The sequence below is a fragment of the Barbus barbus genome (assembly GCF_936440315.1).
Source record: "Barbus barbus genome assembly, chromosome: 1".
NCBI lineage: Eukaryota > Metazoa > Chordata > Actinopteri > Cypriniformes > Cyprinidae > Barbus > Barbus barbus.
The window spans coordinates 20,015,541-20,087,629 of NC_136729.1; the positions used below are offsets into that span (position 1 = coordinate 20,015,541).

General features: G+C 41.4%; 1 protein-coding gene across 11 annotated transcripts; it reads right to left on the bottom strand.

Annotated features, from left to right (window-relative positions):
- Positions 1-227: 227 nt before the first annotated feature.
- Positions 228-29,560, bottom strand: LOC306870843 (transducin-like enhancer protein 3-B). 11 transcript variants are annotated; one of them, XM_079418281.1, is made up of 21 exons: positions 28,504-28,883; positions 27,816-28,007; positions 27,048-27,148; positions 26,660-26,723; positions 25,241-25,285; positions 17,978-18,040; positions 17,765-17,869; positions 11,963-12,164; positions 11,800-11,816; positions 8,309-8,428; positions 7,534-7,584; positions 7,293-7,445; positions 6,750-6,882; positions 6,339-6,511; positions 5,787-5,863; positions 5,158-5,407; positions 4,165-4,412; positions 3,918-4,065; positions 3,282-3,432; positions 2,875-2,951; positions 228-1,776 (listed from the first exon to the last, which is right to left on the bottom strand). In XM_079418281.1, the coding sequence occupies exons 2-21, from the start codon at positions 27,837-27,839 to the stop codon at positions 1,669-1,671; spliced, it is 2,310 nt and encodes a 769-aa protein (XP_079274407.1). In that variant the 5' UTR covers positions 27,840-28,007; positions 28,504-28,883; the 3' UTR covers positions 228-1,668. The 11 variants fall into 11 exon arrangements, with proteins under 11 accessions (XP_079274407.1, XP_079274404.1, XP_079274409.1 ...); XM_079418278.1 differs by having other exon boundaries at positions 11,963-12,167; XM_079418283.1 differs by having other exon boundaries at positions 11,963-12,167; positions 17,795-17,869; positions 28,504-28,876.
- Between the last annotated feature and the right edge of the window lie 42,529 nt (positions 29,561-72,089).

The window sequence follows — 72,089 nt, forward strand, 5'->3', positions numbered from 1 at the left end:
GAAACTATGTCTCTTACACACACACACACACACTCAACTTCATGTCTCAACTCTTCACTCAGCTTGACACCATGTGGGAAAATCTAGATAACATACCCAGCCTTTGTCATTAGTCTCTATACTGAAGACTTATTGGGTTAACCGTTAACGTGACACACACACACCCAGCCTGTGATTCAAATCCCACAGTAGTGCTCTCAATTAAACCAAAATCCATGACACGTTTTACAAAAAAAAAAAAAGAAAGAGAAAAGTTTATTGAATTAACAACTGTACATGATCAGTGCTGACAACAATTTGCTACATACTTTGGTGTGAAGTTGAGAGGTTGTGAAAGGCAGGCGGGTCAAGGTTTTGTACTGTACTAAAGTCGGAGTTTGCCGTGACCGATTCTGTTGTGGCCCCATGAAGCAGACTCCAGTTCCCATAGTTCAAACAGTCCAAAATTTACACAAAAATGGTTAGCCAGGATCAGGTTTAAAAGAGCCACTCTCTTCTCTCTCTCTCTCTCTCTCTCATGCGCACACACTTTCACACAGAGCTTCACCAAAGTCAGTGCAGGCAATGAATATATTCATTAGAAAACTGGCTCAACTTGTACAGAAATGAATACCCAATTGACTCCAATCACTCACATAGAAGGTTTACATCAATCTGTGGGTGAAAACAGGGCTGCAGGCTCATTAGGGTGGAGCTATACAGCAAAAGTAAGCTGTCAATCACTGGGGTGAGTCACATCCCATTTCAACAACAGCAAACTATAATGGGGCTACTTACGGGATAAGTTGGCAAGTTACTCATCGCAATGTGCGATCCACGCCGAGTCAGCATGTTACAATCACACTTCATTATTGGAATTGAATTCCTCTTTCCAACAAGACGCCACACAATGCAAAGGGCACAGAAAAGTAGTACAGTTAGTCATTCTCCATGTTTAATATCGCTGTCAATTTACAAATCTCCTCACTCTCCTCTGGGCTGTTTCCGCCGTATTCTGACTTCCGCAGAATTCCAGGCTCAAAAAGCAAAAAAGAATTACTAAGATCAGGAAGGGGTTTTCCACATGTGCCTTTTAGGAAATGGCCAGCCCAGAGAATGTGCTTACAAAATCAAAATGAAAAAGTGTGTCCTAATCTACATTCATCAAGCATTAAGGACATGAGGACAAAGAAACCCATCACAAGTATATCAGGACATGGAAATATATATAATTATATTTATAAAACGTCTTTATTACTCCATATATACACTTTATAACAAATTGTCCAGGGAGCGGGAGGCTAAAACTGAAGCACTGCTTCATATTACATCACAGATCTTCAGGCGGGGGGGAAATACTATAGAAGGAATAGGCACACACAATCCCATGAGCAGACCGAAAGAAAAGGCAAGACAATATTTACTACATTAGTGCCGTCAGGTAGTCCTTGGGACAGTTTAACATGTTTCCGCTTGGTTCTGTAGAGGACCGCTCCACTGCTGTAAGAATCCAGGTGCTCTAAAAATAAAAACATCTGGGAACCGATCCCAATGGACCGACCAGTTCCTAACCTGGGTTCCTACTATAAAAGGAGGAAAAGGTGGAGGAGATATCCCTTGAATCCATTAAATATCAGGCCCAATGAGAAACTCCATACATGGGTCTTTATATCTGGTGAAGCAGTGAATTTAGTAGATCACTTCATACACTGTGGCCTTCTTGTCTCCAGATCCTGTCACAATGTACTTATCATCAGCGGAGATGTCACAGCTCAGGACAGAGGACGACTCCTTGGACTGTAGCGAGAGGAAAGCAGGAAAACGATTAGCTGACATGATCAAACAGACTCGGTGACATAAACCACAGAGCAGCATGTCAACATCACTCCCTTCTAAATATTAACTGAAGTACTTAAGCCACTCTGAGAGGCAAGTAGGTGTGTAGACAATTGGCAACGTATGAGAGCAGTGCAGAGTTGTGTGATTTTTGCCTGAAGCAGGGAGACTTAAGTCGCTCAAACAATTTAACGGCCATCGTCTAACTGAATGTCAGCAAGAATTCCCTTGTGTTAAACCGTATTAATAGATTATCATAAAAGATCATCATGTCAGCAGTCAACTTGAAAGGGGGGGGGGGGGGGGGGGGGGGATAAAATTACACATTTTAGTGAAAAGTGACAGATGGTGAATGCAAGAGTGGGAAGATTATTGCAAAGACGTTTTAAATTTAATTCAGGGAATATTGCCTGCATGTCAAAAAACCAAGCATAAATATTGCTGAGCAAACGCTCACCTGTAAACAGAGCAAACGATATGACAAACCCGGAGTGGAGTAGCAGCTGACTGAGTAAAATGCTTTATTTCCATTTAACTTTATTTATCATTTCAGTTTTAGTCATTTTATTTCAGTTTTATAAGTTTTTCATCAGATATATATTGGAAACATTTATTTATTTACATTTACCTATTTAAAACAAATGTAATGGTTTTTAAACTTTAACAACAAATACTGATTGAAAACTGTAGCTGCTCCACTGACACTACTGATTGTTTGTTTTTTAATGATGTCCATTATTTTGACAAGGCCATTCAGAGTGGCTCTAAAATGGCTGCCTCACTTCCTCAAACTAAGCGCTAAGCCATTAACTTGCAAAATGTTTGTCAACAAAGATGTAATTTCATGCATTCTAATGGCTCATTTTCTGTACAGCTGCAGCTCCACAGCAAAAATAAAAATCCATCACTCAAAGACCCTATTACAACAGGAATAAAACTCCCAAAGAAAGCCTGAAAACAGAATCTAAGAAGCTCACACTACAAATCACAAACACACATACATTCCCACTGTATTATGGTCTGTAGCAAGGGGAGGGAATGAGGTATTGATTGACATACCTGGAAAATGCTGGCACCATAGGGAGTCCTCCAGGCATTCAAGAGATTGTCCTTCCCAGTGCTCACAAACCATTTACCTTTAGGAAATGGAACAAACACACATGCACTGATGGGTACACAGTCAAGGTTGATCTAAATGACTTGATTCACTACAGCTCGACTTATTTGGAAGTAGAGTGGGCCATTAAGAGAAAGAGAGAGCTAGTGCTGGGGGTGGTACAAAGTGCAACCTGGCCCCGCTAAAATGGAAAAACACCACTGAATACTAAAGTAAGGCTGAAGTACTCTGTGCAATTGTTTTCCCATGTCATGTCTCAGATATATTTAACAGCAAGTCTAATGCCCCCCCCCCCCTCCCCATTTATTCTCAGATGCACTACATAAAAGGTGAAGTAACCGTATCTTACCACAGTAGGCAAATTTGAGGGAGAGGACACAGCTCTCGTGCAGGTGCAGCTGGTACTTGTCTGGCTTGGTGTGATGAAGCACCTCCACATTACTGCTCTCCATTCCCACAGCCAGCCACTCGCCCGTCGGACAGTAGCCCAGAGAGAAGATCTAGATAAGAGCACAAAAGAACAAAGCCCATCACAAACTGATCTAAAAGTGCATAGACAATTTATGCATAAACACTGATTTGGACGTTCAAAACAACCAGAAATGGAAGAGTAAAATAAGTCAAGAAAATTTTTAAATGTAGTGTTTTAAAACAAATTTCTCTCAAAATTAACACTTTCATTCAGCAAGGTTCAGCATGACAGTTTTCTACATTAATAGCGTGCTTCACAAGAACCAAATCAGCATATTAAAATAATTTTTGAAGGACCATGTGACACTGAAGACTGGAGTAATGGCTGCTGAAAATTCAGCTGTCATCACAGGAATATATTACATTTTAAAATTACTTTTTACTTACATTTTAAAATTATTCATTTTAAAATGTAATTTTAAAATAAAAGAAAAACGCTTATAAATTGCAATATTTCACAAAGATATTATACATTACACAATGTTTATACATGATTTGAGTGTGTAATATTTACCTGTGAAGTAAAGTCATGCTGCTGGAGTTGTCGTCCCTCTCTCAGGTCCCAGGACCGTACCGTGTTGTCCAGTCCACCTGTCCACAGTTTGGTGCCATCATGGGAAATATCTATACAACTTGCACCATCTGTGTGGCCCTGGAACTGCCTACATACATAGACGAGACATATACACATCATTCTTTAATGCATCAGAACAGCATATACATCTCTATCCACAAAGAGACACCATTTCATGCAGCATCACCTGACAAGGGTTTGGTTATGAAGGTCCCAGACAGCAATATTTCCATCACTGCAGCAGGAGAAGCAGACCTTGGCATCAGGGCTGATCGCCAGCGCATAGCAGGCTGGGGCAGAAGAGGTGAGCTCGGCTTTGATACGGGGAGTCTGAGAGGCCAAATCCCATATGGTCAGAGTGCTGGCTTCCCCTCCAACGATCAAAGTGCGGCCATCCGGAAGCAGCTTACAGGAACGGATATAGTTATCCCTGTTCTGAAGAGAGAGAGAGAAGCAGGGAACATGTTGAGAGACAGACCTTTTTGGAATAATGCCTTAAAAGAGGATTTTTGTGTGTGGGGGAGTACAATTTTTTTTTTTACAAGAATGTACAAATGTCCCTCTCTAGCCCCTCAATAATCAGGCTGAAGAGGTGAACCAAATCTAAATGGCAGGGCTGAAAAGCAGCTGTTCAGGTCCCTGTTATTTGCTCTGGCTCTCTAAATCCTGTCTAACCTGTGTTTATGAAGGTTAATCGAGGGGGAGAGGCGGCCGATAAGAGGGCACAGAATGGTAAGTGGGTAGGGAAAAGCTTTTAAGGGTTTTTAGTTGCAGCACCAGGATGAAGCACATTTTCAAATTAGCAGGAGAATTCTAGACTTGTTCCTGAGGGAGATCAATAAGTCCAGGCTTTCAGACAAATTAAATCACTTTATAATGGCCGAACAGCTCATCAAATGCACTGCTTTCTGCACTATGGAGCAAGCACAGGGACATGCACACACAAAAAAAGCAAGTTACACAGACTGAGGGGGATAATGGAGAGCCATCATGGTATTTTCCCGTAGAATAACTACACAGCCCCGAAGATTGGTTCTTTATTTAGCAGGAGGATTAAAGGTAGTATAAAAATTAAAAATAGAAATGTTTAAAAAAATTAAAGAGTGAAACTGTACTGTAACTGTACTGTAAGATAATTCTGGTAATTTGTGTGGACCGATTAGACAACATGAATTTTTACCAGACAGTCGAGTTGTGAGACGGGGCTCTTGCTGCCAGGCTGACTTATATCCCAGATCTTAACGCAGCCTTTGCCACCAGTATAGACGTGCCGCGTGGGGTTGCTGATGGTTACGGCGCACACCACCTCACCATGGCTGAGTGTGTTGATCTGACGGGCATGACGGGGAATGCCTGGTCCAATCAGAGCATCTGGAGGAAAAGGTACTGGTTGCATCTGGCCATCTGCGCTAACGTGGAAGGAGTAGGCCCTATTTATCAGAACATAAAAGAATGACAAATGAACTGGAATGATCAATAAATCAATAAGAAATTCTCATACATGTCACATGATCCTTCAGATATTATTCTAATGATTTGGTGCCCAATAAACATTACTAATTAACAAATGTTTAAAACAGTTGTGCTACTTTATATTTTTATGAACACGTCAATATTTGATCAATAGAAAGCTGAAAAGAACAGCATTTATTTGAAATTGAAATCTTTTCTAACATCATAAATGTCACTTTTGATTAATTTAATGCATCCATGCTAAAGTACTCATTTCTTACCAAAAAAAATGTAATTAAAAAATGTATTCTAACAGTAGCATGTTATGCATAGTTTGAGTTCAATAACAGCACTTACGGTTTCCCTCCAGGTATAGAGGTCAGACTTGTTGGCAGGCCAGGGGCACGCATGTGGGGATGAGGATCAAAGCCCACCTACAACATACGGATTCTTAGCATCTTAGCATTAAAGAGTATGCTGCAAAACAAACCGAAACTGATTTTAAAGTCTATTTTTTCCCTGTATCAGCTCTATTGTCATATTGTAATATATTGTTAATATTCTAGTTTAGCTCTTGTTCGTGCTTTATCTCTCCCCTCAAGCCATTATTAAAGACCCCCCAGACAAGTGTTACTTCCCATGCCATTAGCGCAAACACAGAGAAGCAGAACAAACGCAGTACAAATGCAAAAGGTAATATTTAACAGGAATGCTTTCCTAACATGGTATGCATGTAAAATTACCCTCTGAGCTATGGAAGAGAGCCACTAAAGGCAATTCTAGATGATTAGAGGAACAGGAAGTGTATGTGTGACAGAGAAAGAAAGAAAACTGGAACAGGACAACAAGCTTCTGCAAACCTTTAACAATGTATATGTAATCAAAGAAAATAAAGACAGGAAGTCTAACCATAGTTGAGCGTCCATAGGCAGCAGCGGCACTCATCTGAGGGGAGATATGAAGGCCAGGGTAAACACCTGGACTGGTCAATGAGCCGTTCATCTCCGGGTGGTGGCCCATCATGGCGAACGGAGCCCCATATGGCGCTGCAATCGACAATGGTGTACGTAGAGCAGGTGCTGCTGGGAATATATGAAGAAAAGCCAACGTTGAAAAGCTATAAATGCATGCATACACTTACAGGTTTGACTGGTTAGCATAGCACCATAATTTTCCTTAGGCTCCAGATTAGCCACAGATTCAGCTCAGGTGGCTGGTTTCAAAAAGTTGTCCAATGCTCAAATATATGGTCAAAAAAGTTTCAATGAATGTGAATGCCTAATGAATCGATAGGTTTAAAAGTGCACAGTTTCTACTTACTCAGCGCTTCCATGCCTGGTGGTTTTCCGGGTATGGGCCTGAGCCCAGGGGTGTTGCTGGTTCCTGGGGTGGGAGCATCGTTGCGTGGGGTGGGGGTGTTGGACTTTAAACCTGGGGTGGATGACTTGTCATTCTGAAAGATGAAGGAACAGAGATGGAATTAACATAGCTAAAGCTACATACCACAAATGCTCAAATCCAGAGAGCTCTCTTGCACTAATCCAGTCAAACACTGACAGCTCATTATAGCTGAGGAGGATAAAGCTAAACTTCAGACCGAACCCTTCCCCGAGACCTCATCCTCTCACTCATCTTTAATCACTCTCTCTTTTCTCCTCTTCCCCTCTGAGGCTAGCTAAGCGCATTGAGATATTAGCCAAGGCTAGCGGCTTAGCTGCTGTTTGTCTGACAGTAGCTGATGTATTCATGTTACGCTTCAATCTGACATTTACGCTGTAGCTATAAAGCTGAGGAGAGGAAGAGGGTTTTGCAAATGTGCACCATAAATGCATAAATGCCCATCCTCTGTTCCCTTACGCTTACATGTGGATGGTCCTTCACTTTTGAGGAGGGGGTGCTCCCAGAGGAGGCCACAGAGGCCGGGCTGTTGGGGGCATCTTTCTTCAGCGCTCTGGCCTTATCAAGCCCATTCTCAGGAGGAGAGCGAGACGGGCTGACCCTTGGAGTGGCTGGATCCTACAGTGGGAAAGAGAAACATCAGGTCACATACAAAAGAGTAGCAGTTCTCCAACCAAAAATGGGAAACACATGTACTAGTTTTTACCTCGTTGGACACATCCACGACCAGATCATCACTTTTGTCACCATCACTGTCCTGTAGTGTATAAACAACCGTTAAATACTGGAGTGATCCAAGAAAATAATGGATTTCTAAAAAATAACATTGATATGAGGAAAAAAAACATTTGGCTAAAACACAGCTGGCTGTACAAGTTTTCAGCATAAACAATCATATATTTCTAGCATGGTATAGACAGTTTATATATATACACTCACCATAATACACTACCGTTCAAAAGTTTGGGGTCAGTAAGATTTTTTTAGCATCACGTTGCTTATGCTCACAAAGACTGCATTTATTTGATAAAAAATACAGTAAAGAGTAATATTGTCAAATACTGTAATTTAAAATAACAGCTTTCTAATTTCAAAATATTTTTTAGGACTATTGGACAGATAGAAAGCACAAAGGACTTTTTTTTTAAATAGAAATTGTGTAACAATGTGAAAGTATTTACTGACACTTGTGATTAATTTGACAACCTTGCTAAAACTTTTGATCAGTAGTATCGGTTTTTAACAAAAAAAATAACGACTTAATTAGGGGTGCACAATATATCAGTGTCATATCACTCAGAGATCTGTAAATATTAGATATTTAACGGTGCAAAATAATTCTCTATAGACAGACTACATTTAGTCTTTAAAACAGTCTTTAAAACTACTAATTAAACCGCTAAATGAAATCTGTAGTAAGGTCACAATATGAATTCCATTTAAAACGACTGTATGTGGGGCTGTTTTATAAAGAATCTTACATATCGGCTCATGTTGTCCTTCTCCTCCACTCTGCGTTTCTTCGGGTCCAGACTGTATTCAGACGAGCCTCTGTGTTTCTCACTGGCTCTCAGGCTGTCTGACGGTGATACTGAATTATTCTGCTTAGACAAAAAAAAAAAAAGTTGATCAGCACAAATCACAAATAAAAGCTTACCACTGTGCACTTGGTGCACAGTACAAACACTTAACGTTCCCATGAAATAATGCTACATTTATAAAATATGAACATTTCACGCTTGCGTCAAATCAATAATTTAGGATCCCCCCCTCAAAAGATGTAATCTTGAGAAACCCAAACTTATAGGACCACTTTAATATAATGTAGCATACAAATATTTACATATGCAGGTGCATTACATTTTAAACAAACCCTCCATGTAAGAGTGTCTCCCTCAAAATAACACACTTTAGGATCTGCTCATTAGCTGTAGACAGTCAGTTATGCTCAAGATGGCCCAGACTCTCAGCAGCACAAATACAAATATCAGAGGCGACATGGGGCCACTGGTGGCTTTGAGCGAGCCATGTGTGTAAATTCCTCGCTCGTACAAGGTAAACACGGAGAAGCGAGGGGGTTAAGCCCCAGGTCCTGTTAGATCACCCGCACTCCCTGGCATGGAGAAAAGGATAGAGCGTGGGGCCTGCCAAGCAAGCCAGCCCAGGCCCCATGAAGCAAAGCAGGCGGGACAGCTGAGCAAACTATCCCTGAAGAGTGAGGCCTCTAAACCATCCTGACCACACCACACTTCAAACATACTGGGCTAACCTCGCAGTCCTGGGCAACCTGCACCGAGCATTACACAACCCCAATGCGCCAAACTAGACAGCAGGGTCAAGCGAAAACTGATCCCTGCGGCACGGAGTGGGAGAGAGAGAATAACACCATGAAACGCAAACACCAAACTAGAATAAACGGCCCCTCACACCGAGAGTCAACCAGCAAGACAACAGCTTGTTTTCCTACCCTCCTGCACATGCCCACCCTGACTAAAACACAGCAAACAGTCACCCTTTAAACACAACGACTGAGCCATAAAAGAGGGAGCGGGTCCATGTATGCCACTTTTACTCCCCGGCCCTTTGCCAAGACCACTTGTGGAGCCACACAATTAATCAAAATAAAAATAGCAATATGGCTTAGGGCAATTATCAATTTGCAAATGCCCTGATTGAATTAAAAATAAATATATGTGCAGTGTGTTTCGGAGGGAAGCGCTCTGTATACAAGCAAGTAGCAGACTCTCAAAGAGGCTTGTTCACAGTAAATACTGAACCTCACAAACTACATCTTTGCATGAGCTATGAATGTCACTTATGTGTTTTGAAATACACAACACATACCAACCATCCACCCTAAATTATGATGAAAAGCTGTCAAAAAAAGATTAGATTTAAGGAAATCCTGTGGTTTTCTGTCAAAAAAGCTTAAATACTTAAACATAATAAATTAAGACAGCCACAATTATTAGCATTGCACTTTTACAGTTCTTCTGTAAAATAACATTTACAGTGAATTACAATAATAATATTTCCCATTTGGTTAATATTGTAAATTGCAATAATCAAAATGTGACAAATTTTGAAGCCAAAAAAAAAAAAAAGCAAGCACAGCAAACCTGGACCTCCCATTCCAATAATACTAATTCTTGTATAATAATAATTATAATACATAAAAATAGTAATGATCTTTTTTTTTTCTAAATCACATCTCTACTTTGTTTTGGGTGGTTTGAAAAATGAAGTATTCTTAAACTAAGTAGGTACCATAGGAGAAATTCACAGCAGATAGAAAAAGAGGAAAGAAGAGCAGCTGGAGCTACATAGACCAGAATGCACCGAGAGTGGCAGCAGCTGAGTGGCGCTCCCTCTGTGAGCACAGCTGGGCAGGCGGGCACCATCTCTAGGCCAGCGAGTGTGGCACTGCCAGTGCATGATCTCAGTGCCAAGCCCACACTCTCGGTCTGACTGACAAACCTCTATTCACGCAGACAGAGAAGGGGAGACAGATGAAAAGGAGGATGTGGCTGGGCCAAAGGAAGTGATCTCCAGGCAGAAGGAACTCCATGCTCTCCTGGAGGAGACACAAAGGAATCCCGGCAGCTTAAACCCCACTCACAAACACTCTACAGCATTCTCAGTGTTGCTTTTGACAGCACTAAGCAGCCCATTTCTCTCCCCACCCCCTTCTTCTGCTAATCCAAAAATAATAAACAGACCTAGACTGCTCTCTCAGCCTGACAGGGGAGCGTGTATGTGTGCATCTCAGCTGCGGGTTTAATAGGCTGACCTTTTAAGACAGGCTTAACGTGACTCAATAAGCAAAGTAAGAGTGGTGCTATCAGATGACCCGTGACAACAGGAAGTCCTGGCGGGCAGAGAGCAGGATGGCCGCTGCTGCACTAAGCGCTAATCAGCAGCAGAGTCTGATTTCTGCAGGCATGACTGCACCCATTCACACTGCTGCCCATTCAACACACACAAACTCTATTGCCAAGTCAAACCTTTCTGCTATCCAGTTTAGGAGGCGAAATGGGGCAATCCAGCATTTGGGAGATAGGGAGACTAAGTGGTTATAAAAAAAAACTGCAAATAAACATGACAAGAGATATGCACAGAGGGACAGAACGAGAGCTGTGGAGACAAAGAGCCAAAGGAACGAGCGAAAGAGCAGTTAAAAAAAATGAAGAAAAGAGGCACAAGGAGAAACAGAGGAGGCAATGAGATATGGTTGAATGAGTCAGGTTTATTTGAGCCAGCAGCTGCAGACATGAAGAGTGGGTGAGGACAAATCCTTTAAGATAGCGAGTCAAAGTCTTTTTTTAATTGTGATGAAATTATAGCGCTGCTAATCCCTGGCCTGGGTTTTTGCGCATTTTTTACCTGGATTAAAAGTAGGATTATACAGCAGGCTCCCCTCTCTTTTTTATTATTATTATTTTTTTTAAAAGGCTTAGTGTGCCCTAATGCTGCCTGCTCTGCTCACGCTGCCGCTGACTCCCCTCTTCATCAAACGCCAGGACTTAAAGGAACAGTTCAACAAAAAATAAAAATTCTGCCACAATTTACTTCATGTCGCTGCAAAGAGTTTGAATTTTGTGGAACACAACAAGAGTCATTTGTGAGAGATGTGAAATGTGATGCTTAAGGCAGGTTCTTTTTTTGTTGGACAGGTAAGGGAATTGGTGTGTAGAGCCTTCTCTCTAAAACTCATTAAGATCAGTGTAATTTACATAAAATTTGAGACACAATCATGCTGATCCACTTTGACAGATGGCAGTGCAGCATCTAACACCATTGTGGTATCGGTACTTGAAGTACACAAAGGAGGAGGATGTGAACACTAGCTAAAAAAAACTACTGAATAAGCCCATACATTAGTTAAGTGTAAGGAACAGAATAAAACTGAAGTTCTGCATAAAAAAAAGCAATTAGAGACAGACATGGAAAATCAGAAAGTGACAGAACTCACCGTGCTAGATTCCCGGTCTTTATCCATGGGAGAATGATGTAGTCGTTAAAAGAAACAGATAAAGAAAAACACCAAGTCAGCATTTACATTTATTTCCTTACCAAAGCATGAGCTTACCGATTCAGGACATTTTTGTTTTCTCTTCAGTGCATACGTGCATTACCTCTGTGCTCCAGGTCATGATGATTCTTCTCGTCTTTGACTGGCAGGTGCGCCTGGCTGCCCAGAGCTCCCAGCGCCAGCAGACCTGACCCTGAGCCTGTGACTGGAGGGATGCCTGGGGGCTGCAGCCCCGAGGGGTGAGGGGGCAGCTGGACCGGAGGTCCGTGGGCAGCATGAGAAAGGTGTTGAGCCTGGAGCTGCTGCTGCTGTCAAACACACACATGTGCATCAAGTGGGTCGGAGGGAAAAGGCATATGGACAGCACACACTGAATAAAGGTGACTGGTTAAGCCCCTCTCTCACAGGATGCACGGACAGGAACACTGGCACCCTAACACCTCCATTAGAGGCTGGATCAAAGCAGGACACCCTTCACAAGGACATGTCCTCCTTAAGCTCAGCAGGAACAGCTCACTCCGACACATACTACAGATTTCTAAACATGCACTGCTCAACATATCTACACTACTTAACATGCATTTTTTTTTGCAACAAACTAGAAATACACAAAACCTTGACTCATTACATGATCTTCAAACAGAATTTACACACTCCTATCCTATACAATCAAGAAACCGTATTAAAATGAGGGTGCATGATTTTCTGGTATTTGTTTTCTGAGTCAATATGTACACACATTCATTCACTATACTACCTGTATACTACACACACACAGTCAAGTGAGTTAAGCAAAATGTAGGTAAACATCAAATAAACGGCATCCACTACAGTCACCTCACAGCCTGTAATATTTCAGAGAGAGTTTACACATGTCCGTGGTTACCATCTCCTAGGCTATGCCACTCCTCCATGCCTCCTTAACAACAGCCAATCAGACAATCCATTCTATGTTTGTGTTAATTTAATAGCCTGTAACACATGGTGTCAAAGCAGTGGCTGTTTACAGCTAAGAGAGGAAGATGTAATAATGCAACTGATAAGATCGGGTAAATGTGTGTTGCACTCTATGATCCATCTTTCTTCCATCTGGATTAAACATTATGTTGGTCATTGCTTAATGTCTGTTAGAAAATAAAAGTTTAATTTAAAATTTAAATAAAATTAAATTTGGATTTAGACCTTTTGGGGAAAATATCGGAACCTCTTTTCATCTGAAAAGATTTAATACAAGTCCAGTCACAGACTCGTATACATTTATACCTCAATTCCCACAATTGTACACAGTAATTATAGAATTTATCACCAGATCAATTTTGCTGGATTAACTGTCCTGTGACACATAAATCCAATGCACAAAATCTTCCCAAATTTACAATAGATAGACATGCCCATATTAGTAATAACTGCAAAACTCCAACAAAAAAAAAAAAAAAATTACATTTCAGATTAAAAGCTGACATACACAACCATTCAAAAGTTTGGGATCAACATGATTTTTCTTTAAAACTGATCAAAAGTGACAGTAAAAGACATTTATAAATGTTACCAAAAAAACAATTTCAAATAAATTCAAGTAATTTCTATTTTAAATGCGATAAGAAATCAGCATATTATAATGATTACAGAAAGACCTTGTGACAAATCCAGTTTTGCCATTAACTAAATTTTAAAATGCCTTCAAATAAATATTATTGTAAATATGTATTTTTAACAGTTTTACTGCATTTTTGAGCACAAGAGACAAACAAAAAGAACAGTAGTGCAAGTATGAGTTGTGAACAGAATTGCCAATAAGATTTTGTAACCAGAAATTTAGCTCTAAATACAAACATTTTCTTGTGCAAAATGTAGCTCATTTAGTTTTAACGCATTCATTTGTTTTAAGCAATCAAAATATGCATCAAATACATTTTTTGATGTCACAGCAGTCCTGCAGTGGTCTTAATGTAAAGAGGGCTCAAAAAACAATATAGATTTATAAACCATGCATGTACAAGCACTACTATTCTCCCAGTAAACAGCCATTGCCTTGACACCAATGACTAAAGGAAGCACAATGCAGAACACACACACACACACACACACACACACACACACACTAGATAACACTGAGAAGCGTTAGGGGCTAAAGAATGTTGGGGTCTCAACTTCACTTCAAAAACCCAAATAACACACACAGAGGCTGTCTTTAGCACTGACCATCAGAGCAGGATAGACAGCATGAGGCTGCTGCTGATGAGAGAAAAGAGACGAGCATGTCAATACACGCTCACACTGTTCACTCATGAATAACACATCACTACTTCACAAATCCACCCAGGCACATGAATGCTGACCAACGCTATTTCAGCAATGAAGGGTGCTTTTGTATTTAAATGTGTGTTTCTAACCTAACCACAGTGCTGGACAACCTAGCCATCCTAGAAAGACACAATGATCCCTACTAGTCTTCCGCTAATAGCATAGCAGTGACAAATATAACTGGCTAAACATTCACCTTTATCATCATAAGTCATGTTTTGAGTCAGAGGCTATTTAGGCTGCTAGTGTGAAATCTGAAATGCAAATGAACAGAAACAGTATGCAAAATTAATCTGGTGTTCTGGATCTAAACAGAGCAAACCAGCAACCGACCTCTGCTGCTAAATTTTTACATAAAAGAACGATAAAATTCACACTGACTTCTATATAAGACCATTTTTACAACTTATGAAATTAAGGTCTTGTTTGGCTTAACCATCACACCTCTATTAATATGCTTTTCGAGCCCGGTCTCGTTTGGTGTGCATATAACAGTTTTCGCATTCATAACGCATATGATACGAAATTTGATGCCGTGCATATGATACACGGTTTTCGCGTACATATGTTACGCATTTACTAGGAGTGGAATGTTTCGCCAAAAAAAAAAAAAACAAACTGTACGGTTCGGCACGCACTAGGACCGCGGTTCAACTTAAATCTGACAACGCAGCTGCAATATGGTTTGTTATAAATAACATGTTCGGCTAATGCATGCTTCTGTTAATGGATACGCATTCTGGCTTCCCAGTACATTACAACTACAGCGATTTAAAAAAAAAAAAAAAAAAAAAAAAAAAAAAGTGGACAAATCATTCACTCATTCAATGCGAGTGCGTATACTGGAATATGAGCATTTTTTCCGTCATCACCCGGGTGCTGATAGCGTGCGCGCACAGGTGAGACCTGAACAGCACACGTTGATATCGGTGTTAAACTAAACTCATGTAAGCTTTGCCAGTTTAAACATTTAAGAGCAAGATGATGCGACTTTTTATACCTACTCCCACTTTAAAAGTGAATTTACCTCTGCCATTCTAAGACTATGTATATTTGGGCTGCGCAACTTGAAATTGTAGGGTTTTTTATTTTTTATTATAATACTGCTAAATAATTTAATACTGCTAAAGTGTTTTTTTAAATAAATGATTACTGTAATATTACTATTATTAATATTACTTTGTGATTATATCAATCACAGCCCTAGCATGCATATATAAATATGCTAAAAAAAAGTTAACAGTATGAGTAACGCATACACTTGCATATATGTGTTACTCATACTATTGCTTTTTTGGTACAGCTACAGCATCATTAACATAAAAACCTTGTCGGCTGTAACTTATTAGCAAAGCCACAGACATGTTCAGCACTGTCACTTTAACAGGTCAGTGGTACCACAGACTAAAGCTTTCATGGGCGTCTCTCTTCTCTTGTTAACCCACTTATTTGCCTCTACCCCTCCCTGTGGATATCACTCCCTCTCTCAATGTCTCTGTCTCCTTTCACAATCTTCCTTCTCTTTTTCTCTCTCTCTGTGCCAAACGCTGCTGGCTCCTGATTAACAGTGAATCTTTAATGACCCCGCCCCCCCCTCCCCCTCTCCGTCAGGGCACACAGATTGATCTCCTGCCATCTCACTAGCCAACAAATAAAATCTTGTTTTTTTTTTTCAAGCCTGTGAGGATGTGTGTGAGAGTGCGTGTTAATTCCTGCAACAGTACGGCAAGTGTCTGCCTGACTACATCTATTTATCCACCATCATGATGACCATGTGATTGCTAAGTGTGTGTGTGTGTATGTGTGAGCAGAAACAACAAGCCCTGCCCCCATGCCTCCCCCACCTCTTGCCAAGCTGCTCTGCTGAATGGCTAGCTGTTAAATGATGGAACCCCGTCGACAGTTGCATTCAGGCAAATTCGAGGAAGCAATTACCTTGAAAACAGGGGTCAGAGTCTTGGCTCATTTGCCTTAATTGAATTCCAATATCTGGCTCTGGCTGTCCTGACCCAGCTCAGGACCTCCTACCCACCAACCCAGCCCAGGCTAATCAAAGTTGGATAGCCACACTCGCCACAGGAGACGCATTAAGTACTTTTACATCCAACAAAAGCTTGATTTTAGTTACTTAATACATTTTACTAAAATAATCTTTTTTTTTGTAAAAATCAAATGGAACCTATTAAAACACCAAATAATTATTCACCTTTTTTTTTAAATGCTTAAGCACACTAGTTTGGTTTTTAGAACTACTACTGGACCTAGATAATGTGATTGTAGCTTGTCTTTGTCAAGTATAGCATTGTGTGCTAGTCTGAAAGAAATAAAGAGCTGACAATGCAGATTTAATCTTTCAAATAATACATATATATATATATATATATATATATATATATATATATATATATACTTAAATTATATTACTTATGAAAGATCATGTATACATACTTCTGTTCTTAGTCTACTGACCTACAGAAATGCATAATTTAGATTAAACAGCATAAAAGTATTAGATTAGAATCAAACACATCGCCTGATATTTCACACTTGAAACACTTACCCGGGGTTCATGCTAAACTCAGGGTAAACAGATTCCTGGATTATCTTGATTCATGTTTCATACTGTTCATACTTTATCCAAGATTAACACTTGGGTACTCTTATGCTGATGTTTCACACAGGTTAATGTTCCTATTTGTCATGTCAGTGTCATTGATTGGACAACCACAGCACGCAATAGGTTTAACTGTAATTTCATGTTTAATTCCACTCCAATTCACGCGTTTGTCCCTATTTGTCATTTTCCAAATCAAATGCTGTTTATACATAGTGCAGTGTTTCCATAAGTAGCCTAATACAGAAACTGGTTAAATTCAAATAAGGTTTGTGTTGCCCAAGTCAATAGGAAGCTTCTCAATGCTCCTTAACACAAGCTCTTTAAAGTATTTAACATGGCTAATCACAGACAACCCTGACAGAATTAGACTTCTCCCTTTGTGTGATCAAAACAAGATCTTAACTATACAAGCCTAAACATCTCCACATGCCTCTCAAACCCTGTGACAAACAGACACGCAGAGAGAGAAGCATTACACGCATTACAAATGATCCAAGCGGCACACACTGACGAGACAAAAACAAATGGCATAAAAAAAGCAAACATCACGGTGTAAACACATGACATTACAATTTAAAACAAAGTAAAATCAGACCATGAAGGGCAGGGGCAAATCTGCAGCAAGATACTGATGGGACTAAGACACACCAACAATCCTGATCTCCGCCTAGAACACAAGTACAAACGTCTCTGGCAATCACGGATTTGTCCTTGGACTGTTTAAGAGCTGTTGAGGTGATAGGTGTTGGATTGAAGGTTTTACAGCGGAGGATTACAGCTGATGTATCACCTTTGACCCAAAAGCAGCCTGTGGGAGTAGGCTAGTTTACCTTCTTTAGCAGCGAATTTGATCTTTATTGCTACATACTATAAATCCAATTGTCATTTAGGAGCCAGGCATGAATGTATTAGTACACTGAGCCGCATGTGTGCAGGTTTGTCCCTGGCCCTGGTCAAATGAAGGAGAAAGAGGGGTATACACACGGTGAGAGGCAGATTGGGAAGTCCACGTACCCCGATGACGGCATTCAACTCTGTCATTGTCACTTGCTTAGCACGTTCAACAGCCTGTGCAACCTGCTGTTGGTGCTGGAGAAAAGAGAAAAGACAAATCAATAAACTGAAAATTAGCATGGGCTAACAGAAATAACGGCACTAAGATGGCTTATTTTATGAACAGAAATGGAGAATATTTACCTCTTGTGACAAAAAAGGCATGATTTGAGCAAGAATCGCATTTAGCCGTTTGGCAATCTCAGTCTGAAGTAGAAAAACAGAGACACAAACAGTACAGTTATTAAATGTTGTCAGCTCTTCTCTAATCACTCAAATGTACTTAATTCACGACAGCATGCGCTCCAGCACTCTCACGTTACTTTCACATTGCTGAATGCTCTAATCAAGCCTCCGCGCATCTAAACGAGGCATGATGGGATACCTCCAGAACTCCTGATTAATGAAGTAAAAACTTCAGAAACGTCTGTCTTCGCTGATGTTGCCATGTGTCTGATCTGCCTCAATGAACACGAGGCTCTTCGAGCACTGATATGGTGTGTGTGGCTCACAAAGCCAAACAGCTCTCCAGCACACTGCTACTGAAACAGATCTGGCCAAAATGCTGCTCTGCCAGGCCAAGATGGCCTGCGGTGCCCATCTGGCCAAGTGATGGAGAGAGAGAAGGATGGATAAGGGGCGGGGCGGCGGGTGGGGGTTGTCTGGCCTCAACCCCCCCCCACCCCCTCATTACCCAGACAGATTATTTCATTAAGATGCTGAAATATGCTAATGCTGATTTGGTGCTGGGAGATTAACGATGGCAATACTGAGCAATTACCATTTTTCCCCATGCTCCCATTCCAGCAGCGCAGGAGGCGAGGAACCGGAGCCCTACAGCAATATTCAAAATGACTTTTATTGATATGGAGAGGCGGACAGGGTAATCAGCCAACATGCTCTGGTTCTCCTGCATTACTCACGGCTACCTGAAGCCCCCAAGAGCTATTTCAACATGAGCTATGCTAACGCTTCAGGATGAAAAGGAGAGAAGGGAAAGGAGAGCGTGAGGGAGGGGGGGAGAGGAAGTATGGGGCGGTGAACAAATTGATTATAGGTTGGAGCAGATGGCCCAGCAGGTGAGGGAGGAGAGAAATCTCTCTTTCTTTCACTGCAAGCCACATTCCGTTCATTTTTTGGCAGCGTGACCTCTGTGCCTGTGGGAGGGTGCTGACCCTGGCACTCTGATGGATTCGGTCTCTCTTTAGAGCGGGCGAGAGTAGATGAGTTCTGACCTGTGATGAACCATCTCTAGGGATGTGAACAAAGGATCCAAGCCCTCTCCACACCCCTTTCATTGAGTCATTGAGCTATTAATGCTTTCTCAGCCCAGCTTTGCTACACAAACACAGACTCCTTCGCAAAACAAACATGTACAACAACAATAATCTGTTGCTATCTAATCAAAGCAAGGAAATATTTGAAAATGAAAACGCTGCCTGCTCTCATGCACCAGCCGTACACAGCTTCTTTTTCCATCGCTTCACCCCCTTCCTCTTGGCTTCCATTCCTGCATGCCACTCTGAGGTTGCCACAGCAACCGGTCCGCCCCTATCTCTCCCTCAGATCATTATGTAAATTGGAGCTCTGCTTGACCATAACAGGCAGTAAAATCATATTACGCGCACAGGGGCAGGTCATTAAATTGAATTTTCAGCCTGTCGATCAGATCAACTCGGCAAATTAATGTGGGATGAAAGGGGGCAGATGGGGGAGGGGGGGAGTAACGGCTTCTCTTTCATGGGTGGGGTGGTGTGCGTGCGTGTGTGTGCACGCGTGTGTGTGTGTGTGTGTGTGTGTGTGTGTGTGTGTGTGTGCGCGTGTGTGTGTGTGCACGCGCGTTAAGAGAAGGATGACTGGGAAACACTACCCTTCTGCCTAAGCCAAAAAACCCTGGTGACTGTCCAAAGGAGAATATATTCCACAGCAATTATCAGAAATGACTTTCCCACTGATATACAGCATATGACTTGTTAGTACACAGCACACTATGTACCACAGAATCTAAATACAGAGAGCAGTAAGCACCTGCTTTAGCAAAACAGCTTCCTGTTGTGATGGCGGCTTGAATCAAACAATGCGGCTTGTGGTAAAAATATCTACATTTATATTCATAAAAAATAAACACTTTAGGCAAGATATGGGTACAAAGGTCAATCTCATAAAAACAAATGTTAATGCTACAAATATGCTTTAAGATTTTTTTGCATTGTGACATTGACTCACATTTTATCCTCTAATCTCATTACGCTACAAATAATACTGCGATTACGGGTGTAAGAAAGTATTGATACACATGAGTATCGCGATATTTTGTTTGGCGATACTATATCGATTCTCAAAAATGGAATATCGATATTTAAAAAAAAAAAAAAAATCAAATCATACAGGATTCATGGCAGTCGTTTCGTTTTGAGTTCATATCCCGACCGCTAGAGAGCAGTCTTCATCTCGTTAGGCCACCACTAATATTAGTGTTCATATAGTTCGCTGCCAGTAATGGAGGATTGCTTTAACCTGCAGTTACACATGCATAATGTTTTGATATTTTAAATATTGATAATAAAATATTGAATACTGATATTAGAAATCTAAAAAAATGAAAAGATACTTTAATTGTGAAATTAAAATCGCCAGCAGGTGGCAGCATGTCACAGTTTACAAGTGAGTCATTGCGACTTGAACCTAATCATTTAAACAGTTGATTCATTCAGGAACGAAGCACCATCAGGTTGCTCAGAGACGCAAAACAGTGCTGTGACTTTTTGGAATTATCGTTCGAGCAAAAACAGGCAATACGGTGTCTAAAACGCAAGTCTCTTGTATAAAATCATTATCACATTTGTAATCGTGCTGATTTTTGAAGGAAAAAAACGGCACTCTTCGTGTGATTTTTAACTATATGAAATGATATAAATATATAAATTTTCTGCCCCCATATCTTGAATTGTGTGATCTTTAATGCATTTCAATAGACTGAATCATGCACTGAAAAAACACTCAATGCGCACGCGCACTGTTTAACCCATTAGACTTTATCACGTAATGCAAGCATGCATTCTGTAGGCGTTTTGTTTGGTTTTTGCAAAATACTCAATGTCAAATTGCACATCGTTAAAACAACAATTACGATATTAAATCACAGACGATATATCGCACGCCCCTACAGACTCCATAAAAAATAAGAAGCAAAAATGACCCGAATCAGAATCGCTTTACACAAACTAACCTACAAACTACACTAACCTCAGATTAAACCGCTGCACCATGGGATAAGAACAGGAAGTGCAGTATTGTTGAGTTTCAGAGGCGTGCCATAAGCTACTAGAACAGCTCCCACACAGGCTGATAAAAAAATAAAAATAGAGCACAGGGAGTGAAAACAAGGCCCTTCAGCAGAGAGAGGCTTTCTGCTCAGCTTCACAATCCCAGGTGCTCAGTGCTGTCAAGCAGCGTGTGAAGAGCTCTTACACACAGCCGTCAATGGCACGCCAGAAGCCATTTACCTGTTGCTGTGGGTACGAGTTGAGTGCAGGGAGACACTGATGAGGATTAAATATGCTACAAAACAACTGCACACTGAAGGAGAGCCACTCACTGACAAATGAACACACACAGACCGCTGCACACTCTCTCTGTGACTCAATGAACAATTACACACAAGAGGGAGGGAAAGTAGGGAGCGAGTTTTTATAGTTGAACTTACATTTACATGCTCACTCAAACATATACATTCTAATGACAGATGAAGCTATCTTCACGGATAAGAAACGATAACAAATAAACCAAAGCATTCACACACTTGAGTTCATTCCTTCCCGCCTGACACAGGCTCCTCTAACCCTTGGCTTCCCTCGGGCTGAAAGACTGCATTGAGCAGCAGCCATCTATACAGGGTGTCTCTGTCTTGCCCTCGCTGCATATGCAGCACAAATCCTGTTGGAACGGTTTAGTGATGTTTGTCTCTCTCTGTGCATTCATCTGCTGAAGCCGGACACAAAGGACACAGACACGACCACCTGGTTCAGTGTACAGAGCTGAGAGACAGATGTGACCCAAACTTTACACACAAACACACACAGACACACACAAAACAATATCTATATTCAACAGTGAAGATGCAAAGTGGCAAGAAGCTTAAAATGTCCTATAGGCTTGCATTTGATTACATATTGTAATCCAATAATAAAAAATAAAAAAAACACTTCATTCAGTGCAGCTTTTTCAAGGGAGGAAAACAAATGGATTAATTGTTCGATATTAAAGACTTTTTAAACTTATGAGTATTGGTTTACATTTAAAACGTACGTATGTTGGCTGATATTGAATATTTAACAGATATAGATATAAAAAAATTAAAAAATTAATAAAAAAATTAATCTAATTAATTAGAGGCTTTGTAATTAATTAATCGAAATTAATCGCATTTTAATCGCATATAAATATTTGACCTGAGAACAGTGAGAAGTAAGTTTTTTTTATATGGATTTTTAAATTTCCCATCCACAGGGCCAACCAAAGCGGTCTCATCAGCTTCTTTGTCCATGTTCACTGTGGTTTGTTTTTGGCTGTTTCTCAATATGTGTTCTTCAGCGATCTTGCGTCCTTGTGTTCTCGTTCTACGTCATCATTAACCGTCCAAGTTCAGTTCCAATTCTCAAGAACGCAAGTACAGAGGATGCATGAAAGTGCCCGGATATGTTCTTGAAACTGAGGATGCATCCAGTGCAGACTTGAGAGAATCGAGCCGTTAGAAATCCCAGAAAACGCTGTGGGTGGCCGGTGTACGTAAGCCTGTAAGCTTTAAAGTCGCTCTCACAAATACTTAACGGCTCTTCAAGTTGAAAGTAAACATTTATCGTTTTGTTTTGGTTAATTTTAATAAAGTTATAAGACCCGGAGAAAGTCTGCATTTTTATTGGCATATTAAAATTAATCTTAACAGTAAAACATATAACGCTGTAAAATAAAACAACACAATTATATGAAAGTAATATATATAATAGTATGAAATGTTTTAATAAGTTTTGTAATATTTATTGTTCATTGGTCGCTGCTTATGCTGAGACTATGCGGTCAGTTAAGCAAGAACGCAGTACATCTCAGTTCTCATAAGTGTGCGTTCTGTGTTCTCGCATCCTTCCGAGTTCGTTCTTCCAAGGAAGCTTGGCAAGACCGGTCTCCACGAGAACGCAAGTCCGTTCTTTGCGTTCTTGGACTTGAGAAACAGCCTTTAGTCTTTTTTTACAGTCTATGGTCTGAACGCTAGTTGGTGCTCCAGTATAATCGGTCCGCCGAAACTCATCCAGTGAGAAACGTTCCGCGGTGCAAAAATAAGTGCGATTAAAATGCGTTAAAAAAATTTATTTATTTATTTATATAATAAATTTATTTTACAAATTATAATGTTCTGATGCCAATTCACTATTTAAGCTATTTTTGTCTACACAAAAAAGATACAGATTTTAATATCAGGCATTATGTAAATAAAAACGGATTACTGGTGCAATAAAGCAAATTTAACTAAATAAATAAATACAAACAAGTGGGTTTTAAACTAGAGAAACTGTCAGAACAAAATATTACTATATAACCCTGTCTGCATTGTTAGTAGTTCACTGGCCTGCCATGATAATGCGGGTGCATTTTGTCAGCACTAGACATCTCACTCGCATGTACACAAACACTTCTGAAGAGAGACTGCAGTGAGCTCCGAGTCGGTTTGCTTTGGCTCAGAATCAAATCGACCATCATCACCTTGGCAAACAATTCCTGGAATCCTGAATAAATTATTCATCTGAACAAGTTCCCTCCCCGCTGCCAGTCTCAACCCCCCTCCTCGCTCTCTCTCACCCTCTAAGGCCACAGACTGAGCTTCACTTAATGAATCTGGCTTAGTGTGTGCACACACAAAAGAACTGACCAAATACGGCCACACCAATGATACACACACACACACTAGTTCTGCATTCAGCAGTGAGCACTTCACGACAAAATGAGGAAGAAAATTAAGAGGGAACTGTGTTAAACACAGAGGGACAGCAGATCAGGGGCCTCTGAGGCTCAGTAATTAAAGGGCTACATTGACAAGCACAGCCGTCCACTTCCTGCCCCCTCACGACCATAAAACTCACCATCCTGCCCCGAGGCTCTAACGTACCACAAGATTAGCATTGACCCTCGCACCATTACAAACTCTCGAGTGTTTACATAAAACGGTCATTTAACACTAATCCGAATCTGGTGGATCCTGAAAGCACATGACAAATCCGGCACCTAGATGCATTTTCCTCCCTTTCCTTTCTTTTCCAAAAGCACTACATGAAGGGCAGACTGTGTGTTATCAGACTGCTGTCATCACTAACTCCAGAGAGAGCAGGGAGTCCATGCTCCGATGAATAATTCATGCGTTTGCGTCCACTCAGTCAGAGCCCTATTGATAAACAAAAGAGAGGCTCTGAGAAGAAAAGAAAAAAAGCCAGTCGATTAACCTGTTTGCGCAAAGCCCCTGCACCTTCCCTTCCCTCCCTTTTCATTTTCTCTCCGTCTCTCACAGCTGGAGGTAAGTGCCTGACAGAACCTTTCTGAAAATGCAGTGTCTGTGAGAGAGAGGCATGTGGCCCAGACACACACACACACGGAGTAGCTGATGGATTGTGCATGCTGTTCCAATTCACCACCCTCACACTGATACCATTAACCTTGTGTGGCCTCAGGGTGAGAACCATAAAGGGCCTCTTCAGACTGAGCCCTCCTCATATGACTATACATCATATCACTACTAATGACATTGAGAGATAGAGAAATAGAGGAAATGTGGGTGTTGCCTGGTATCTCTTTTAAAATGCATCAATTTCATCACCTCACATGGTTACAAAACCCCAATCGATCAGTTGCAGAAAAAAAAAAAAAAAAAACAGGCTGACAACAATTAGGACTGCCTGTGATGCCAACCATTCAAATCAATTACTAAAAGAGGTTAAATAACATTTCCTGCTGGACACAGCTGACCTAGTGAACTTTATATGGCCAGGTTATCTTTATCTTGCTTATACTTTTATTTTTAGTTCTGTTGCATGCAAACACCACTTTCTGACACTTTTATTTATAGGGGCAGCGTAGGAAACAAAGAGAATAAAAGGGAGCAGAACCGGGAAATTGATTCAGACTCAAACAGATGCTAATAACTATGCCTCTAACCACGGTAATCAATTTAATCATACTTATCACTACTCAAACTTTACGCTTGCATGTTTGTGCACGCACCCGTTGTAACATCTGGCAAGAAACCTTCCATGCCATTTTCATCTTTCTGGCCAGAAGAATTTCTTGTACAATAAAATAATCACACATGAAAACCACGCAATGTACAGTGAAAAGAATATGGGGTTCGAGAAAATCACATACCTGTTTATGCATTTCGATGTTCAGCCCATAGGACATCTCATAATACTGTAAAAAAAAAAAAAAAAAGAGAAACGCATTTAGCACACAATAGTATAATGCTATTGACTGCAGTAGTGCAGAGTATCACCTATATCATGCACCAAATGTATTTCCTAAAAAAAAAAAAAAAGTGTACACAAAGCTAGGACTTTTTAAAGCTAGGATAATTGCTTGATTATAGGAGTAGAGAGCAATGTTTATGCATCTCTCTGGCAACATTTGTTTAGTGGCATTTACTCACTACTAGCATTCATGAAAGCACACTTATCTCATACCAGTTACTAAACAGTGGTTAAAAAAAATTAACTATGCAAAGATTGACAAATAAGCATCTCGTCCACCATTATTTACTCTCCCTTTCCTCAGTGATCTTCCATCTCTAAAAAACTTTTATTTTCATTGAAAATGTAATTTCAATTCTGTCATAGGCATCTGTCAATTCAAGAGAAAAGTGGTTTTCTATACTCAAAATAGCCGTTCAGACAATTTTCATCTGAGCAACTACTGCAAACATTTTTTTTTTCTCAGAGTGTGGCTGTGTATTTCATTTCGTTTATCTGGTAGTGGCCTTTTTACCACTCCGCATTCCTCCGAAAAATAATATTTAACAATGGTGCCAGCATGTTGAATCAATATCTACTGCATGTTCAAATAAGATAAGAGAGTAGAGCTCGGTTAACGCGGTTCAACCTGTGCACTATTACATCACATCCTGATGGAATTCAGTTTCCACTCACTGGATTTCTAATAAGAGGCGTTCAGCCACACTAATATTAGTGTAATTCCTGAAATGCACACAAGGGTCAATATTGAGACTGCAATCATCCTGAAGGTTGATGACGTTTCATCTGGGTCAGGTCTCTATGTAATTTAAGACAAAAACAACTATACACACCTCCACTGAATAAATGCATGCACTGTTTGATTTTTAATTTGTTAGCTGACAATACCTTTGTTTACATTCACTGCACATCATAAAATTATTTAATCTTGACAAATTATTCACAATGGACTGGTCTCTTAACTGCTATTTGTTTCAAAAATCCAAATTTGATTAAACCGAGCAACTGAGCCTGCTTTTCTCTCACACGAATCAAGAGACACTCAGCACCTCGGGTCAGAGTGGATGGAACAAACAGTAACTCCCTGCCCAAAACAGCCTCCAGGCATTTCACAACAAATAAAAACACTCACACTCTTATGACCTCAACACTGATCCTCCAGGGCAATCAATGCAAATGCTATCACACAATAAATAGGGGTAGTGGATACTAAACACCAGCTCAGATAGCTGGCTGGTGACCCTATTGATGTTTTCAGAGGAACAAAAATTCAACAGACAGACGACCTCGGATTAAAAAAACGACATCTTGCTCTTACCATGACATAATGCCGCTGCATCTCTGTCTTCTCATTGGCCAGTTTGTCATACTCCACTTTAAGACTGTAAGGAGAGAGAAAGAGCATTATAATAAGTTCCTAGCATTCCTGGACGGCAAAGCCGTCTTAAAGATCTCTAGGTGGTCACATACGCATGCAACTTATTGACATTATGTACTTATGCAGGGACAATTACATATACAAATATGAAATTATAAACAGTTACAACACACATAGGTATATTACGCACAACATTGTTATAGTTACTACTCAACAACTGAAGAGTTTAAGGTTGCATTGCTGCATTTGATTTACACAGAATCAAAGCAGCATCAGAGCCGCCTCAGAGTCTAGTAACAGGTGTGAAATGAGTCACAGCCATATTTACCTGTGGTACTGAGCTTGAAGGAACTGGAATTCATCTTTGATCCGGTCACAAGATTCTGCTACAGTGAATTTGAAGCCTGGCTGACCAGGCTGGTGAGGTGCCTGAAAAAAAATATCAATCATTTATGTGAACTGTTGCAAAGGATAAACTTCACGTTACTAATATAATCCAACCTAGTCACTGTCTGATGCAGTATGCTATTACACCAACAACAGTGTTTTAGCATGTCATTGTACCTTTGACTTCCTACCACCATAACCAAAACAACCTACGACCTTCTCCATTACTCCTTTTACGGCAGTCTCAGGTTTTTCTTTCACTGTGTTTTTGAGTAAGTCATGGGTATAACCACGGGTGTCAATAACACATTTCATGCTTCCCGATTTTCAGGGAAATTATATTTCATCGGAGCTGAACTGCGGTTTGTCAGAAGTGCCCAGGCGCTCCCTCGAGCTCGGCCCGTCGGTGGTTTTGAGCCTCCAACACTCAGCAGCGGTCGCGTGACACAGACGGGTCACTGCGTCTAAACAGAGCAACTGATTCCCCTCCTTTCATTTTTCTAAACGTTTTTTCCACTTTAAAGTTAAATGAAAACGCACTACTGTTCAGAAGCAAGTTAACGGACGTCCAGAGGAGTACATCCTTGTTTAGTTTGTGCAGAAAAAAGGACCGAGGCGAGGGAGACGTCACGGGGCACAATAGTGCTCAACGGTGGAGAAGCGCGGAGCTGCCTGAACACAATACATCAATATAATGTATGTTACTCACCGGATGCCGGCCCTGCGGATACATCTTGAATGTATCCTTTCTGAGGTGAAGATCCAGGGATGTGGCGCTCTTCAGTAATCCGAGTAGATGAGCGAGAGCCCGTCGGTCACCCCTCCCTGCACTCGCGGACACACAAAGCCCAGTCCGTCCACCGCTTCTCCCGCTCCTTATACCCGATTTAACCCCGTTATCCTTCACACACAGCCGAGGAGCAAGACAAAAACACAGCGCGTTGGCTCATTATCTCCAATAAGAGTCAAGCATTCAGCAGCGCGTGCTGTAAACACAGTAGTTGTGTAGAGCGAGTCAAACACACATTTGCTGCTTGTCATCTGCGCTGCGAGCTGCGACTAACAAGCTGCTTATGAGTCTTCTCGCAATAACAAGGTTACCTGACTGCTGTTTGCTTGAATGTAAACCCACAAGATTACAGAACAATGTAAAACAAGCTAGATAAGACTTTTGAACCCCAATCATCTTAGAGCAATTCATCGATAAATGGGTCAAAAATTATACACTTGTTCTGATTAGCACAACGTCGAGCTTCGAAGTAAATACGGCAATAGCAGCTTTGCAAATTACAAAACAGGAACGGAGAAAATAAAGCACGAAGTGTGTTGAATTAGCTAAATAAACAGTCTAACGTAGATTACAAGTGGATTCTTTTGAAAGTTATCTTCCGCTTTACCTTTAGTCTCCATAAAATCCTTTTCCGCGGATGTAATGCAGTAATAATTCCTTGCACAGAGGAAACGTCGAAGTCCTTCACTCGTGACCTTATACGATCAGTATTAGGCGCTGGTTGGGAATAAATCCCAATCCTAGAAAAGCAGCGCCGCTTCGAGAATGTTTTCCTCAGTTAAGACTCGGTTCTCGCTTGAACACGATTCGCAGTATTCCCGCTGTTGGTAAATTCTCCTAATCCCTATTTGCTTGTTTGTTTAAAAACGTCTGATTGTGAAAAGTTTGCCTCGTACGTGCCAGCCGCTCGCAATCGCTTTGCCTAGTTTCTCCAAACACTCGCAGTACCCCACACAGACTGCCCACTGACACGCGGGCTCAACTACCGCGAGAACAAGCGAACGCAACCAATCAAAGCTCGGAAAGGACTTCACCGCGCCGACCAATCAAACGCGGGATCCCCACGTGGGGCACGTCTGTTCCGCGCGTGCTGATTGGCCATAAAAATCTGACCTCATATTCGCCATTTTGGCTCTAAATAGGTTGCTTTCCCTGTAGACAAACAACTTACATGAGCGACGATTGTTCGAAGTCTAGCCACCAACTAATATCTCAAGAGATAGATTGTAGCCTTAGAAATACATATTACAAGCGAAATTGTCTGTTGCGCTTCAATTCACCGATTTATCAGTATGACTGCTGCAGTTTCAACGAAAAGCAGTGGAAAGTTGCATCAAATCTGGTTATACTTGCTTTGCCATGTTTTCAGTACATTGTGAATCCGTCACTGGTGTAAAATAATATGTGAGCAGATGATCGACTGATTTGAGCCAAAACATCCATCAAATGTCCCGTTTTATCCTTTCCAAGGACGTCTAGCACAGTGAAACAAGAGAGCACCCTCATTGCCAATGTATAGTTATGCTACCGATTTTGAATGTAACTCAAATTAACAGCATAATCTGTGAAATCAGCCCTCATTACTTGATTCACGCTGTCTGCTCAGCAACACACCATGCCCACGTCTGCGCCCGAAAAAAAACCCAACCTATCATGTTTTGCTCAGACCCACGTGGGGCGCAGCTCCTTGTTCTGCGCGCGCTGACCAATCAGAGCACTGGATTGTATCTGATTGGCTAAGCGCGACACGGGTTGTCAGTTCGAGACCTAAGTTGTCAATCAAGCCCACGAGGGGTAGAGCGCTGACAAATGCCTGTGCCTCTCAGCCTCCCGCCTGCGAATAGTGCTTGGAATGGCTGCTTAATTAGCTTCGAATGGCTTTTCCTTCCAGCTCAAACAATCTGTCACTACCATGTGGTAAAAAGAGCCCTGCGTAAAACAAAAGAGGGAAAACCTAGTAGGGGCTAAATATCAGTTTGATTTTTTTTTCTATTTATGCAAGTCGCATTACCACAAAACAAAACATTTATTCCACTCAAAGGCTGGTTCATCGCAGCCAACTGTTTCTGGCGTTATTTGTTTTCTCCAAATAGGGGTGATATCTGATATGCTTAATAATCCTCTGTGCTTATTTATTTATTGATAATTTAAAAAAAATAATATTAGACATTTGCCTTATAAAACAGTAATCCGCGATACCTTAACATGGAAGATGCAATGTACTTTTAAACGGACTAATTGGAGACGTTTAAGATGTTTACACTCAGGGACTTCAGGGTCATTTCAATACAAAGATCTGGGGAAAAGCCAACCATTGTTCGATTAAACTGTAAACTTTTGTCCATCCCATTTGGGCGGTTATTGGCTGGAACAAATGTCTGGAGTGGAGCTGAGGATGGAGCATGGAGTCATAATGAGAGCCATTATTGACATAGTATTGCTCTAACATTTAAGAGAACTACATTTTGTCAGTGCACAAATGTAATATTTATTCTTTCTCCTGGAATTACAAAAAATTTCAAAATGTTAAACTGGGTTAATGGCAGACACACTTCTATGAACAGTAAGCTCTCTGCAAGCTACTTGTGTCTGTTGGTGTGTGCAGAGATAATAGAGATTTCCTGCTTGCTCAGTGACCCCTCACAAAAACGTTCTTTATAATATAACAAAAGTGTGAGTCAATGAGTTTTCAAGCCACAGACAAGTGCTACCATAGTCCTGTCAAGTCTATTTTGACGACCATAGTAACAGCTGAAGATGACAGACTGCACTCCACCCCTCTTTTCAAATTACTGCCTGGGCTATAAAACCAAGTATTTGCCATATACCTGCAAGAGATTCATTTCAGCACAGATTTATGTGTTGCTATATAACCATTGCTAGAGGATGGAATTGATTTAGCTGTAATTATGGAGCGGAAATGCACAACAGTTTCATATCCAAGTGCCTGTTCATTCGCACCTTTGTTCTGACAAACACGCTTTGTATTTTCATGCTAATGTTGCTCCAAATGATAGCTGGCAGGATTATCATCAGTGTGTGAGAAATGCTTCTTTCTCAGTCTCTGCCTGCCTGTTTTTTCATGCATGCAACCTTCCGCTACCTAGCTCTCTCTTCTTTGCTTGATTTCCCTGGTAGTGGAGCAGAATACTAGGTCAGACTCTCCATGGCATGCATGTATTGTGGGGCGCCTCTGTCTCTGGATTATTGACGTGCTTTCATACGTGGGATTGGGGCCTGAAAAGAGACATTCCTGCTTACAATAGCTTCAGTGTGTAGCGCTAGGCTGAATGGCCATGGTGTATCAGAGCGACTTGTCAGGCTGTAATCAATGCAAGCAGGATGAAAAGTTTTATCAAAAGAGACAAACGCAGACATGAGCACTGTCGCCAAATGAAAACAAGAGTAAGAAAGATGGAGGCTTTGGAAGTTGGCCCTGGCCTGTAGTATGTGGAGTATGTGTGTGAGAACGAGGGAGAGAAATCGAGCCAATGAGCACTTAGAAATTCTCATTCTCTGTTCCAGTAAAAGTAATATCTTCAGTACAGGAGCCGTGGTGTAACCGTGCTGACTCACACACCACTCGCAGAAACAGCATATATTAGATGCTAATGTGCAGGTAATGGATGATCTATATCCATATAAAAGGACTCGGTGCTTGTGGATCTGTGAGTGTTAATCCAACACTTTGATTTGGGAGCTGCCAGAGATGATGGGTAAAGAAAAGCTTCTCTTTAGGGATTCTCCTCCCAATCCAATCTGCATCTGTACTGATGGATTCACTATAATCTCACCATAAAGAAGAAAGGGATTCCACACGGGAACCTGTGGCACATAAGCCTGTTGAGAACTCAGCTGGCTGTCACAGTGTGTATAAGCCTGTTTTGAGCACAGCCGAGTGTGTGTGTGTGTGTGTGTGTTTGGAGAGGGTGTTCTATGTTCATAAGCCTGTTTGGGACACAGCTGCCTATCACAGCTATTTGAAAAGCTCCGGGGGTAAGCCATAGGGGCATGAGAGCTCTCTTGAAAAAACTTGGCAGCCATATACTTTACTGAGTTTTTCTCCATGTTGTCTAAGGAATCAATAACTGTGTCCACTCTTAGGTTCGGAGACAGGTTAAGTACACATTTCAAGAGAATCTGGATTATTTTCCAAGGGTAAAACATTTATGGGGCCTCTTTTTGTATGTTAGACTCTCAGTAAAAATAGAGTAATGGAGAACATTTTAGCATCCATAAGAATCTGATATTTCATTGGTTATTAGATAATGAATGCTGTTTTTCCTCTCTAAATTTTAATGCAAACTGTACATTAGCAACTGCCACTGTTAAATTAGCAGTATTACACAAACAGCACTAATGCTTTTATACAGCTCTACACAGCTAATATTGAGGTACTATTGAGATACTATTTGTTTTTATATTTTATATTTAAAAAAAAAATCTATTTATGCTTTAATTTTTGTCATTTTTATTGGTTATGTCTATAGTTTAAAAACACATTACACTACACTAAAATTAGTTTCATTTTGATAAAACTAATAATAATAAACTAAATAATAATTTAATACATTTTTATACTTGATTTAATTTAACTTTATTTCAAGTAACAGGTTTTTTTTTTATGGTTTTAGGCATTATACTAGCCCTGATATAGAATAACTTAGATTTTAGACATAGTATTGCCACTGCAAAAAGTTCCAAATGAATCCACAGAAGCCACTGTTCACATCTCTAAGTAACATACAGTAGCTGCTAATGAATCTGTGTTTTTGAACAAATTGGTTGAATGATTGATTCAATGACTCGCTCGTAAAAAAAAAAAAAATCATTCCTGAATGAATCAGTGCATTTGAACAAATTGGTTTAATGAATGAATCAGTGGCTCATTCATAAAGACAGTTACTTTTCGCCATCTACTGCTGTAGTGATGTAACCTGCAAAAAGAGTCACTCTAGTCTAAAATCTCCACCACTAATGGACAAACTAGTCTGGAACACACAAACACACACATGGAGTGATTGAAACAGTGATACCAAATGACCATTGCTGCTGGAATATTACGTGTGGAACACTGCTCAATGATATTATATTATCTTTGATCATTTATTAATATGTATGTTTTATATTTTTTTACATTTAAAATAAAATAGTGAATGCAATAGCTGTTTCTTGGGTGCAGGAGAAACAGCAATGGAGAGACACCAAAAGAGGCAAGTGAGTCTGGAGTTCTTCAGAGGGGTGCAGTTATTTTTGGTGATTGAGACACAAGTGTATAGGGCTTTAAAAGCAGGTCAACAAAGTGGCCAGGTGCTGCAGGCTGAGTGTGAAAGCTTGGGGGGGGGGGGTCAAGCACCTCCTCAACACCGCCAGTATCTGTACTGCCAACCAAGCTATCATCTGACAGAGAGAACAGTGGATGAGAGGAAATATAGCTGACTCTACACCTACACATACAAACACCCACAGATACACTTGTTCATGCTCACTAGCTGTGGAGAGTCTCTACTGAACACTCTCTCGCATGGTACCTCTCATCAAAAAGTACCTTTTTACAACTGTTTAATGAGAAACTCATAATTTGTTCTAATAAAAGAAAGACAATTCCATCCATAACTGTAAATGTGAAGGGTTTGTATGATGGAAAGACCTATCTGTATCTTTTGTTCTCATCCTCTCGCAGACACTGTGAGAACAATTTAACAAATCAGAAGCACTCAGAATTTCCCTGGGGGAGATATTGTTCTCGGAGGAAGATTTCATATAACTATTCCCCTATCCAGTGACACACACACACACAAACAGACACACCTGTCTAAAATGCAGTATTGTAGGAGGCCCAGTGTAAAACAAAGGTTATCACCTCAAATCAGGTCTTATGGGAAACACACAACAAAGAGCAGTAGTCCAGCCCTGAGGGTCTCATTAGCATGACACAGCTGTGATCAGGTTAGCACACCCAATCTCTCCATGCTATCAGCCCCCAAGCACAACAAACTTAAAGTGAACCTGCATTAAAGATGCTAGAGTTTTTCTTTTTAAATATTGTAATTAAAAGTATAATTTTTTTAAAGTAAGATCAGTTGCAAGATATGGGATACATCTTGTGACAAAAATGACAAACACAAAGCACATCCTGATAATAATAATAATAATTGTTATTATTATAATTATTACACAAATTATTAAACATAACTTATTTTTTATGACAGTTAAGATCAAAACTCCTTCACAATAGTTGTTTCACAATGGTTTTTATGAACCAACAACTTTTTTATAGTTCTTCTACCCAGATGTCTGTATATGAGTTTTAGATTAAGACCAAAAACTTTATCTTCTTTCCCCAGCTGTCATTCCCATGAAGAGGCTTCAGATTTTTGTCCTTGTCCTTTACTCTGAATGTTCTATCATTCAGCAGCTGTCTTCTCCATTATATCATTTTGCTTATTGCACGTTATCTAGTGCCTTTGTGTTGATCAAAAATAAATCCCCAATAAACATGGCAAACACACACAGCACTGTATGTTTATTCATCTCTTGAAGTGAAATACACATAGACCACACAAAACAAGAGACCTGTTTTGTATACATAGACGTACACACACTGGACACTATCAAATACATCACACTAACAGGTTTTCCTTGTGTGGACTTATCATGTACTGTACAACATCTCTTTCTCCCATTTACACAAATACAAGCGGAAGAAATTCTTGTCACATCCTTAATATGAAACTCCTGTGGACCTCTATCAGGCTTTTAACATCTCCAATCCCCCGCTCTCTCTTTCTGTTGACTTCACAGAGTGCTGCTACCTTGTTATCAGCGTCTCCCTGTAGTCCACTTAGTGAAAGGCTAGGGAGCTGCCCAAGGTCCATCTAACTCACGAGAGAGTGCTGACTATTCTGCCACTGCAATTCTCTCTCTTTCTTTATCTGTCTCTTAGATAGTAACACATTTCAGAAACTCTTAGACAAACTCCATCGGTGTGTAGCCAATCATATTGTGAAACTCAGATAAGGTTAAGTACTCTTTGATGATATTATAGAGTGAGTTTAACACTAGTGCAGAAGGACCGAGCTCACTGTCATGGCTCACAACCCACCGTCAGGCCCACATTTCTTCAGGCATTTTTCATAATGATATTCATAACCTCAGAAGGACTCAGAGGATGGGTGAATAAATGAAAAATGGATCGATATCTCTTGTTGATGGTGCCATTTTGTTTACTGTACATTCAAAAGGGGTGTTTTTAGCAATAGATTATGCTAGTGCTCAAAAATGTTTCCAGAGTAAGTAAAAAAAAAATCAATGATGTATTCAAATCAACCTTAGTTTATGAGTTTAAATTTTTATATAACCTTTGGGAGATGATTTACTAAACACCTATTTACAAAATCTATTCTAACAACGATAACCTTAGTTTATGAGTTCAAATTTTTATACAACCTTTGAGGGAGATGAAAATAAACATATTTGGCTTTTTGTCCATGATGAAGGACTCAAACACAAACTCGCCTCAAGCCTCTGGATACACCACCCCTAGACTAATTAATTAATGTTTATATAATTTTTAATACAAAATAAAACAGGAGTTTGGTTGGCGGAGGAATGCCGGAGGACTTGAGGTAAGTGTTTATCTCCTTTTAAACTTTGTTTAGTTTTTCATTTATTGTACACAAAATACCTAATTAGTCAACTTTGTGGTTTTTGAAGCAATTTCTAATATTTTTTTCTTAGTTTGCATGCTGACACCAAAATAAGCTACTTTCAGTTACATCACTTGTAGACAGTTCTATAATAAAGATCCTTTAATTTTTAATTCAAAAATTATACTTTTAATGCATTTTCCCTTCTTTTAACCATTTTAACTGTTTTAAATTCAGTACAATTCTTTTTTTTCCTACCAACTATACATTAATGTTCTTTTATTTCCATTAATCAGTGTTTATGTAATGTTGAATGCATTTGCATTTATGTTAAATAAACAAATCAAAGTATCTTTTCTCAACAGGTTTACCTTTTCTTAGACATGTTTGTAAGTCATGTTCTCTGTGATATGACGCATTGGGTCCTGCTGCTGTTTCCTGGGATCTGTTATTATAACAAGAGATTTTCCTCAGGGATCAGTGAAGTTCTACCGTATCCTGTTCTAATTATGCTACAGAGAATAAACACGACCTCTTTCCGGTGAGAAACATGACTATGTAAAGATTAAAACAAGGTTATGAGATTGAAACAAAATAGATTATTGAAAAATTATTCAATCTCGATGTTCCTTTATTTCTTGCAGTACCTTCAAACTCTTCAGTTGCTAACAACCTGTTTGTGATGGGGTTTTTTCTAACCTCCACTGCCTGCTTCATAAATGACCATGAACTCTGCTTGAGTGCTTTAAGAAAGCCCAAGCCGTCGTCTTGACCTAATGAACGCTGCTGGAATAAAGCAGCCGTGCTGTATCTAATGCTCAGGTCTTAAGTGGTTTGTCCCCTTCTGTGAGGTGATGGTGTTTCTGGGAATACAAAACGCTGTCTCTGTACTTCTCTGTCAATGCTACTGCTTTATTCAACTCACGTAAAGCACTACATTTTCCTCCTTTCCTTCTCTCACAGCAGAAAGCTCTTAAATCTGTGTACAGTTTGCCACTGGCACTGAAAAGTGATGAGTGTGCCATAACCTGTTGCTTTTAGTGATTACCTTCCATTTGCATTATTTATACAGTAAAATCCTTTCGGTTGCTTTTTAAAGCATTATGTTAACAAGAGGAAAGAGTCACAGGAGCCACAGTTCACTACCACAATAAATAATTGATCTGAGCAGGATGGGCTGCTTTTAACCTTCCTTTTTAAAGGCTCCATTAATGCACTCACAGAGAAGAGTGGCACTCCCAGCATGCACTAGTGTTAATGGCGCTGTGACAGAGGCCTGGGTGGACAGTCTGGAATGTGCGTCACTGACAGCCTACAACCTACAGGGTGTGAAATTTCTCTCTCTGCTCTCTCTCAAACACACTCATACTCAAAAACCCACTACACACTCTCACACACCCACAAACACAAATAACTCGAAAGCATGAGGTGGAGTGACTGGTTGCCATCACAAGGAGAGACAATAGGAAATGGTTTCAAAGGTGAATTCAGGCAACCATATCCTGCAAACACTCAAAACAAGTGAAGGTAAACATCACAGGCATTTTGTGTAAACCATATTGATGGATTAGAATTGTACACTTCCTTTCATTATAATGAAAAGCGATGAATTTCACATTAGGGCGTAACCAGTGTCATTACACAACGGTTACTTGCTAAAGTCAGCCGCTAATATCTGAGGATATACGAACAAAGAACAAGATCAGAGGCATAAAATGAGATTTGCATTTACACTGCTGATAAGCATTGACGCAGACTGACGTGTGAGGAAAATGTTTGTATATATTTGAGTAATGTCAGTTGCAATGTTTATGTAATCTGTAGATCAGAAAGGTCTATGAAACTGAACTACAATATTCCCACCAGGGTTATACGTCAATTAAAAGGCGTCAAATTACAATTTAATTGAGGTTGCAAACATTATGCATAATAATCATTTGAATTGAAATGTAAAAAAATGTAAGTTAAAATTTAAACATTGTAAAAAAAAATTTAATTCTACTTTGAGCAAAAAAGCAACAATTCTCAAGACAAATTTGTAATGTATGATGGCCGGTTAAATTTTTGGACGGACGGACGGACAGACAAAAACAGAGACAGATTCTTTATCCAGTCATTCCAATTCAAATTCTTCTGAAACAAAATTTTAATGTTGGCCGGACAAATTTTTGAATGAAGTTGAAGCTGAATTTGTTTATATAGGCCTTACAGACAGAAAAAAACTATAGAAAGACAGAATGATACATAATATGACAGACAGACATACAGACAGACAGATTGATAGATGACAAAATAGGACAAGATAAAATTATATTTGCACACAAAAGTACTTATATGCTTAGCACATCTTCCTTCAAGGCAGAGAGTGTTCAGCTTATGCAGAGAGGCGCAGAGCAATCAGACAGCCTGTGTCGGCGAATGCAAAAACTAGAGTATCCGTAGGGATGGAGTATAACAATTAAAGAGCATCTGTCAGAGTCAAGCACCCCCTCTCAGCCTTTTTTTTCCCATTAATTGGGATGTAGGGAGGCTGAGGGCAGACGGGTTCAAGAGGCTCCATGTGCATGACAGACCCACTCAGGGGCCTCTTCAGAAACCATCCAGAGCATACGAGTTTCTGACAAAATGTGATCAACAGCATACGGTTACAGCTGAGGGGTTACCTGTCTGACATCACACAGACATCCATCTGAGATTGGCTTGATTTGAGAAAGGGGAAATGATTTAACGAGATTAAAAAATAAACACTGGGTGGATCATTATCATTATAGGGTGGTGTACACACACTACCAACACACATTTCAGTTCAAACAGCTTGCAAAAGTACATGTCGCATCTGATGACCCCTTTAAAAAGATGCCTTCATATGTTTTTCTTAATACAGTGAAATTTAATAGAGTCCTATGTTGTTTTGGGGCCCCACTGACTTCCACTGTATGGACAAAATCAGTTGAAACAGTATTCAAAACATCTTTTGTTCTACAGAAGACAGAAAGACATACAAGTTTTGAATTACATAAGGAGAGATTAATTTATTCTCCTACAAATCATATTTATGTCACTAGACAGAAACGTTTAAAGTCTAGTATTTCATATGCAATATGCCAACAGCTCGTTCATGTGGAGAAAGAAAAACAAATATTTGTGTTTCTTTGTAACCCTGTTATAGACAATGAGCAGAGCAGAGGGTGAGAAAGGATGTTAAGAGCACTTGTAAAGAGGCCAAGAGTGTCAGCAGCGGGGATGTGACTTATCAGTTCAGTGCTAAATGGATTCAGTGTCCACTTTCACCCCTTAAGACCTTGGACCAAATGCTTGAGGCTACAAAAGCTGAAGACTGCAGTCTATTAAAGTCTGGAAAACAAAAAAAGTCTTATTCAACATAAAATTACATGTCCAATGAATCGATATGATTTAGACATGTAAATCCCGCCTGTTTCCTTTGACACATACACAGAGTGTTCTGGTCACTATGTACTTTACACACTTTCTGGAAGGAGCGGCGAGGAGACGGGAGCAGGCAGGCATGCCATGACAATACACACCACTGTGTTTTCCTGTTGAACACAAAGGCTATCTGTCACTGCAGGCCCCTTCTGACTCACTCCTCCTAGATGCTAATTTCATGACCTTCCCAGAAAGAAATGAAAAAGGAAAAAAAAGCTTCCCCTCTGGTCCTCACTGCAACTTAAATCCCCCCTCCAGGCAAAATTGACTTCACACAAGTACTGCCATGCTCACTGAATGACACAGTCTCTCTAAAAATATCCCCTTCACTGGCAATGGATTGCTGTTGAGCTCTATTTCCTGTCAGAACACACTCAACTAGACGATGAGATGGAGGGAAGGAGAGATATGAAGGGAAAGAGCGAGAGTGAAGGCACAGAACCACTTCAAACATGGAGTTATCAAAAACACCGAGCAGGGGTTGCGATAAACATCAAATGTGCCTCAGGCTCCCTCTTATCATGCATGCATTAACACCCACAGTCGCTCTTACAAATCCTAATAAACACATGTTGTTTTAACAATCATGAAAGCTCACCACACACACACACACAAAGAGGTGTGTGCTGGCTCAGAACAGTCAGTTACTCTGATTAGCACCGATTAACCTCCTCACGGATCATGAAGTCTGCCGGGGCCAGATACAAGTTTCATCGATCGTAATGCTCAGCTCTTTCTTCTGGACCGAAAACGTCTCCAAACCAAAAAACCTCATAATCATCTTTCTATGATCTTACACACAAGTGATAGAAAACGATTAGCCAAATCAACAGAGATTAATGCGCTAACCGTGTGTGTGTGTGTGTGTGTGTGTGTGTGTGTGTGTAATCCATTAGTCTTCTTTTCCAAAGAAGATTAAAAATTGACTTTCTTTTAATTCTCTAATTATCAGACTGCTCTATGTTAATGTATCTCCAACAAGTTCTCAAGCAATTATTATGAGTATGGCTGATGGCAAGCGAAAAACAAACAGCATATTTAACTGGCGCTGATGGCTTAAATTACTGTACAATTCGGTGCCAGTGAATTTATTTTGTATTTATCCACTTCAAACTAAAACAATCAGAGAAAGCATTTTGCAGCAGTTCAAGGTCAGTCTTGTTAAATTGCAACCCTTTGAAAGGATTGAATCTATTACACCTGTGTGTCCAGTTCACATTTCTCTCATGTGGTTAGCCAGGAAACAGTTGGGTGTTTTTTCATTTAAGACGTTATTGCCAAGTGGCTCTGTGAGTCACACACCATAATGTCACGAGTCTTGCACTTTGCCGTGTGAGTTTCTATCCTGATGGTGTGAATCCAGACCTCTGTGTGAATTAGGGCAAAACTCTCCAGGAAGAACTGGACTAAATGACAAACATGCGATGTTACCCTACCCTTTTCACTCCTGTCTTCAGCCATCTGTCCTTCCTGCTCAATGAGTGATCCTTGTCTTTTATATGCAGTCAGGCAGTTAGAGTTCAGGCCAGACAGGATTTCTGGTAGCATGGTCGTGGATACATTTAGACTGGTGTTATGCAATCTCTTATGCAATAAACCCCACTGCAAATTAACAGACACTTTAGAGGGAAGATATTTTGGAAATTGACAAAAAAAAAAAGTTTTCTATGATGACTATTTATTCAAGCGATATAGATTTTCAGCAGGAGGAGTCTTGTATCTTTGTCAGCATTTTGAGCCACATATTAAAAATTTATTGCTTTCCATTTCGTCATACCTGTATGCAGAGGGTGATGCCGAAAACCTCAGCAAAAATGGTTTTGCAGAGCTGTTCATAAGATGGTCATCACAAGTTTTGTTTACAAACATTTTTATTTTGTTCCCCTATCATTTGCCTATTAAATAAATGTAAAATATCATTAAAATATATAACTAAACAAATCTATAGAAAATTATTATTATAATTATTAATGTTAATTATTATATGTGTTAATATGTCATCAATATGCCTGGTAACCCTTTCATGGTAATCTGATTTGTGATGTAGTAATGCTTGTCCCTCTTTAGGGCAAAATGATGCAGGAAGGTTGGAGATTCTGTTGTATGGAGACTCTCATCCCGGACATCATGAATGTCCTGCAGAAGTTCATTCAGGAACATCTGTATTTTCACTGTACGGTTTGTTTTTTCAACTAAAGATGCTTCTACATCTGGGGAACTGAGCACCTGAAGATGGATAAGATATCATTAAATGCAAAACCAAACCTAATACAATTCATAATAACAGTGATTTTTTCCCCCCAGTTACACAACAAAACTAAGCAATCCAATAACCCATCTGGGAAGGAAAAAAATGTTTATATTAGCATGTCAGGGTTGTGTTATTTTATTGTGCAATTTAAAGTTGATTGATAGGTTCTGGAAAAAGAGTAGGGAAAAATCAATCAGTAGATCTTTTTTATTTTTCTTCACAGCTACTCACACCGTTGCCAAGACTGTAGTCCTCACACTTCCTAATAGTCTCAGAGCAGGAGTTGCCCTGGTAACATACAGGTAAGTGTCTAGAGTCCTGACGGTTGTGCCACATGAGACAGAGAGAGCAGTTCTGCACTCACGTGATGACTGGCAGTCTAAACAAATGTCTATAGACAGTTCAGACATCGTCTTCTCACAGTAAACTGTAAAGAGATACAGGACAGGATCATGAAAAATGTAAATATAGTGAATACAATCTGGGCGTTTACTATGTTTTTTGTGTTGTTTTTTTTGGGCCAAAATAATGTAATGCCTGTCAATGGAGATAGATGTTTTTTTCCCCGGATAGAAAAGTTGCAACACCTACCAACAGGCTAACTGTCCATGTTAACTAGCCAAACCATGACCCTATGATATACACAAAGAGGGACTTTCAGTTGGAAGGTTGCATTTTAGTGAGGCTGCGTCCTTCCTAGTCTAGTCCTTCTGAGGCTTCGGGGCTTTCTCAACATAGAATGCTAAAATGAGATGGCCTAGTATTGCTTCTGGCTATGTTACCCTGCAGAGACAGTGCAAAAAAAAATACTAATGAAATATATATTTTTAATTATAATTTATATTCAAAAATGTTTGTGGTCTGGTGACAAATCGGGAAAGCCGATTTGTCACCAGAAGAGACGGACTACAGCTGCGTAAGTGTTTTGAATAACTTGGTTGCAGTTCTGTTGTTTAAATAATTTACTTGCTACTAGGAAGGAATAGTTCGTTTCCTACCTATTTCTACTCTGCCTTTTCGCTGTTTTTTCTGTTAATTGCACTTACTGGAAATTAGAATAATTTGCGCCTCAGGTGAGAACGAGCCTTTGTGTTTGTGCAAAGTGTTAGTTTCGTCTTGAGCTATTTAGCAGTCCTTTAACCTCATTGGCTGGGCTGATCAGAAGCCGGCAACAGCTGTTTTCACTCTAGTTTCTTAGACTGTATTTAGTTGATGTCAGAGCGCGGAAGCATCAGCGGAAGCGTTCAGCCTCCTCGTGTGAAGACCAACGAGTGTAAAGACAGACGACTGTTTCCTGCGCGACTTTGACCGAGCAACGACACCGAGCACACACTTAAGTATTCTTTATATCTTCCCTCACGCTTTCCCATCCTCTATCATGTGTTTCCAAACCATTCCGGTTCTCTCTCTACCTCGCTCTAAAAATACATGCAGAAGGTCACGTAACCCTGCTAACCTGCGCACTATCTCTACATCTTCCACTGCACCTCTTTCTTTCTCTGTACGTCTTTGGAATTGCCAGTCAGCTGTCAACAAAGCCGACTTCATTTCTGCATTTTCCTTACATTCCACACTCAGCATCCTGGGCTTGACCGAGACCTGGACACGGCAACCCCAGCTGCTCTCTCTCACAATTTCTCTTTCTCTCACACCCCTAGGCAAGTTGGCCGGGGTGGGGGTACTGGCTTGCTCATTTCTAACAATTGGAAATACTCTACCCACTCTCCCCTAGGCAATCTCAACTCATTTGAATCGCATGCTGTTACTGTGACAGCTCCTATAAGACTCCAGATTGTGGTAATCTATCGTCCGCCGGGCCAAATACCACCAACCTTCCTAGACGAGCTGGACGGACTGCTGTCGTCTTTCATGGAGGATGGCACTCCACTCTTAGTCTTCGGCGATTTCAACATTCACCTAGACAGGCCTTATGCTACAGACTTCCAGTCACTCCTAGCTTCATTTGATCTCAAACGCCTCACCACTACTAGCACGCACAAATCTGGTAACCAACTCGACTTAATTTATACACGCAATTGTTCTACAGATAACATTCTGGTACAACCACTCATATATCTGACCATTTCTTCATTACATTTACGTTACATTTTGCAATTCAGGTGCCACCATCTCCCTTACCGGTTACTTTCAGACGCAACCTACGCTCCCTTTCCCCCTCCCTTCTTTCCTCTGTAGTATCCTCCTCTCTTCCCTCGCCTACCCATTTCTCTTCTCTGGATGTAAATGCAGCCACTGACACTTTATGCTCTACCTTAACCTCTTGTCTAGACGACATCTGTCCTCTCTCCTCTAGGCCAGCACGGGCTGCTCCTTCTAACCCCTGGTTATCCGATGTTCTTCGTGAGAATCGGACTAAACTCAGAGCGGCAGAGAGAAAATAGCGCAAATCAAACAATCCGTCGGACCTGAGTAGGTATCAGTCTTTGCTTTCATCTTTCTCTACTGAAGTCCACACTGCCAAATCCTCACATTTCCACAACAAGATCACCAGCGCTCCAGACATGCGTAATCTCTTCAGAACATTTAATTCTCTCCTCTGTCCCCCTCCTCCACCTCCCACCACTTTGATAACCGCTGATGACTTTGCCTCTTTTTTCACAGACAAAACTAGAACAATCAGCAACCAGTTCTCAACTCCGCAGGACCTCCGATCAACCACATCCACCGCTCCAGCTCCCATCTTCTCCTTCTGTCCTCTCACCGAGGCAGAAGTATCCAAACTTCTCCTCTCCAGCCATCCTACAACATGTCCTCTCGACCCGATCCCCTCACATCTTCTCCAAACAATCTCTCCCACACTCTTACCGGCACTCACACACATTATCAACACATCTCTCCTCACAGGCATCTTCCCCACAGCATTCAAGCAGGCTCGGGTAACCCCACTGATCAAAAAACCTACATTAAATGCTTCTCTTTTAGATAACTACAGACCTGTCTCTCTCCTTCCATTCGTAGGGAAAACACTCGAACGAGCTGTCTTCAACCAGCTCTCGCGGTTTCTTTCACAGTACAACAAGCTGGATGCTAAACAGTCAGGTTTCAGGAGTGGCCATTCAACAGAGACTGCGCTACTCTCAGTCACTGAAGCCCTGCGAACTGCAAAGGCTGATTCCAAATCGTCAGTCCTCATTCTGCTGGATCTCTCTGCTGCTTTTGACACTGTCAATCATCAGATTCTCCTGTCTACACTCTCTTCACTGGGCATCACTGGAATTCCACTTCGCTGGTTTGAATCCTATCTCACCGGTAGATCCTTCAGGGTGACCTGGGGAGGGGAGGTATCCAAACCACATCAACTGATCACTGGAGTTCCTCAGGGATCGGTTCTTGGACCCCTCCTCTTCTCCACGTACACTACATCGCTGGGTCCCATCATACATGCACATGGCTTCTCCTATCACTGCTATGCCGATGACACGCAGCTCTATCTCTCTTTTCAACCAGATGACCCAACGGTAGCTGCACGGATCTCAGGCTGCCTGGCGGACATCTCGGCATGGATGAAAGAACATCACCTACAGCTCAACCTGGCAAAGACGGAACTTCTGGTCTTCCCTGCCACTCCGACTCTACGGCATGACTTCACGATTCAGTTCGGCTCATCAATGATTACCCCATCAACTTCGGTCAGAAATCTTGGTGTAATCTTTGATGACCAGCTGACCTTCAAAGAGCACATTGCAAAGACTGCTCGTTCCTGCAGGTTTGCACTACACAACATCAGAAAGATCAGGCCCTTTCTGACAGAGCATGCTGCGCAACTTCTTGTCCAGGCCCTGGTTGTTTCTAGACTGGACTACTGCAATGCTCTTCTGGCTGGTCTGCCATCAAACGCAATCAAACCTCTACAAATGATTCAGAATGCAGCGGCACGACTGATCTTCAACGAGCCCAAAAGAGCGCATGTTACACCTCTCTTCATCTCTTTGCACTGGCTACCAGTGGCAGCTCGCATCCAGTTCAAGTCACTGATGCTTGCGTACAGATCTACCACAGGCTCTGCACCCTCCTACTTCCACTCACTATTACGAACCTACATCCCCTCCAGAAGTTTGAGATCTGCTAGTGAGCGACGCCTTGTGGTACCATCACAGAGAGGCTCAAAATCACTCTCCAGAACATTCTCGTTCACCATTCCTGGCTGGTGGAATAATCTTCCCACCCCTATCCGGAACGCCGGATCTCTGGCAACCTTCAAGCAACAACTGAAAACTCATCTCTTTCGGCAGTACTTCACTTCATCCTAAACTCAAAAAAAAACAAAAAAACAACAACTTTCCCTCTATCTTTCTCTCCACCTACTAGTTTGTACTTATTTGAACGATGACTGAGACTTGGTGTTACGAGCACTTCCTCTGTCTGACTGCCTCTTCAAGATGAATCGCTTTTTGTATTCCCCAATTGTAAGTCGCTTTGGATAAAAGCGTCTGCCAAATGACTAAATGTAAATGTAAATGTGGTCTCCCAGTAATTTACATCACGGGAGGTTTGGCATTATGTGATTCATTTACAACACAATACAACACAACAGTTCAAGTTCAAGTTTATTTGTATAGCTTTTTACGATACAAATCGTTGCAAAGCAGCTCTACATGAAATTAAGTTTCCACAATATATTTATATACTGCAGAACCTTAATGTATTTAACTTATGGCAAAATTTGGTAATTCAGTTTGTTGTCTGAGCATTGGCATCCTCTGAGGTCCTCTGAGGGGTTGGCATTATCTTTTCTCAGGTGTTTGGTCATCTTAGATCATTTAAGGGTTGGATCCAGACTGAAGCTTCTGTAATTCCTAGTTACCACGGGATGTTAATCAGAAACAGAGAAACAAATAGAGACATAATTAGCATAGCTGCTGTTCCATTTAAGCAAAAATTATTTGTTCAACCCAAGCTAAAGAATAATAATAATGTACATTTGATCAGATATAACTACAGTACAAGATTATAAGATGCATTATGTGAATGCTTGGCTAAAGAGATGCGTCTTTAATCTAGATTTAAACAGAGATAGTGTGTCTGAACCCCGAACGTTATCAGGAAGGCTATTCCAGAGTTTGGGAGCCAAATGTGAAAAAGCTCTACCTTCTTTAGTGGACTTTGCTATCCTAGTAGGTACTACCAAAAGTCCAGAGTTTTGCGACCTTAGGGAGCGGGTTGGATTGTAGCGTGGTAGAAGACGAGTTAGGTATGCAGGAGCCAAACCATTTAGGGCCTTATAGGCAAGTAATAATATTTTGTAAATGATACGGAACTTAATAGGTAGCCAGTGCAGAGACTGTAAAATTGGGGTAATATGATCATATTTTCTTGACCTGGTAAGAACTCTAGCCGCTGCATTTTGGACTATCTGTAGTTTGTTTATTGAAGATGCAGGACAACCACCTAGCAGTGCATTACAATAGTCCAGTCTAGAGGTCATGAATGCATGAACTAGCTTTTCTGCATCAGAAACAATGGCAATGTTTCTAAGATGGAAGAATGCTGTTTTTGTAACATGGGAAATATGATTTTCAAAGGACAAGTTGCTGTCTAATATAACACCCAGATTTTTGACTTTAGAGGACGTAACAGTACATCCGTCTAGTTGCAAATTGTAATCCAAGAGATTCTGTGTACTGTGTTTTGCTCCAATAAGTAATATCTCTGTCTTATCTGAATTTAATAGGAGGAAATTATTGGTCATCCAATCTTTTATATTTTTTAAATAATCTATTAGCTTAGATAGTTGAGAAGTTTCATTTGGTCTTGTTGAGATATATAGTTGAGTATCATCAGCATAACAATGAAAACTAATCCCGTATTTTCTAATAATATTACCAAGGGGCAACATGTATATTGAAAATAGCAGAGGACCTAGGACAGATCCTTGTGGTACTCAATGCTTTACTGGTGATAATTGAGATGACTCCCCATTTAAATGAACAAAGTGGTAGCGATCGGACAGGTAGGATCTAAACCATCTTAAAGCCTGCCCTTGAACACCAGTATAGTTTTGTACTCGATCTATGAGTGTGTCATGGTCTATAGTGTCGAGCGCAGCACTAAGATCAAGTAATACTAGCAATGAGATGCAGCCTTGGTCTGAAGCAAGAAGCAAGTCATTTGTAATTTTAACAAGTGCAGTTTCTGTGCTATGGTGAGGCCTGAAACCTGACTGAAATTCTTCATAGAGATCTTTTTTTTGCAAGTAGGAACACAATTGAGCAGACAACTTTTTCTAAAATTTTAGGCATAAACGGAAGATTTGAAATGGGTCTGTAATTTGCCAGTTCATTAGAATCTAGTTGTGGTTTCTTAATAAGAGGCTTAATAACTGCCAGCTTGAATGGTTTTGGGACGTGACCTAAAGATAACGATGAGTTAAGAATATTGAGAAGCGGTTCTTCTGCTACAGGTAACAACTCTTTCAGTAGTTTAGTGGGTACAGGATCTAATAAACACGTTGTTGGTTTAGATGCACTGATAGGTTTATTTAGCTCTTCCTGTCCTATAGTTGTAAAGCACTGCAGTTTTTCTTTGGGTGCGATGAATGAAGCTGAAATACTAGACGCAGTAGAATCTACATTTGATATTGTATTTCTGATGTTACCTATTTTATCAGTAAAGAAATTCATAAAGTCATTACTATTAAACTGTGAGGGAATATTTAGATCGGGTGGCGTGTGTTTATTTGTTAATCTAGCCACTGTGCTAAATAAGAACCTTGGATTGTTTTGGTTATTATCTATGAGCTTGCGGATATGCTCTGCCCTGGCAGCTTTTAGAGCCTGTCTATAGCTGGACATACTGTTTTTCCACGCAATTCTAAAAACTTCTAAGTTAGTTTTTCTCAATTTCCGCTCAAGATTACAAGTTTCTTTCTTGAGAGAATGGGTATAACTGTTGTACCATGGCGCAGTACGTTTTTCTCTAACCTTTTTCAATTTGAGGGGTGCAACAGCTTCTAATGTATTAGAGAAGATAGTGCCCATGTTCAATCATTTTGTCTAGTTCATGTGTATTTATGGGTACATAGAGCCGTTGAGATAAATCAGGCAGGTTATTTGTGAATCTTCGGTGGCTGGAACAATAGTTCTGCCCGGACGATAACGCAGAGCCATATAACTAATATCAGTAATACACAGCGCATGCACGATACAAGGAAATGATCAGTAACATCATCACTTTGAGGTACGATATCTATATCGGTAAGATGAATTCCATGCGATATAATTAAATCTAGCGTATGATTAAAACGATGAGTGGGCCCGGTGACGTTTTGCTTGACTCCAAAAGAGTTTATTAGGTCAGTAAACGCAAGTCCTAACGCATCATTTGTATTATCAACGTGAATGTTAAAATCTCCGACAATTAGCACTTTATGAATGAATGAATGAATGAATGATGCATTTATATAGCGCTTTATTGTGTATTGCTGTACACCCAAAGCGCTTTACAATCATGTGGGGGGGGGGGGGGGGGGGTCTCTCCTCAACCACCACCAGTGTGCAGCATCCACTTGGATGATGCGACGGCAGCCACAGCACAACGGCGCCAGTGCGCTCACCACACACCAGCTACAGGTGGAGAGGAGAGAGTGTCATTGAGCCAATTAAGTGTATGGGGATTATTAGGAGGCCATGATAGACAAAGGCCAGTAGAGGGAATTTGGCCAGGACACCGGGGTTACACCCCTACTCTTTACGAGAAGTGCCATGGGATTTTTAATGACCACAGAGAGTCAGGACCTCGGTTTAACGTCTCATCCGAAAGACGGTGCTTTTTACAGTATAATGTCCCCATCACTATACCGGGGCATTAGGACCCACACAGACCACAGGGTGAGCACCCCCTGCTGGCCTCACTAACACCTCTTCCAACAGCAACCTAGTTTTCACCAGAGGTCTCCCATCCAGGTACTGACCAGGCTCAACCCTGCTTAGCTTCAGTGGGCAACCAGTCTTGGGCTGCAGGGTGATATGGCTGTGGCTGTTGACTTTATCAACATTGACCAACAGATCTGAGAGGAAATCTGCAAATTCTTTTAGGAAATCTGTATATGGCCCTGGCGGTCTATGCACAGTAGCCAGAGCAAGAGACAGGAGAGATTTATTTTGCATATCTAACAATGTAATATTAAGCAGAAGTATTTTGAATGCGTTAAACCTCCTGTATACTGTTTTCTGAGTAACATTGAGAATATCACTATATATTGTTGCCACACCGCCACCACGACCAGTAGCTTGGTGGAGTAGACTCATTTAGACCAAAATATTCATTTGGTTTAAGCCAGGTTTCAGTCAGGCAGAGTACATCAAAATTATTATCTGTGATCATTTCATTTACAATAACTGCTTTGGGTGCGAGTGATCTAATGTTTAGGAGCCCAAGCTTTAAAAAATTTTTTTGTTAATTTATTTTGCGTTTTTCTGGTTTAATCACGATCAGATTTGTTCTAGATCCTGCATTAAATTTATATTTTGACCTCGCTATTCGGGGAACAGACACAGTCTGTATAGATTGGACAATGCAAGTACTTCTATCTTTGAAGTGGGTAGAACAAAAGTCATCATAGCAGTTATTTGAGAATTGGCTTACTAGTCAGATGGAGCGTAGCGTCCTGGAGATGTTGTCCGACAGGAGTTCCGCTCTGACTCTGCTGGGGTGCAGGCCATCAGCACGGAAAAGCCTAGGACGCTCCCAGAAAATATTCCAATTATTAACAAAGAGCAGTTTCTGTTCTTTACACCATGACAATAACCATTAGTTTAAAGCAAAAAGTCTACTGAACCTTTCGTGTCCTCTTCGATACGTGGGAAGCGGTCCTGACACGATGATCGTCGTCACGGGCGATGTGCTGCGTACCGTCTCGATCAGGCTCCTGAAGTCCCTCTTCAGTGTCTCCGTCTGCCACAGCTTGGTGTCGTTAACCCCTGCATGCAGCACGACAGCTCCGATGCTCTCGTCGCCCTTCAGGATCGCGGGTATCTGCACAGAAACATCGAGAACACGAGCACCGGGGAAACAGTGAATGTGCACTTTACCTTCAGCTAATGTAGCACGGACGTGCCAGACGATGGAGTCTCCGACGATCACAGCGTCACGTTCCATCTCGCGGAGGGGAGCGAAGTGGTTCGGGGTGGAGATCTTAAAGACCGGAGGCGGAGAGTTCGTCGCCCGGGGCCTGGCTCACATCTTCCGCTGCTGGTGCACTGGGCCTGTGGCGTCCTGGCGCCGGAGTGAAGGACATCTGGGAAGATCGCGTCCTGGGTGCACAGGGCCTATGCAGAGAAACACACGGAGTAGAGGTGGTGGGAGTGTTAGCAGCGTGCTGTATACTTACCCCGGACTTGTGAGCGCCAGCCTGGGATGTTTCCAGCGCGGCTCTCCACTCTCTCAGCTGGGCCTGCTTCTCCACCAGGTCGTGGATCTGCTTCTCCACAGCCTCCAGCTCCAGCTGCACCGAATGCAGCTCGAATGTGTCCTCACCTGCACTCAAAGGTAGACACAAATCCGCCATTTAAGCAAGTAACAGTGAAACAATGGTAATGTGTGTGAATAGAGTATTAGCAATCTAAACGAGATTAGCGGCAGCCACGCTGGCGATGCTAACGGGATATAAGCTAATAGCAGACTCAAGAAATCAAAATAAAACTAGTGATAACAAGGCGCTTTGATTGGTTTTGTTTTAGAATGCTATAGGGGATATATTCACACGTTATAGAAACGAAAATGATAGTGTATAAAATTGTTTTTAAGATAGAAAGTAGACAATAAAGAATCAACTTGATGGAGCTCAAACTCAAAACACGCAGTCACAAATCAGCGCCAGCGTGTAGTCAGAAGAATTTTTGTGTATGTGTTTTGTATTTCATAATGATCTCAAGCAAGCCTTCCAAGGATCCTAAAATTTAGAAGGCCTTTGGCACCACTTGATGTGGAAGCCGAGATATGCAGCCTTACCAGGACACAGCCTTCCTATTGAAAAATAACCACATAGACTAATGATTTAACCACGAGACACACCTGGAAACAATCACAACAGGAAAACAACCAACATAAGAACAAGTTTTGTGTTTACAACACTGTAAACATGACTATGATTTCAAGGCGTATGATGAAATAGTTCAGCCCAAAATGAATCCTGTCAGTCTGAGGGCTCAATCTGACACACACTCCTTTATGTGTGGATTTCAGTCTTCACATCATTCCCACAAGTCCTAAGAACATGGCTTTTGACATATGAATGAACACACACACACACCCTGTACACTAACATCCACCATCATACAGACACATGAAATCTCTTTCTTGTCCTTACCTCTCTTATTCAGTCTCCCCCAGGACAGCAAGTACAACCAAGATCTGAAAACACATTTTTGGCTCTACTGAACAATCGACTGTGAGGGTGCAGAGATGCTTGTCCTTGCTGGTCTCTCTTGCTGCCTCTCCACCTTGTGTTCGGACAGTCCAATAAATCTATATTGCTCTGGCAGCATGTCGCTTACACCTCAAGCCTGCTTTTTAGACAACTTTTTTAGTACAGGACCCCCCCCCCCCCCCCCCCCCCCTCCCTCTCCAATGCCAGCTTTCTGTGGGTTACTACAGACAGATTGCATGCTCAGCAAAGGACACTGAGTCCAGCGCTAGCACTAATGAGCTATCTGGCCCACTGATGGGGCAACCGCACATACCCACGTCAAAGTCACTCAGTGACCCTCACTAATTGGGTGCTGGCAGAGAACAGCTCCATTTGCTCAAGAGGCGTGTAGAGAAGCACACTACCTGAACGCGCAATGAGCAAAATAAGTATGCACCGCATTTATCACATAAACGTCACATAAGAAAATGCTTCCTGCAGCATGCTGGGAATTTCTTTTTAGCCATACTGCAAATTATTGAAGCATGGTTCTATCTAAGAGTAAAAAAGAAGCATAATTGTGATCAAGTTTAAAATTAAAATAAAGTCATATTGTGAGATACAGCGTTACACCGTTGCAACTGCAAAATTCAAAGTCACACATACAGTCAAGTCACAATTATCTTATATATATATATATATATATATACTCAAGATGGCGCCGAGTATGGCTGCTGTGGTGTGGAACGCTCCCGTACTTTTGTTGTTTTTGTTTGTTTGTTCTGTGTTTAGTCATTTTCCTACTGTCAGTTTTACCAGAGACGAACTACTGGACATAAGGCAACACACACCGGACAATTTTTTTCCGGTTTTTGATTATTCAGACGCTTTGTTGGATGTTTTGGTCGGAGGGGCAGCGGTCCTAGTCAAACGCGCGCTCAGACGGAAAAGAGGGAAGCGCGCCGGCGCGCTGGTTAAACTCCGCGAACGCGGCTTCCGAACTGCGCTCCCAAGCATTCATCTAGCGAATCTCCGATCCCTTCCTAACAAAATGGATGAACTACTTCTCCTCACCCACACAAATAAGGACTTTACAAACTCTGCTGCATTGTGCTTCACTGAAACCTGGCTGAGTGAAAACATCCCGGATAACATGCTTCATTTGCCTGGATATCAGCTGTTCAGATCAGACCGCATCACGGAGCTAACGGGGAAAACGAGAGGTGGTGGACTATGTTTCTACATAAATGAAGGTTGGTGTTCAGATGTAACAACTCTGAAGAAGATGTGTTCTCCTAATTTGGAGGCCTTCTTCATAAACTGTAAGCCGTTCTATTCACCCCGAGAGTTTTCCTCCTTCATTCTCGTGAATGTGTACGTGCCTCCGGACGCGTGCGTGAGCGCCGCGATGCAACAGCTGGCTGAACAAATATCTGAAACAGAGCAAAGGTACCCGGACTCTTTTTTAATCATTCTTGGAGATTTTAATAAAGCAAATCTCTCCCGCGAACTGCCAAAATACAGACAGCACGTTACATGTCCCACCAGAGACAGTAATATATTGGATCATTGTTACACAATAATTAAAGATGCATATCACTCTGTCCCACGGGCAGCTCTGGGGCTCTCTGATCACTGTTTGGTTCATCTCATACCGACCTATAGGCAAAAACTCAAATCTTCGAAGCCTGTATTAAGAACCGTTAAGAGATGGACTAATGAAGCAGAGCAAGATTTAAAAGCTTGTTTTGACCTCACTGATTGGACTGTTTTTGAAGCCGCTGCCACCGATCTGGATGAACTCACAGAGACTGTAACATCATATATCAGTTTCTGTGAGGATATATGCATCCCCACCAGGACATTCTTATCATTCAATAATGATAAACCGTGGTTTACTGGGAAACTCAAACAGCTTCGTCAGGCCAAAGAGGACGCTTACAGAAGTGGGGATAAAATATTGTATAACCAGGCCAGGAACAGACTAACAAAGGAGATCAGAGTGGCTAAAAAGAACTACTCTGAGAAGTTGAAAAAAGAACTTTCAGCCAACGATCCGGCGTCGGTATGGACTGGTCTGAGGAACATCACCATGTACAAGACACCACCCCCACAGTCTGTGGAGAATCAACAACTGGCTGACGATCTCAATGTGTTTTACTGCCGATTTGAAAAGGCCAGATTGACACCCAGCACCCGCTCTGATCTGCACTTCACACATTCACCTTCCCCCCCTGCAACCCCCCTTACTCCCTCCCCCACCATTCTACCTGCGTTTAAAGTCTGTGTAGAGGATGTGAACCGGGTCTTCAGGAAACAGAAATCTAGGAAAGCTTCAGGACCAGACGGTATTTCACCTGCCTGTCTAAAAGTCTGTGCTGACCAACTGGCCCCCATCTTTACACAAATCTTCAACAGATCTCTGGAGCTGTGTGAAGTTCCCCGCTGCTTCAAACGCTCCACCATCATTCCCGTCCCCAAAAAGCCCAAAATCACTGGACTTAATGACTACAGACCTGTCGCACTCACGTCTGTGGTCATGAAGTCACTTGAGAGACTGGTCCTGGCCTACCTGAAGGACATCACTAGACCCTTGCTGGATCCTCTTCAGTTTGCCTATAGAGCAAACAGGTCTGTGGATGACGCTGTCAATATGGGACTGCATTACATCCTGCAACACCTCGACAAACCTGGGAATTATGCAAGGATCTTATTTGTGGACTTCAGCTCGGCCTTCAATACCATCATACCTGACCTTCTCTCAGACAAACTGAGACAGCTCTCTGTGCCCTCCTCCATCTGTCAGTGGATCACCAGCTTCCTGACAGACAGGCAGCAGCTAGTGAGGCTGGGCAAACTCACATCCAGGACTCTCACCATCAGCACTGGCGCCCCTCAGGGTTGCGTTCTCTCCCCACTGCTCTTCTCCCTCTACACGAATGACTGCACATCAAAGGACCCCTCTGTCAAGCTCCTGAAGTTTGCGGACGACACTACAGTCATAGGCCTCATCAAGGATGGTGACGAGTCTGCTTACAGACAGGAAGTTGAGCAGCTGGCTGTCTGGTGCAGTCTTAACAACCTGGAGCTGAACACGCTCAAAACTGTGGAGATGATAGTGGACTTCAGGAGAAACCCCCCTGCTCTCCCCCCACTCACCATCATGAACAGCACTGTGACTTCAGTAGAGTCATTCAGATTCCTGGGCACCACCATCTCCCAGGACCTGAAGTGGGACAATCACATTGACTCTATTGCGAAAAAGGCCCAGCAGAGGCTGTATTTCCTCCGCCAGCTAAGGAAGTTCAACCTGCCTCAGGAGCTGCTGAAACAGTTCTACTCTGCAATCATCGAGTCTGTCCTATGTTCTTCTATAACTGTTTGGTTTGGTTCAGCTACCAAAACAGACATCAGAAGACTACAACGGACAGTTAGGACTGCTGAGAGAATTATCGGTGCCCCTCTGCCCAGCCTCCAAGAACTTTACACCTCCAGAGTGAGGAAAAGGGCTAAGAAAGTCACTCTGGACCCCTCACACCCAGCTCACTCTCTCTTTGTACTGTTGCCCTCTGGCCGGCGCTACAGATCACTGAGCACCAGAACAGCCAGACACAAGAACAGTTTTTTCCCCCAGGCCGTATCCCACCTGAACAACACATAACACACCGGTACTGTACATCTGTAAATAACCCATCAAACCTTCATCTGCACATAGGACACATGCACATTCACAGTTCTGTCTATGGTCATGTCTCTTTTCTGTATATTTTAATTTTTTTTACTATTGTTATTCTTAATTATTGTATATTCTCTTCATTAGTGTTCTTTATCACCTTAATTATATGTTGTCTGCACTATGTTTGTACTTTCTGTACTGGAAGCTTATAACACCAAGACAAATTCCTTGTGTGTGCAAACACACTTGGCAATAAAGCTCTTTCTGATTCTGATTCTGATTCTGATTCTTTCTGATATATATATATATATATATATATATATTATTAGAGGCAGAAATGTGATTTTTAAAAATACCATCAAAGAAGCAGAGCAATAACTAAACTTTGTTATAGCAAATACATTATAAGAAGCTCTAATATTTAAAGTAAGCCTATCTGTTATTCTTCTTGGTTTATTTTTCTCTTATGAGGATGCTTCAGTACCCACCTGTTCCACTCACCCTCAAAACCACAAAGAAGATGCTCATCTTAGGCAGGAAGTGGCTGCTGAGGCCAAGACTTTTCAGTGGCAGTAGGTGGAGAAAGGAAGAACAAAGGAAGTGTGTCACAGATCAGACAGGCCGAACTGTGTCTTGGAACACCGCAGACTGACCACATTCTAGAACATCTATCTGTGAGAGCACATCTGTACTTCACACAGGAACATAAACAGGTCATGCATCTTTGCACCCAGTGCTCACAAACCCTGCAAATATCACATGTTCAAAATGTTGTTCAGAAAGAGAAGAATCAGCATCAGGGTGAAGTCTTGTTCAAGTTCAAGTTGAGCTTTATTGTCATTCCGCTACATGTGTGGACATACAGTGGAACGAAATGTCGTGCCTTGCAGGACCACAGTGCTACATAAATACAGACATACAATAATGAGGAAAAAAAAAAACACTATAAACCTATACACAACTAACCTACTGACAGATTTAACTATAAGTATAAACTATACGAATGCTTCACATAAATATTTACCCTATACAAACTAAAAAATAGAAGATAAAAAATACAAACTATACTAATGCTTCACAAATACTGTACATGTGCAAAGAGAGACATTTTGAGTCAAGCAGCTGGTTGGGGAACAGTGCAGGATTTGTAGTGCATGAGCATGTAAACATACATATATTGCTGAGTTTTTTGTGGGATTGTGTACACGCAGCAGTGTGTGTAAAGTGTCTAGTGCACATAGAGGAGAGTGTGTTACTACAGGTGGTTTGTACAGGCCCAGTCACCTGTGTGTAGCACACTTCGAATTGCACAAAAAAAGTTCCATATAGTTTTTTCTTTGGTGTGGTAAGGTTGGGGGGGGGGGGGTGTTTGGGGTGGGGGGTGGTCCATGTTTCAGGAGGTAGGGGTTTGCATGGGGTTTCAGAAGGGGGCAGGGTGATTTGAGTTCAGGGCTCTCACAGCCTGGGGGAAAAAGCTGTTGAGCGGTCTGGCGGAGCGGGCTCTGACGCTCCGGTACCGTCTTCCTGATGGTAGGAGCTGGAAGAGACTGTGGGAGGGATGGGTGGAGTCCTTAACGATGCTGTTGGTTTTGCTGGAGCATCGTGTAAGGAAAATGTCCGGGATGGAGGGGAGAGGGGCACCGATGATCTTTGCAGCTGTGTTCACTGTCCGCTGGAGGGTCTTGCGGTCAGCAGCACTGCAGTTCCCGTACCAGACAGTGATGCAGCTGGTCAGCACACTCTCAATGGTGCCTCTGTAGAATGTGGTGAGGATGGGTGGAGGGAGACTTGCTCTTTTCAGCCGGCGGAGAAAGTGTAGGCGCTGTTGTGCCTTTTTGGTGAGTGACATGGTGTTGGTGGTCCAGGTGAGATCCTCTGTGATGTGCACCCCCAGGAATTTAGTGCTGCTGACTCTCTCCACAGTCGAGCTGTCGATGGTCAGTGGGGGGTGGTCAACGGAGTTTCTTCTGAAGTCCATCACAACCTCCTTTGTCTTCTCCACATTGAGGGACAGATTGTTGGTGCCACACCATTCAGCCAGCTGTGCCACTTCCTCTCTGTAGTGCATTTCATCGTTGTTGCTGATGAGACCTACCACTGTTGTGTCATCAGCAAACTTGATGATGTGGTTGGAGCTGAACTTGGCAGTGCAGTCTTGGGTCAGCAGTGTGAAGAGCAGCGGGCTGAGCACACAGCCTTGTGGGACCCCTGTGCTCAGTGTGGTAGAGCTTGAGGTGTTGTGGCCAACACGGACTGACTGAGGTCTTCCGGTTAGAAAGTCCAGGATCCACACAGGGAATTGTTAAGGACCAGCAGGTTTAGTTTATTTATGAGCTGTTGTGGGATTGTGTTGAATGCCGAGCTGAAGTCAATGAACAGCATTCTAACATAGGAGTCTTTATTTTCTAGGTGGGTAAGAGCCAGGTGGAGGGTGGAGGAAATTGCATCGTCCGTAGAGCGGTTTTGACGGTATGCAAACTGTAGCGGGTCGAGTGTGTTGGGGAGGCTGGTTTTGATGTTGTGCATGACTAGCCTCTCAAAGCACTTCATCATGATTGGAGACAGTGCTATGGGACGGTAGTCATTGAGACAGGACACAGGTGATTTCTTTGGTACCAGTATGATTGTTGTGGATTTGAGACATGTGGGGACGACTGCCTGGCTCAGCGAGGTGTTGAAGATTTCTGTTAGCACATCTGTCAGCTATGCAGCACAGTCTTTCAGAACACAGCCAGGTATATTGTCAGAACCCGCAGCCTTGCGTGGGTTAATCCTAGATAGGGTCTTCCTTTCGTCAGCTGGAGACAGACAGAGCGCCCAGTCGTTGGGAGGTGTGGGCAGTTTTTGTGCAGGTGTGTCATTCTGCATTTCAAACCGTGAATAAAAGTGGTTGAGTGCATCGGGGAGGGATGTGTCCTCATCACAGGCCTGTGGCGGGGGCTTGTAGTCAGTGATGGTCTGAATGGCTTGCCACAGGCTCCATGCGTCTCTGCTGTCTGTGAAGTGGTTGTTGATTTTTTTGAGCAATAAAATACATGTATCTCAGTTTCCAGAAAAACATGAAGCCGCATAAATGTTTTCTACACTTGATTGCTCTATCACTCTCTCCTCTCCACCTGTAGCTGGTGTGTGGTGAGTGTACTGGCGCCGTTGTACTGTGGCTGCCATCGCATCATCCAAGTGGATGCTGCACACTGGTGGTGGTTGAGGAGAGACACATAATTGTAAAGTGCTTTGGGTGTATGGCAATACACAATAAAAGCGCTATATAAATGCATCATTCATACACTGATAATAAGAAACGTTTCTTGAGCACCAAATCAGCATATTAGAATGATTTCTGAAGGATCATGTGACACTGAAGACTGGAGTAATGACTACTGAAATTTCAGCTGGAATAAATTACATTTTCGAATATATTATAATAGTTATATTTGAAATTGTAACACTTTCACAATATAATTTTTTTTTAAATAAATGGCAGTTTTGGTAAGCATAAGAGATATTTTAAAAATATTAATATTTGATTTTGAAATATACATTGACATATTACATTTGTTACAGAAGAGGGACACAGATGGCGTGATGTATAAATAAACAGGTATTTATTGACAGACTCAGGCAAATGGAGTGGAACAGGTAAGAGGTGATTCTTGAATTCTTCGGAGAATGGGAGGAACGAGAACTTGAGAATCTCTTTCTTGATAGGTGACAGGAACAGGAGCTGAACACACACCTCACCGAAGCGGCGGACTTGGACAGGACTCGGGAGCAGATGGACTGGGGATCACTGGAGAGAACACTTGGGAAGAAACACGGCAGGTAATTAGACAAGGAGGTAAGTATCAGGCTTAGCGACTGTGATAGCAATGTTAGTCCTCTTCGAATGAACGAGACCGGACACTGGAGTGTTGTGAGGTGAGAGTATTTGAGGAGTGCGGGATGATTGCCATTGATGACGTGCAGGTGCAGGTAATTAGAATTCAGGTGAGGGAGTGCGCTGTGATTGACTGGTGATTGAGCCTGGCCGATCTGTGACATTACCCCCCTCTCCACGGCCCGCTCCTGAGGGCCAAGGACCCCGACGTCGTGGTGGTCTACCTCTTCCTCTGGGTGCAGGACGATAAGGATGACTGGCATGGAACTCCTCGAGTAAGGCTGGATCTAATACATTGTCTCTGGGGACCCAAGATCTCTCCTCAGGGCTGTATCCCTCCCAGTCCACAAGGTACTCCAGACGACCACCACGGTGTCGGGAGTCCAAGATCTCGACCTGATAGATGGCGCCGTCCTCCAGGATTAATGGGAGAGAGGGCTCCTCCATCGGGCCAGGCTCTGTGGAGGGAGAAACAGGAGAGTGGTAAGGTTTAAGAAGAGATACGTGGAACGTGGGATGAATTCTGTACTGGGGTGGAAGCTGGAGCTGGCAGGTGACTGGGTTGATTGGTTTGGTGATGGTGAAGGGACCAACAAATCTGGGACTTAATTTTCTGCAGGGTAGGTGCATCCTGATGTCTCTGGTGGACAGCCAGACCTTCTGTCCAGGTTGGTACGGTGGAGCTTCAAAACGTCGAAGGTCGGCTGTCATTCTGCGCCTACGCACTGCTTGCTGCAGATGATGATGAGCGGCGTCCCAGACCCTCTCGCTCTCTCTAAACCAGTAGTCCACTGATGGAACATCTGACGGTTCCCCGGACCAGGTGAACATGGGTGGCTGGTAACCGAGTACGCACTGGAACGGAGTCAAACTACTTTGGTTGGCGCAGGGAGTTTTGGGCATACTCGGCCCAGCCAATGAACTGGTTCCAAGAGTCCTGGTGGCCATGGCAGAAGGTTTGAAGGAATCGTACAACTTCCTGGATCTTTCTTTCAGTCTGCCCGTTCGTCTGGGGATGGTAACCAGAGGACAGACTGATGGTCACACCTAGGAGCTTGAAGAAGGCCTTCCATACTCGTGAAACTAATTGAGGTCCGCGGTCTGAGACGATATCCTCTGGAATTCCGTAATATCTAAAGATGTGGCTGAACATCAGTTCAGCGGTATCCATGGCTGTGGGTAGGCCCTTGAGAGGAAGACGACATGATTTAGAAAAAATGATCAATGATCACCAGGATACACGTATTACCATTGGAGGCAGGCAGATCGGTGACGAAGTCCACTCCTAGGTGACCAGGGTCGATTTGGATCGGGCAGAGGAAGCAGCTTACCCACTGGCAGGTGGCGTGGGCTTTTTGACATTGCACACTCTGCACAGCCCTGGATGAACCTTCTTACATCCCGAGACATATTGGGCCACCAGAAGCGATCTTTCAGCAACAAGAAGGTGTTGTTGGCCCCTGGGTGGCCAGTGCCCAGAGATGCATGAACTGACAGGATGAGTGGAGTACGTTGAGCCTTGGGGATGTATTGCAAACCGGGTGGACAGCCCGGCAGAGTGGCCGTGGAAGCATTGGAGGAGGTGAAAGGGCTGGAATTCCACTGAATTGGGCTTACTATGATTTTCTCGTGTAGGATGGGTTCTGGTTTTTCCTCAATATCCTCCTTGGAGTCATGGAGTCGGGACAGGGCGTCGGCTTTAACATTCTTGGGACCAGGTCGATAGGAGATTGTGAAATTGAAGCGCGTGAAAAAGAGCGCCCATCTGGCTTGACGGGGGTTAAGTCTCTTGGCTTCCTTCAGGTACTGGAGATTCTTGTGATCTGTAAGGACGGTGAACGGATGTTGCGCACCCTCCAGCCAATGCCTCCACCTTTCAAGGGCCAGCTTGATGGTGAGGAGTTCTCGATTGCTGATGTCGTAGTTTCTCTCCGCCGGGCTGAGTTTGCGGGAAAAGAAGGCACATGGATGGAGCTTAGGTAGTGTCCCCTGCTGCTGAGAGAGGATGGCGCCAACTCCTGAGGTGGATGCATCAACTTCCACGATGAACGGTTCACTGGGGTCAGGGTGCACGAGTACTGGAGCGCTCGTGAAAGCTTCCTTGAGCTGCTTGAAGGCTTCGGTGGCAGCGGGGTTCCAGACGAGCGATTTGGGCTTGTTGCAAAGCAAGTTGGTCAGAGGGCTTGTGATGGCATATATTTGTGGATGAAGCGGCAGTAAAAATTGGCAAACCCCAGGAACCGTTGCAGCTCCTTGATGGTGCCAGAAGTGGGCCATCCTCGAATGGCCTCCACCTTCCCCTCGTACATCCGGATGCCACCGCTATCTATGATGTATCCCAGAAACTGCACTGCGGGCTGATGGAACATGCATTTCTCTGCCTTGAGGAACAGGTGGAAATCTCTCAGGCGGGAAAGAACCCCGCAACGTGGTGGTGATGTAGACCAATACAAACTTGTGGAGAAACTCCCGGAGCACTTCATGCATAAAGTCTTGGAATACGGTTGACAAGACCATAGGGCATGATCAAGTACTCATAGTGGCCAGTAGAGGTCACAAAAGCCATTTTCCACTCGTCCCCCTCACGTATTCTTATGAGGATGTAGGCGCTGCGGAGGTCCAGCTTGGCGAATACGGTGGCTCCGCGAAGATGTTCGAGCGCTGCTGGGATGAGAGGAAGGGGATAACGGAACTTAACCGTTATGTTGTTTAGGGCTCGGTAATCTATGCAAGGTCGTAATCCACCATCCTTCTTGGCCACGAAGAAGAAGCTTGAATCAGCAGGGGATGTGGAGGGGCGAATGTAACCTTGCTTGAGTGCCTCCTCTATGTACTCCTCCATGGCCTTCTGCTCGGGAATGAAGAGTGGGTAAATCTTCCCATGGGGCACTTACTCACCCGGAATGAGGTCTATGGCAGAGTCCCATGGTCGATGTGGAGGCAACTGGGAGGCTTTCTGGGGGCAGAAAACGTAGCTGAAGTGGGAGTAACAGGCTGGGATGTCAATGGAGCGTTTCTCAAGGGGACTTTCTATGGAGGTGGCGTTCACCTCGATCTTCTTGACAGGGACAGACTTGGGTCTGGGAGTGTTGGGAGAGTAGTAAGGTGAGAGTATTTGAGGAGTGCGGGATGATTGCCATTGATGACGTGCAGGTGCAAGTGATTAGAATTTTGGTGAGGGAGTGCGTTGTGATTGACTGGTGATTGAGCCTGGCCGATCTGTGACAACATTAGAGGTAGCCAGATTTAAAAGACATCAAGGGGTAATTCAAATGCTTTAAGTCTTTTCAAAATAATTTGGGTGTTTGGGAGCAGTACCTGATAAATCCACCAGTGAGGGTCGAATCTGAAGCCTCATTAACAAGTGTCTGTGAGCCATGATGACAGCGAATGGAAACTCACACCAATTCCAGATAAAAAGAGGAAGAGACAAACATAAACACATAGAAAGGGAAAAGCAGTGTAGGCTGTAATTAATGTCACACTCGTTAGCACGCTAAGCAAGCTGAGAACCAGACATAAGTTAGAACACTGACTCCTGGTAACATTTTTACACACACACACACACACACATACGCACACATCTCACAAAGTTTGTTTACAAGCATTAAGTGCAGACTTACTTTCAAAAGTTACATTTAACTACTATTATAATTGTTGTTTATACTGTTATTTTTAATAGTCTTAGCTTAGTGTTTTCCAGCTTTTAGCCGGTCTTAGTGTAATCACATTACAATACCTTCGTGTGTGCTGCAAAAGTCAGATAAACAGAGCTGAAATATGATAAATTACTAGATAAATGCTACCACAGTCTTCATCTGCCTGTCCAAGTACACAACATAATGCATAATCAAATATATGAAGGATTAAATAAACATTATCATGACTTTCTGAGAAATCGCACAACAGCAATTCCAAATGTAGTCCTGTTAACATAAAGACAAGCTGGAGGAAACCCAGCTACAACTGCATTATCAAGGTCGGTTAGTCCAAAAACCGGACTGTTACATTTACTTTTAAAGTGCATGTAAACGCATTTGTGTTCCTGCAGATTCCAATCTCCCTCTTTGTAGTGCTAATTTTATATCTGCTACCACAGACATGTGTCAAGAGGAGCTGGCAGGAACCTGCAAATCTGCATAAGCAAATCTACAGGGCTGCAATGAAGACACTTCAGTAATGATCCACCATCTTTATGAGCTTCATTAGCCACACACGCAGAACAGAGGAGCACCTGTGGCAAGGCTGAGCTCCAGGCCTGGCACTCATGGCCCACCCAAGTGTGTGTATGTGCATGTGTGTGCAGGTTCAGGGCCTACAGCAGTGTTGCGCATCGGGGCCTATGATACGAGAGCCCTTGATGAGAGACGAGTGGAGCACTTTACTGTGTGTGAGAGAGAGAGAGCAGGCTAAACCACAGCTCTACAGCAGGCTGTAATTCACCCGCCACTGAAACCACCGACATTGCTGCTGCCACTGTCTGCGCTGCACTCGCTCTTATATACATGCACGCACACACACACACAGGATTTCCTTGTTTGTTTACGTAACGTGAAGAATTGGTCACATGCAAAAATACAGCTTCTGACAGAAAGCAAAATTGTGATCCAGGTCACTTGTCATGTTCAAGGGCTGCGATCATGCCTCAGAGATGAGGTATCATTTCTCCCACTGACCTCTCAGGATAAACTAGAAAAGCCACTTAACTCTGGGGCTCAGCTGCCAAACCTCAAGAGAGTTAGTCAGAGAGGGAAAAAAGAGAGAGATAGACAGGGAGTGACAAAAAAAAAAAAAAACTGACACAGAAAAAAAGAAAGAAGAAGTGGTTACTTGACTAAAAGTACAAGCAGTGTGGTTGTGTGTGGTGCACAATTGTTACATTTAATTTGTTTTATCACACTTTTTGCATGCAGGATGTTGTAGCTATAGGGTTTAAAGAGTTTCCAAATTGGGCCTTAAAATGCCATTAAGTAACCAAATTGGCTATATGTACATGCTGTGTGTGTGGGTGAGTACACTTAAAATTGGACAAAATTCACTTAGCACGTGTACATTGAAAAATTACAGTTTTTCCAGGACAGCACAGCTAAAATATTGCTATTTATGTATATATTAAATTCTCTCTAGAATGAGAATGCCCTGATATCACCTGCAACTAACTAGCTTGTAGGTTTAGGACTGTATTAAGCTAAAGCTACTATTGTTTTTAAGGTTAACACTTTACAATAAGGTTCAGTTCGTTAACATTAATTAGTGCATTAAGATACAATCATATTAGCAAAATGTGTATGAAATTTTGGAGGCAAAAAGGTTATCATGTATGAAGAACAGCTCACATGGAAATCATTTTCAAACCGAGGAGCTTTCTATTGGTCAACACAGCAAATTTGTGAGACTGTCTTTAATCTGTTGCAAAATCTGCATGGAAAAATCTTCCCTCCTCACGTGAAAATTCCCAGTCGCGTGGATTCCTACTGAAATGCCCCAGTTTTGTCCATGAAAATTAGCAGAACATTGGTATATATGACCACACCTTCAGTTATCATGAACTTTAAAAAAAAAAATTATATTACAAATGTTTGAGAAATTAACATTAATCAAGATTATTAAATGCTGTAAGATCATTGTTAAGTAATATTTCATGCTACTGAATTAATTGGTAAATTAGGGCAGGATTCAGAATGTTCCGAAACTCCATGTGGAAGCTAACCAGTGCATTCCATGTGATTTAATGCGGCTTTTGAATATATTTTAAGGGAGATAAGGTGCACAAATGATTCTCAGAATGTCACATTACCTCAATGAATACTCACATAAAACTGAGCTAGCTCATGTTTAAGTGTGTATATTTAACAGAACGAAAGAAAATGGCTCAACAAATACCCCTTGGTAGCATGTTTGATTACCTTCCAGGATTTACTTCCTCTTTAACAATCTGTAGTAATTTGTGAGCATAAGAGCAAACATCTGGATTGTCCCATTACAGCTGTGTTTAGAGCGGTCACAGAGCAGTGAGTGGGAGAGAGAGACTGTCCAAGCACATTGACTGAAATCCCCAAACACATACTGAAGCCATAGAGCACAACCTCATCCAAATTCACATCTACCCTGTGACCTCAACATTCTTCAGCTCTCTAAACTGCTACTCAAGCCTTGCACTGGTCTGTCTGTCTCACAGACCAGAAGTGACCCAAGAGTCACAAAGGCTATAATCACTATTACTAGTGCTAATAATTAAAGTTAAGGATTTGAACAAACCTCTAACCCTGAGTATTTCATCCCGTTGCTCAAATTTTGTGGCATATGAGGCCTATGCAAAAACATGATGCCAGCAGCTGCTCTGTCTCCATCACGTGTGATTGATGAGCCCATCTTATTCTATCTCCTTCTACATTGGGTTACTTTTTTTGTATTACAAATGGACACTCCCATCTGTCATCCATCTCTCTTGCTCTCATTCTCCCCCAGGGGCTTTAATGGCTTGATGAGCATAGGCTGAGTGGGCAGCAATGCGATAGAGCTTTGTGACCTGCTAACAAACAAATACATACACAATCAGAAGAATCAGAATCATGTTTATTGCCAAGTACAGTGCATGTACGAGGAATTTGTCTTGGTGAATTGGTACTTGACAAGACAACAGAAAATCAAAAATAAATAATAGAAACAATGAGGTACCAATTTAAAAGATGCATTTAGGAAGATAAAATAAAATTTAAATATAAAAAACAAAAACATTTTAAACATTAAAAAACATTTTCTCTACATTTGTGTAGAATATGTAAAGTGGGGCAGTACATTTCTGAACATTGTGCAAAATGTGCAGTGAGTCAAACACACTGCTTTCACCTCCACAAGACTTATCTATCTATCTCTATGAGCATGGATTGACTAGACACTGATAGCACTTCTCAGCAGCTTATTGCATGCGGCTAAGAACAAGCACACACATTGTTTTCTATGTCTGCACAATACAGACACACATTTAAGAAATAAAGAATTGCTAAAAATGGATTCATGCATAAAATAGTCTTTTCAATCAATTATTGTCCAATTTATTGCCCATTGTTCATCTCATAGTGAAAAATTAACTACATGAACAACTGTACAATTTCCGTTTCCATCCGAACGTATTCCAAAACAACACAAATAAAACGTGTTCGCTCTTTAAACTGATTTCTCACTGAATCAGCTGAAGCCAGAACAGTTGCTGACTTTGTCAACATAAGCGAATACAAAGAGAGATAAACAGAGCAGGGAGAAAGGAGGAAATTGCTACTGAGGCCAAGTGCATTGTGCCGCAAGCCTGTAAATCACCAGATTATAGCTTTTATGAGCACCGCTTGCGTGAAAATAATTGCTAATGTTCGGAGAGTAACCAATGGAAATCGAGGTAATGGAGCAGTTTATAAATTCTGATTGCTATACGTGGAAGACTTCCAGTCCATCTACTTTGTTATTTACAGCCTTTAATAAAAAATACTTAGAACTGCACAATGAGAGCATGACTGTTATGATCAATAAAAAAAAAATCTGCTGTAGCTTAGTTTTTGTTCTGTTATTTTTAGCAAGGCCGCAGGAGAATCTGCCTCTAAGTCCTAAATTAAAGGTCAGCGTGAGTGAAAAAAAAACTGGCCTTTATTTTAGTGGGAGAATAAGTGATGAGAGCGAAAAAACATGTTTTTACATAACTGTAATTAGGAAATCATTTAAAGAGAAGGAAGACTGAACAGGGGTTAAACTAATAATTGCCTGCAGGATGCATGAGCAACTTGTGTGTGTGTCTCAAACGGATGTGAATATATGCAGAAACACACAAACACCACAAAACAGTTGTTTTCAATAGAACTCCAGCCTCCTACTGCCCTAGTTGGAGTGCGTTGGTCTTGCACAGTAGGTTATGCACAATTTCTCACACTCATCTCAGAGATTATGGTGATCATAACAAGCTTTTCTCGGCTTCAAAGTGTGTCATAGCCCACACATAACACACTGCTTTTCACTCGGAGGTGAAAACACCTCCTCAGTATTTAAATAATCTGCGGTTTAAAAAGAGGACGTGTTTGTGTGTGTGTGAGACAGTGAGAGAGAAAGAGAGAAAGGGAAGTGGGATCATTAGAGCTGTGTGGAAGGTTGCTGTGCATGTGTGTATGTGCGTATAAAGTGAAGAGAGAGATCAACAAAGGAGGAAACATACAAAAAGGTGATAAGTATAATTTTTTTTTTAAAAAGCCAGTATGCGGCTAAAACCAGCTATGGGGACTGATGGTTGGTGAATGTTTCATTTTAAGCTCATCCATTGTGTTACAGTTATGGATTTTTGTTTGTGTTCTAGTGCTCCTGCCTTTAGTCTTCCTTTGACCTAATTTTCTTTAGTTTCTCTGATTAGTTAATTAGCTCCACACCTGTTTCTGTGTCTCCATGATTGTGTTTAGTATTTAAAGCCTGTGTTCTCCATTGTTCCTTTGTCTGCTATCATTTTGGATTTGTGTTTGGTTGTGCCCTGCTCAGTCTATGGATAATTAAAATAACTCTTTATTATACTCTTTTGTCATGCGTTTTGCTGTACACACCTAACACGTTAATAAGCATATTATAATGATTTCTGAAGGATCATGTGACACTGAAGACTGGATTGTGACTGCTGAAACTTCAGCTTTGCCATTATAAGAACAAATTACATTTTAAAATATTTAAAACGATGTTATTTTAAAATGTAATAATATTTCACAATATTACTGTTTTTACTGCATTATATATAATTGTATTATATATTTACAGTACATGAACTTTGCATGCATTGTGTGTTTCTCTCTTCCTCTTGCAGCATATCACAATATTAATCTGAACTATTTTCTACCACACAGGAAAACAAATGCTGAAAACCTGTAAAAAAAATGCTGAAAAAAGTGTGCAAAAATAGGGCACGCCCACATAATGTCACGTGGAAAGAAAGAAAAAAACAACACTTTTATGGCAACCATCGCCTCATTCTGCAGTTCCAAGAGAAGATTTCTGTTTGAATCAGTATTTTTCCTTTGAGGGAGGATGAGGTATATCAGTAGGTGACAGACATTTAAACAATACTAAATACTGAGAAAAGCATGTAACAAAGACAAAATCACTATTGTGGGTTGATTTCAAAAGTCGTACACAAGTCATTCTCACATCACAGCAATGCCTTCACCTTCCTGTAGACTAACACTCCACACACACACACACCAAGTAGCATGCCTATTAATGTGCGGTTGCAACCTATCTTCCTCCCCTTTCCTTTTTTCTTTTCTCTGCGTTGTTCTCCGTCTTTTGTTTTTCGCTCAGTACATCGCGTGTGAACTTTACCCATGCTGGTGTGGGTTTAACTGCCCCTGAGATGAAATGCATGAGAGAGCGTGTTCACCAAACCTCAGACGATGATAAGACGTGTAATAGCGTGAGAGATAGTGTTTGCATGTTTGGCATCCTACATCTCATGGACTAGTCTGAGCAGAACAGAACTAACAAACAAACAGAGAATGCAAATGGTGCCATGTAGGGCACAGAATGTGTATTTTTAACTTCCACACTCTTCTGACAGCCCTCGATACATTCACAAGCATCAAAAGCAATGACAGTGGTGGCAATATGTGCAAAATCCAATTTGTCACCTACACAGAGAGATGCACAGCTCCTGGAACCGTAAACCTCTGCTTATCACCCACACTGTAATAATGAAAGATAAAGAAAAAGCATTTAACTCTCAACAGAAAAAAATTAAAAACTGAACGTAGAGATACAACCTTAAACTGATAATGCGCAAGAACAGAAAATGTATTGTGTACATGCCCTCAGTTGCCATGACAACACAGAGCAGCAGATCATTTTGTGTGGACAAGTCAAAGGCAAGAAAGACAGCAGGACACATGAAAGTGAAAAGAGAACTCATAACAATTTCAACAACACATGCAGACAGCAGCTTGCAAGAAAGAACATCAATAATTCAAGCAGCTGGTGTGATAGAGTGAAAAGAAAACCAACCGCATAATTACATCACACCGGCGCAGTTTACACATCAAGCTGCTAACACGTTTATGATTGTTGCACCCCAAAATCAGCCATTGAATGTGTTTATGTGTGTGTTGAGTTCAGAATGAAACAAGTTATGGGTTACGCGAGTTACGGGAGATTCGGGTTATGAGTTAAGTGTGGCAAAGTGTGAGTCTGAATGTTGCAAAAGCACACCACAGAGAGAGAGAGAGAGAGAGAGAGAGAAAAGAAAGCTTGCAGAGGAGACAGCATGTGGTTTCTGGTCTGTGAGGTTTCACAAGAGCAAACGTCTCTTGCTCACTCAGCACTTATAGATCATAGCACCAAACCGCAGCTGAACCTGTGAGATAACCTTCACACAACACACTCTGAAGAAAAAAACAACCTTAAAAATAAACATGTGGCTAGTGACAAGATGATCATTTGTGAGAAAGAAAGGGAAGAAAGATGAGACGAGCAAGTGCGAACTCGTGTTTTTGTTACTTTGATCAAGATAGGTGTTTGAGGCAAGAGTGTGTGCGCGTTTGTGATGAAAGTAAGACGCTTTCGCAAGGGGAACTGGTTTTTTGGTAGCCTCACTATTTTTGCCGACACGATGATTCTCACAACCACATCTTCTTTCTTATAGAGCAACAACCAAGGTCGGAAAATAAAAAGCACAACAGTACAGTGTTTTGTAGTTGTTGTGATGACACAGAATCTGTTATTCCGATGCTAATCTGTCTGAAGATAGTACAATTGGTGGATGGGTTTACTTTAACAGTGTTACTTGGTTTGGCACAATGTCAGAATGAATCAGAATGAGTCTGATGCTAAAAATATCATCAGAATAAGTTAAAGGTTACAGTTCACAAATTATACGCTCAAGAAGACTTTAGTTACATAGACTATATTACAATTAATACTGTCATCTGAAGACATTTTTATAGCGCTGTTCAGTCAGGATGTCAATTTGTAGGCCAACTGGAAGGCTAATTCGCCATAGGTTCTCTTGAGAATTTCCTTTGGGATTTTTAAAAGCCAGCTTTGGATTTTTGAGTAAAATAAGGTCTGTTGTTAACACTAATTTAACATTTTGTTCTACCACTTCAATTATGCACAGTCAACCCTCAAACATGAAGCCATAGTGTACATTTTTTAATGTAAACTGCTATATATAGACAAGACCAGTTGTCAGATCATCAAGCATGCAAACTCATAACTTGGGGTTATTGTAGTGTCATACACCAATTTATGTCATGCATTTCCTTATCAGCAATACAACTTTGCCCTTATGATAACTACCAATCAAATTGAATCAAATTTAAGGCCATTAAAAAGTCTAAAATACCTTAAATGGTATAAGAAAAAACTTAATTATGATTTTAGTCTTACATTTGGGGACGACAGTAATACAGTCTTACATATTGGGAAGGAAAGACTAGAATCACGATATAGCTGGATTCAACTTTAAAAGGCTATAATTTCACTGAATATATGGCCTATGACCGCTGCATATTTCAAAGTCAAAACATGAAACGTTTTGATGGCATTTTCTTTTCATCTTACCTGATGAAGTAGCATTTATGAGCACAGTGCTGCTTTGTGTATAGCCGATACCACGGAAAACACTATATTTCAGTCGTCTGTAAATTTGAAAGTTAATGTGCCTTCTAAAAATCTAAACAATAAAGACAGTAATATTTGTGTTTTAAATAAATATAATAATTTATGTTTGACACATCCTTCTCTTAAAAAAATGTTTTAAAGGCTGCAACGTGATATGTATCCTTTTATAAAACTTTTTTTTGTGAAAGCCTGTATCTGAACTGTAAATCATGTCATTCCCACTCACAGTGTTTTACTTGTTGCTGTCTTAAAGAGGGTCATAGCAAGCTTTAAATTGCTTTTTAAATATTAGACCATGTAAATAGTGACATTTATGTTGATATTTGCGTTATGTTTATTGATTTTTTGGAAGCTTATCAACTAAAAAACTGTATGCCAAGCATAAAATAAATCAAATGAAATAATGAAAAAATATATAAATTAAATTATGACCTGACTGTTCTCACCCAAAACCAACCACCATGTGAGCTCTGTAAATTGAAAGCAAATTTGCTACAACTACCCAAAATATTTATGAACACTTTATAGCATGATGTGATTAGTTGTACAACAACTTTATTGGGTTTTAATATACTACAATATACCTGATGAAGTGATTGGTGGCCACTGTGTTTTGTTCAGATGTGCTCAAATTCAATTCTGGTTGGGTAATGGAGATGTCCAAGGTTTATTGCAAATTGCTGTCAAATAATCCCCCCCATCCGTACTAACCTTCTTAGTAAAAAGAAAAAGAATCTTGTGTTTGGCTTTAAATTAATCGTTCAAGGTGAACCATGCATGCACATTCACCCTCATTAATGACTGCTTGTAAAATCACATTATTCATTATCATATAATAATTAAATGACCTAATCAACTCATGCACACATATTCCTGACATGTAAATATAATGTCATGTCTCTAAGCTTCAATGAAGTTGCTTATTTCATGTTTGCTCTTGTCTGCCTCTGTGTTTTACAAATGAGCACTGACTTGTGGAGCTGATGTAAAAGCATGAAAGAGAAGTAACGATACAGACAAGCAGAGAGAAAGAGTAAGATTGAAACAAGCGTGCAACTACTCCATGATGAAATTTGTTGTAGACTAGCAGCAAGGGGGCCCAATTTCCATTGCGGAGTGAGTGTAGAATGAATCAGGGAGTGTAGCCTAGAGTGGTTGTCTCTCCCTAGGGTTGACATCCACACCTGCAGGGGCCTCAACTGTGAGCTCCATCCTGCTGCTGTAGCCTAATCTCTTTAATCCAGAATTATCCCAGCAGCCATCCACTCACTCCATCCACACTTAATCCCCCCT

Bases quoted from the DNA above. Each gene is read 5' to 3' on its own strand.
- LOC306870843 (XM_079418278.1), bottom strand. From the start codon at position 27,839: ATGTATCCGCAGGGCCGGCATCCG. The intron at 18,041-25,240 runs GTATGTGATTTT...TTTCTACTTCAG, and splicing joins ACATCGAAATGCATAAACAG to ACTGAGATTGCCAAACGGCT. The intron at 4,413-5,157 runs GTAAAAATTCAT...CTCTCTCTTCAG, and splicing joins TCTCACAACTCGACTGTCTG to AACAGGGATAACTATATCCG.